At 41.2% G+C, this 72,089-nt stretch overlaps 1 protein-coding gene across 1 annotated transcript; it reads left to right on the top strand.

The window, feature by feature from the left end:
• The first annotated feature begins 29,059 nt into the window (after window positions 1-29,059).
• On the top strand, window positions 29,060-29,674 carry LOC140205507 (achaete-scute homolog 1b-like). Its single transcript, XM_072273121.1, has one exon. The coding sequence runs from the start codon at window positions 29,060-29,062 to the stop codon at window positions 29,672-29,674; it is 615 nt and encodes a 204-aa protein (XP_072129222.1).
• The last annotated feature ends 42,415 nt before the right edge of the window (window positions 29,675-72,089 follow it).

The following is a 72,089-nucleotide window of genomic DNA, read 5'->3' as shown; positions in this document are numbered from 1 at the left end:
ACATCCCAGAGTGGGCACAAGCAGCACATCGGCCTTGGGGCAGTGTCTGAGCCCAGACCCTTCTGGCAGCCTTTTGACTGCATACTGACATGAAATGCTTTTAAGTGACTGATTGTAAAAGACAGTTACAGGCATTTCAAAAGGATATTATTCTTCAGATTTTTCTTTAACTAATTTTTAAATCCATATACTTAAGTGTTAAAAATTAACAGAATCACTGCAGAAAAATATCCAGTCCACTTACGTGCTCAGATCTTCGGTACACCACCCCAGACTTAACAGGTGGTGTGCGAGGTCGCTGGTCTCTGCAATACAAAACACAGTGCAGAATTTGGCTTGTGAGTTGCTGTTTATGGCACAGCTGCTGGCAAAACATAAGCATGGTTAATGGCAAACCAAATCAGTGGATACTGAAGGCCCACAGACCACATGATTAGTGGTAGTACTAGTGAAAGGGAGATGAGACAAAGTGAAACAGCCATTGGTGTATGGCTGTGCTCTGGGTGAGGAGCCTGGTGTGCCATGGGCTTGAACACCAAGTGGAGTGTTACATACCTCAAGGAGATCTTGTGAGAATAATGTAATGGTCTTTTGGAGGTCACCTGATGTAATTTTCCCGCTGATGCGAGGTCACGTGAGGACATGTTCACCATGAGTATAAAAGGGAAGACCTCAGATGACGCAGTTAGTATTTAGTTTTTAGTTTTCCAGCTAGAACGTCAGTCTGTCTCCGTTTCTGTTGCGTATTTATTTTATGATGCAGTTGCATTTTTAAAACAGAGTGTTACGTTCTGTTGCAAAGTACAATAGTGCTGGACTGGCAAATTCTGCTGGACTTGTTGATGTACCTTTTTCCAGCAGTATTGGAGAGTGAAGACTTTATTGAAGTACAGAATATGAAGGATTAGGAGAAGTCGGGAATGTTCGGCAGTTTAATAAAGGATCGACTTTATTGAGTCTTCGTTGAAGAAGTAGCGACCTGCTTGAAGATAACGCTTGCCAAAAGAGAAAGGAAGTTCATGCAAGGTTTGCTCTCTAGAAATTAAGGTCAGTTGTTTTAAGCCGTTTATTTCCTGCATCATGAATCTTTTGGACAGAACCAGCAGGAAAGTGAGCATCTGTGAAGAAATCCTTCTCCAGAGAAGTCTCTTCCAATTGAATGTATAAATCTGTTGGACTTTCGAATTTACCATTTTAAGACCTGTATCTGACTTTACCGCTTTAAGAACTGTTTTCACATTTACCGCTTTAAGAACCATTAGTAAGTGGCGGTTTGTTGAAAGGCCGCATAGCGGTTAACTTCCGGTTAAGGTTTTCGTTTTGTTTTTTATTGTTTATCCGTGTTTAATAAATGTTTGGTTGTTTTTATATAACCTGTCTTGATTGATACTCATTGTTGCCGGTTACATAACATAATTTGTGGGGGCTCGGCCAGGAGATGTTCCGATTTTGAGTTTAAGTGCTGGTAATTGCCATTCTGATTTGGGGAAGGGAAATACCCGATTTTTTTTAGTTTGATTGGTGTGTGAGTGGTATTCGGCAGCAATGAATGTTGACGAGTTTATGGACACACTTGACCCAGTGTTTTTAGTGAATGCGAGAAAACCTGTTGTATTGGAGATTGCTAGGAAGTTGGATATTAAGGGAATTATGAAGAATACCACAAAGGCTTTAATACAAAGGAAAATCGCTGAACATTATATCAGTTTGAAAACGTTTGATGATGAGGTGTTAGATAGGTTTCCAATGAGTAATCTGGAAATGCAGTTACATCTTGAACAGTTAAAGTTTAAAGATTTAAAGCGGAAATGGCTGAAAGAGAGGCTAATTAAAAAAAAGGAATTTGAAGAAAGAGAGCAAAATAAATTAAGGGGATTTAAAGAAAGAGAAGCTGAAAACTAGGTGAAATTTGAGTTAGAGATGTAGAAATTAAGGATGGGAAATCAGTCTCCTGGTTCTAAGAAACAGTTTATTGCTAGTCTTGAGGTTATTTTGGCTCCTCCATTTAATGAAGCTACGTGGACAAATATTTCCAGCATTTTGAAACTGTGCTCTGAGTTTAGGGTGGCTGAAAGAGCAATGGCCAGTGGTGTTACAAAGTGTAATTAAAGGCAAGGCACAACAAGTTTATACAGTTTTAAATGCTGAGCAAGCACTGGATTATGATATTGTTAAACAGCATATATTAAAGGCATATGAGTTGGTTCCAGAAGCGTATAGAGAAAGATTCAGAAATTTGAAGAAATAAGTGGAAAAAACTTATGTGGAATTTGCCTATGAGAAATCTGTGTGTTTTGAGAAATGGGTTTCCTCTAAAAATGTGAATGGGGAGTATAATAAATTAAAAGAGTTGATTTTACTGAAGGAATTTTAAAGAAGCATTCCTGTTGAAATGAGAACATACTTAAATGAAAGGGACACTGCTACATTGCAGGAGACTGCTAAACTAGCTGATGAGTATGCTTTAATTCAATAAGAATAAACTTTCTCCAGGTAGAACTTTGAAAAGGAAAAATGGCACAGGGAGTCAAGGTAAACCAGAAATTAAATCTGAAGTTAGTAAGAAAAGTAAGATATGTGAAGGAAAGACATTTTGGTATTATTTGTAATTATTGTAAGAAACCTGGACATGTAGTAGCTAACTGCTTTCAATTGAAAAAGAAAGAGAAAGAAGCTGTCCCAGATGCTTGTGTGCAGCATATTGAAACACCTGTAAATTCACAGAGTTTGATAAATACTAATGAAGATATGTCAGAGTCTGACCAAGTTAAGAAGGGATATGAAACTTTTATAACAGAAAGATTTGTATCCTTGAAAGAAGGATCCAATTAAGTACCAATAAGAATACTTAGAGATACTGGAGCTTCTCAATCACTAATATTAGACAGTGTGCTAAAGTTTAGTGATGAGTCTAACATTGATGAGGTAAATTATATAAGAGGAGTTGGGAGTGCCCTTATGCCAGTACATTTACATAGAGTAAATTTAAGGTCAGGATTAGTTACAGGCGTTGTTAAAGTAGGACTACAATCCAGTTTACCTGTGAATGATGTTTCTCTTTTGTTAGGGAATGACTTAGCAGGTGGACAAGTTTTTCCTGAAGCGCATTTGACAATAAATCCAAATTCTGAGGAACCACAGAGGGATTCTAACACAGATTCTTCCTGTGTTGTCACGAGAGCTATGGCTAAAAAGACTGATGTACAGACTGAGGTTGTTACCCATGACTGTTCAATTCAAGATTCGGATTTTGAGGGTGTATCAGGAACTTTCTTACCTACATTGTTTGATCAGGATTTTGGTGGTAAATCTGACCAGGAAGATTTGTCTTTATCTTGGAAGGAGATGGTAGCAGAGCAGGATAGAGATCCTGAGATAGTTAAATTAAAAGAACAAGCTCTTCCAGATAGTGAAATTGAAAAAGTGCCGGTAGGATATTATTTTGAAAAGGGAGTATTAATGAGAAAGTGGAGATCACCTACAATTCCTGCTAGTGAGGAATGGGAAGTTAATCACCAGGTAGTAGTTCCTAAAATTTATCGAAATGAGATTTTAACTATGACTCATAGTATTCCTTTGGGTGGTCATTTAGGTGTAAAGAAAACTATGAACAAGGTTTCTAAACATTTTTATTGGCCTGGTTTAAGAAAAGATGTGGCGACATTTTGTAGAACATGTCATACGTGTCAAATCATGTTACTTCAGTGGCCCCACTGCAACCAATTCCAGTATTTGGTGAGCCGTTCTCAAAAATCATTGTAGACTGTGTAGGTCCTTTGCCAAAAACTAAAACTGGACATCAATATTTGTAAACTATTATGTGCACAGCGTCTAGGTTTCCAGAGGCAGTACCTCTTAGGAATATAACAGCCAAAACTGTGACAAAGGCTCTTATAAAATTCTTTACTTATTTTGGGTTGCCTATGGAAATACAAACGGATCTAGGTAGTGATATTAGGTCTGGATTGTTTCAGCAGATAGTTTATAAACTGGGAGCAAAACAGATTATTTCATCAGCCTATCATCCAGAATCACAAGGAACCTTGGAGAGATTTCATTCTACATTAAAAACAATGATTAGGGCATATTGTGTGGAAAATAAAAAGGAATGAGATGAAGAAATACATTTACTACTTTTTGCAGTAAGGGAGGAAGTATAGGAATCATTAGGTTTTAGTCCTTTTGAACTTGTGTTTGAGCATAGAGTTCGAGGACCTTTGGCCTTGTTGAAGGAACAGTGGATTAATAAAGAGGTACACACTAATTTGCTAGATTATGTTTTAAAATTTAAAGAAAGATTATATAAGGCCTGTAGCTTAGCAAAGAAAAATTTAAAATTAGCTCAAGAGAAGATGAAGACTTGGTATGATAAGGAAGCTAGGATGAGGTCATTTAAGCCTGGGGATAAGGTGTTGGTTCTTTTCCTGGTGCAAACAAACCCATTACAAGCTAAATTTCATGGTCCTTATGAGATTAAATCTAAGGTAAAGGATGTGGATTATGGTATAAAAACCCCAGATCGAAGAAAGACAACACAGCTGTGTCATATAAATATGATAAAACCATATTATGAGAGAGAAGCTGCTACTATGACTGTTATGATCAATAATGAGTCTGATCTTGATAAAAACTTAATGGATGATTCATCTGAAACTCATTTTAAACCCAACATTATTTCAGCCAGGTTACCAAATTCAAAAATTCTAGAAAATATTGATGAAAAATTAGCTCGTTTACAGCCAGAGCAGAAAGAGCAGATGAAACAGTTAACTTTTAAATATGGAGATTTATTTCCAGACGTCCCTAGAAGAACCACCATAGCTACACATGATGTAGATGTTGGAGATGCAAAACCCATAAAACAACATCCGTATTGAATGAACAGCAAGAACTGTGAACTTGCTGAACAAGAAATTAAGTATATTTTAGAGAATGATATTATTGGACATTCAAATTCGAATTGGAGTTCACCATGTGTTATGCTGCCTAAGTCAGACAATAGTATTAGGTTTTGTACAGATTACAGGAAGGTGAATGCTGTGACAAAGACTGATGCATATCCAACCCCTAGGGTAGATGATTGTGTGGATAAAGTTGGACAAGTCAAATTCCTTACAAAGATTGATTTGTGAAAAGGTTATTGGTGTGTTCCATTGAGAGATAGAGGTAGAGAGATTTCAGCATTTGTAACCCCATCTGGGTTATATGAATACAATGTTCTTCCATTTGGGATGAAGAATGCACCAGGTACTTTTCAGAGGATGATTAATAGTGTGATTCAGGGATTAAAAGATACAGATGCCTATATTGATGATTTAGTTACAGGGAATAATACGTGGAAAGCACATATTACTGCGGTGGAGAAACTATTTGAGAGACTTTCAAAAGCTGACTTAACTATTAACTTAGCTAAAAGTGAACTTGGCCATGCCACAGTGACTTACCTTGGTTATGTTGTGGGTCAGGGAAAATTAGCTCCTGTTCAGGCGAAAGTTCAGGCAATTTTAGAAGTACCCACTCCAACTGGTAGAAAAACTCTCAGAAGATTCTTGGGTATGGTAGGATATTACAGAAAATTTTGTAAGGATTTTGCGAACATTGCTCTTCCATTAACTAATCTCTTGAAGAAAAATGAAAAGTTTGTTTGGACAGAGTCTTGTCAGGAGGCACTTGATAAATTGAAAACTATAATATGTAGTCAACCGGTACTTAAATCTTCTGACTTTGAAAAATCATTTTCATTAGCTGTGGATGCTAGTGATGAAGCTGCAGGAGCAGTGTTACTTCAAAGAGATGATGGTGATGAAGTTGATCGTCCGGTAGCTTATTTTTCTAAGAAATTTAATGCTCATCAAAGAAATTATTCAACAATAGAAAAAGAATTATTATCTTTTGTTTTGGCTTTACAACGTATTGAAGTGTATGTTAGTACTACTCATAAATCACTCACAGTTTATACCGATCATAATCCGTTAGTGTTTTTGAGTAAGATGAAAAACAGAAATAGAAGATTATTAAATTGGAGTTCAGTGTTACAGGAGTACAATATTTTGATCACTCATATTAAGGGTAAAGATAATATGATCGCTGATTGTCTGTCTAGATGTTAAATGTACAATGAAAATATTTTAATGGAGTGGTATTTTAACATTTGTAACACTCCTACTGTATATTAGCTTGTAAAGTACTGAAAGATAAGACTGTATATACTGTGTATGTTGTAAATTTTATACCTTCGTATTTTTTTGTGTAAATTGTTAAAATTTTATTCTTTAAGAGACCAAAATTTTTGGAGGGAGGTGTTACATACCTCAAGGAGATCTTGTGAGAATGATGTAATGGTCTTTTGGAGGTCACCTGATGTAATTTTCCCGCTGATGCGAGGTCACGTGAGGACATGTTCACCATGAGTATGAAAGGGAAGACCTTAGATGACGCAGCTAGTATTTAGTTTTTAGTTTTCCAGCTAGAACGTCAGTCTCTCTCTGTTTCTGTTGCGTATTTATTTTATGACAGTTGCATTTTTAAAACGGAGTGTTACGTTCTGTTGCAAGGTACAATAGTGCTGGACTGGCAAAATCTGCTGGACTTGTTGATGTACCTTTTTCCGGCAGTATTGGAGAGTGGAGACTTTATCGAAGTACAGAATATGAAGGATAAAGAGAAGTCGGGAATGTTTGACAGTTTAATAAAGGATCAACTTTATTGAGTCTTCGTTGAAGAAGTAGCGACATGCATCAAAGATAACTCTTGCCAAAAGAGAAAGGAAGTTCATGCAAGGTTTGCTCTCTAGAAATTAAGTTCAGTGGTTTTAAGCCGTTTATTTCCTGCATCGTGAATTCTTTGGACAGAACCAGCAGGAAAGTCGCGTCTATGAAGAAATCCTTCTCCAGAGAAGTCCCTCTCAATTGAATGTATAAATCTGTTGGACTTTCGAATTTACCATTTTAAGAACTGTATCTGACTTTACCGCTTTAAGATCTGTTTTCGCATTTAACGCTTTAAGAACCAGTAGTGAGTGACGGTTTTTGAACAACCGCATAGCGGTTGACTTCCGGTTAAGGCTTTCATTTGTTTTTTATTGTTTATCCGTGTTTAATAAATGTTTGGTTGTTTTTATATAACCTGTCTCGATTGATATTCATTGTTGCTGGTTATATAACAGGAGGTGGTAGCTTTCATTGGTTCTGGGCTCACCTAGGCTTACTGACACCTTGCTGTGATGACTCTGTCAACCTTGTCCAGCTTCTCAAGGCCGATCATTCATGGACTGGCTTCTCTCTCTGGCCAGTGAAAATTCCCAATTTCTTGATGATTTAACCTTGTCGCTGTATTAGAGTTTTGGCCTTGCTCATGGTCGCTGCATTTTTTCGGTTAGCTATGTAGCATAGCTTTTAGCAAATTACCTTGACACATGGGCTCCATGTTACCAAACCAGAACAGCCTGCTTTACTAGGACAGATATTTCAAAAATCTGATAGGTCCCAATTTCAGGTGAGACCAAAGATCAGTCAGACAGTGAAAGGAGAAGTAATCAAATCTCTGCTCCTACTTGGAATACACAATCCAACTTCCAATGTACTAAGAAAAGAGGCGGGGGACACATGTCTCATAGCATAATGTTGAAGGGTCCAGACTCATGAAGCATGTTTGCCTACAATGGCAGGGTATCTATTGACTTTTGTATCAGGTTGTCTAACTGAGTTGTTAAGAGTTCAGCAGCAATAGCAAAGTTAGTCAAAACTTTGTGAGTGAGGTGGACTTTGACAGATATGTTGTCCCTTACATTTTCTTAATATCGATTGCCTTGCCAACTGGAGAATTTAACATCTGTAATTCAATACATGAGTTAGAGACAAATGAAGTGTGTGAAGAGCAGATGAAGAATGGTAGGCTGGGTGGCATGCTCCTTTGCTCCAAAATAACTTGAAGCAGAAAAAGCTGTGTCCCATCTTCAGTTCATATGCCCTCATTTCAAAACACCTGTCTGAAAAACATCCAAAGTCATTCGACACTTCGATACAAAATTCAAAAGCAAATAGTAGAAGGAGCAAGGCATTTAACAATAGAGGAATCAAATTCACCAGTAATGAAAAGTTAAAAGTAAATAATTGGAACTACGTAAAGCAGCAATTAAAAGTTATTGACTACAGAAATCAATGTCACCAACAACTGCAGAGGAATCAGAATGAGAAGACATTCTTGGCATTTACAGAAGAATCACTCCCATTAATAGGCATCAATAATAAAGTAAACAATACTAACAAAAGGGTTAAAAGAAGAAGTTATGATCAGCAAATTGAATTAACTCATCAGAAATAATAAAAAGAATGTTATTCATTGAGTCCACATTACTGAGTTCACCATTTCAGTCATATCTGATGAGTTACTATCAGCTATATTGTAATCAAGAACATCAATAATAGTTGAACAGTTGATGGAGCAGAATAAATTATCAACGTAAAGAGATAAAATGACCAATTGTACAGTAGGTGAATCAACATCAACAATAACAAAGGAATCAGCAAAAAGAACCCAACAAAAATAAACACTATCAACGACAAATTAAGATCATCAGTAGAAAAAAATAAACCTAGCAAGAAGAGGATTCAACATGGTGTCTAATGGCTTTGGCTCCTTCTTCCCAATGCTGGTTTTAACCCCACCATTAATGGTCAAATGAACATTGTCATAGCACAGGAACCAGAATCGCCAATGACAGAGGGTACAAAGTAACCAATAATGCTGATTCAAAACAATCAAATGCAAGTCATCCAAAAGGATCAATGGGGATTCACAGGTACAGAAGAAATGACATCATTGATAATCAAAACCATAAAAGAGGGGAAACTCATCTCTAGAGTAATAATGGCATTAATAAAGAAAAATCAAAAACAATAAAAATAAATCAAAAATAGAAAAAATCTGCTAGTGTTTGACAACATGAGCAATATTGATGTGAGAATTCATCAATAATAATGGAGTAAATAATAGAGAAATGTCTATGACTAACACTGGAGAAGACAACATTGCCAATAACAGGAATAGTCATCGCAAATATTAAAGTATTAACATAATCAAAAATAATGGTATCATTATTGCCACTAGTCTTGCAGGATTTAGCCTTCCTGAATATATATGTAAAGTAAACCAGAAATAATCGAGGAGTTCCACAAGAAACAACAGAAAAATAAAATCCACAAAAAATACAGCAATAAAAGCTCATATCTTTTTATTTTTGCAATGATGAGTGCAAATAATTGTGGCATACAAACAATATGCATTATCACTAATAACAGAGGATACTCATCAAAAGAATGCAGAAATCACCATGAAAATAAAGGAGAAATTAGCCCCTTTAATAATAGAGAAATCAATATCACAAGAAATAGAAGAATTAACAAAGAAACCACAATCAAAAATAACACCTCTCCAAAATTGGGGTCTAAACTATCACCAGTAGAAGGATCCATATCCACAGAAGAAATAGCACCAACATGAGAGAAGCCAGCTCATGCACTGAACATGGGGAATCAGCATTATTAGTGTGAAGAAAAAACAGCAAACAGCAGTCAACATCCTCGATAATGGTCAAAGGACGTCACTAAAAACAGATGAATAATATTATCGATAGGAGAGAAAAAAAGGAATCAAGAACAATAAGGACAATAAATGAATGAACAAAGACAACGTAGAAAACACTACATGCAGTGACAAAAATAAACAGTGTCTCTAATAATCAGAGATGATAATAAGTATCAATAGAGGAATCATTGTCACCAATCCTAAGAGTCAGAACCACAGGACATAAAAAGACACATTGGAAAATGCTTTTAAGAGATAAATCATGACCAGCAAATAACAGAGAAAAAACCTACCAATAATCATAGATGGATGAGAAATTGATACTACAATGACAGCGTGAAACACTAAATACCTATTCACCACCCATAATAATGAGTTAAAGCCACCAACGATAAAGGAATCACGACTACCAATGACAGGGAACTCAGCATTATCAAAAACAATGTAAACAACAGGAATTCTGCAGATGCTGGAAGTTCAAGCAACACACATCAAAGTTGCTGGTGAACGCAGCAGGCCAGGCAGCATCTCTAGGAAGAGGTACAGTCGACGTTTCAGGCCGAGACCCTTCGTCAGGACTAACTGAAGGAAGAGTGAGTAAGGGATTTGAAAGTTGGAGGGGGAGGGGGAAGGGGAGATCCAAAATGATAGGAGAAGACAGGAGGGGGAGGGATGGAGCCAAGAGCTGGACAGGTGATGGCAAAGGGGATATGAGAGGATCATGGGACAGGAGGTCCGGGAAGAAAGACGGGGTGGGGGGGGACCCAGAGGATGGGCAAGGGGTATAGTCAGAGGGACAGAGGGAGAAAAAGGAGAGTGAGAGAAAGAATGTGTGTATATAAAAAAAATAAATAATAGATGGGTTACTGGGGGGAGGTGGAGCATTAGCGGAAGTTAGAGAAGTCTATGTTCATGCCATCAGTTTGGAGTCTACCCAGACGGAATATAAGGTGTTGTTCCTCCAACCTGAGTGTGGCTTCATCTTTACAGTAGAGGAGGCCGTGGATAGACATGTCAGAATGGGAATGGGATGTGGAATTGAAATGTGTGGCCACTGGGAGATCCTGCTTTCTCTGGCAGACAGAGCGTAGGTGTTCAGCAAAGCGGTCTCCCAGTCTGCGTCGGGTCTCACCAATATATAGAAGGCCACATCGGGAGCACCGGACACAGTATATCACCCCAGCCGACTCACAGGTGAAGTGTCGCCTCACCTGGAAGGACTACTTCCGCCACCTCCAATGGGATCCCACCACTAAGCACATCTTTCCCTCCCCCCCCCCCCCGCTTTCCGCAGGGATCGCTCCCTACGCGACTTCCTTGTCCATTCGTCCCCCCCATCCCTCCTGGCACTTATCCTTGTAAGCGGAACAAGTGCTACACATGCCCTTACACTTCCTCCCTTATCACCATTCAGGGCCCCAGACAGTCCTTCCAGATGAGGTGACACTTCACCTGTGAGTCGGCTGGGGTGATATACTGCGTCCGGTGCTCTCGATGTGGCCTTCTATATATTGGCGAGACCCGACGCAGACTGGGATACCGCTTTGCTGAACACCTACGCTCTGTCCACCAGAGAAAGCAGGATCTCCCAGTGACCACACATTTTAATTCCACATCCCATTCCCATTCTGACATGTCTATCCACGGCCTCCTCTACTGTAAAGATGAAGCCACACTCAGGTTGGAGGAACAACACCTTATATTCCGTCTGGGTAGCCTCCAACCTGATGGCATGAATATCGACTTCTCTAACTTCCGCTAATGCCCCACCTCCCTCTCATACCCCATCCGTCTTTTTTTTATATACTCACATTCTTTCTCTCACTCTCCTTTTTCTCCCTCTGTCCCTCTGACTATACCCCTTGTTCATCCTCTGGTTCCACCTCCCCTTATCTTTCTCCCTGGACCTCCTGTCCCATGATCCTCTCATATCCCCTTTGCCAATCACCTGTCCAGCTCTTGTCTCCATCCCTCCCCCTCCTGTCTCGTCATATCATTTTGGATCTCCCCTCCCCCTCCCACTTTCAAATCTCTTACTAACTCTTCCTTCAGTTAGTCCTGACGAAGGGTCTTGGCCTGAACCGTTGACTGTACTTCTTCCTAGAGATGCTGCCTGGCCTGCTGCGTTCACCGGCAACTTTGATGTGTGTTGCTCAAAAACAATATCATCTGTCTGTGAGGAATCGATGGCAAAGAGAAGAATCCAAACTATCAGTAAAATGTGCCATCATTGAGAAAATACACATCAAGTTACCGTTAAGCTATACACACAACTAACACCATCGACTGTAGAGATACTATAAACATAAATTATAAAAATCAACTTCATTTATAGCAAAGTTATAAACATCTACAACAACAGTAGAAGCAGAAGCACCAATAATAATTCAAACAATCACTAATTTATCAATCGACGTTGCCAGTAACTAGGATCAATATCACTGCAATAGCTAAACCAGCATTATTCGTAGCAAAAGAATCAACAGTAACAGCAATAGAATGATGAAATCTAAATATAGTTGACTGATAAAAACCATTATCCAAAAGGAAATCGGCTTTATCATAATAGCAGAATTAAAAACACTTCCACCTTATATCATGATACAGGAATCATCAACAGCATAGGATGACATTGGATAAGCAAAGGATACATATCACAGAAAATGTCCATATGGTTCCTCCACTCTGTGCCAGCATCTGTGCTTCACTCAAGCATCATCACATCTTAATTCAGCTAATCTTTCTAATGCAATCCATTATTCCCTTCCCACACATCAGCATGACCACCCCCCCCCCCCCAACATCTATAATATTCAATTCTCTGTGTTAGAAGGTTCTCATTCTTACTATTCTCTGGATAAAAATGTTTCTACTGAACTCCCATCTGGATTTCTCAGTGGATACCTTGTAGTTACTTTTAGTTACCTCATGCTCACAGGTGAAAACGCTCTCTTGGTAAATTACTAAAGTCATTCATAATCATGAAGCCCCTTGAGTCCATCCTGCCATTCAAAAGGATCAAAGATGATTTTCTATTTCAACAGTATTTTACTGCCAAACCCCAGTATCTCTTTATTCCTTAAATATCCATAAACCTATAGAGCCAATCTTTGAATTAAACAATTCAGCTTCTAACTGCCTTTCAGACTATAGAATTCTATTGAATAACCAAGCACTGGGTGAAGAATGTCTCCTTATTTTAATCTAAAATGGACTATCACTAATTTTGAGTCTGTGATGCCTAGTTCTGGGCTCCTCCACCAGGGGAAATATCTGGCCCATATTGAATAAGTTGAGAATCTTGTATATTTCAATGAAGTCAGTTCTATTTTTTTGAACTCTAAAGAATGTAGACTTAGTTAACTCAAGCCCACTTTTTATGACAGAACTGCCATCTCACAAACCAGTTGGGTGGACCTACTTCCATAGGAAGCACATCCATTTTTAAGTAAGATCATCAAAGTTGTACAAAATATTCCAGGTATGGTCTTTCTAGGTCCTATATAAATACACTAACTGTACCTGTAGTAGACTTCTATAAGTCACCCTCATCTTTCTTTCCAGAGGGACACAGTCCACTTATCCTTTCTTGATAACATACCCAATGTTTCAGGTATCATACTTGTAGCCCACTAGGCTGGCCCGCACGTTCGTCTAGGGGAATCAGCTTTCGGCCCCACCAAATAGGGCATTCAAGTTTAGGTGAATGCTGTGTAATGTACCCCAGTTCAAACTCACAACGCAAATATCAGACAGTACACAATAAGCGATTAAAGGATTACACTTTATAGCTCTTACTTTGTTGTGTGGTAAGTGGAGAAACCAAATATAAAAGACAAAGGCGCCACTCTTATTAAAGTTAACAGTTCGTGCACAAAACTTGTTGGACCTCACGCCTCCGGTGTTCCTCCTTAAATGACCTCCGCCGAAACACCGCCAATCTCTGGACCCTTGAATTCCTGTCAACTCCGTCTGGTGATCACCGAGCACTCCTTGCACTCGTTCTTCCTCCTCACTCGCCTTGACCGAAAAAAACGCGAAAAACTCGGTTCCCAGACATACAAGATAGAATAACATGTCTCCCATTGGTTAGTTCCCCATTATCTGTAGATATAACCCAAACATCGCAGCTACAGAGAAACCATTACAGAGAAGTAATTTCATTAGTCTTAGCAGTTAACATTACTGAGAACCCTACATACTGTTATCCTTTGCATGCTCTTCATTACCTCCATATCCTTTATGTGAAATGGACACCTGAACTATATGCAATACTTATTTTGATCTACAAGTTTTAATATACAGTACATTCATCATATATCCTCTCCTTTCCAATTCTACCTTTCTAGAAAATCAAGCCCTAGAACTTGACTTGCTTTCTCATGTAACATGGGCTTGCTAACCTATGGCACAAACTTCAGATTACTTGTTTTCTGAACTATGTACTGTATTGCACAATCACAATTGAATTACAGCTTCCAAGTAGTAACCAAAATGAGCTAATTTAATAATTTAATAATCCATATTATACTTCACATTACTATTATCCATTCAGAAGATTTATTTACATTCTCCTCAGCACTGACTATCTTACCACCCCTAGCTGCCATTCCCAACCCTCCCCTTATCCTATTCAACATGGAACCAACTGGAAACTTGGAATATATATTGTTGGTTCCAGAATCAAAATCATTAACCAAATTCATTAATATATAATGTGAGCACTGTTGGTCCGAGTAGTAATCCCTGAGGAACATCACTTCCCATGTCCTTCCAATGTAAATAGTTACCTTTTATTCCCATTTTCTGGTTTCTGTCCTGAACACAACTAGTAATCAATTATGATACTTCCTCCCTAATTCCACATCTTCTTACATTCATTGGAGGATTCTGGGAGACTTTATTATAGCTCTTGAAAACCTAGGCATTTACTTCATGTCCACTGTTTACTCCCTTGGTGTTTCCTCAAAAATTCAGTAAGGTTGGTGAAATAATTTTTAGGAAATCATACTATCATTACTATACCTCTAGTTTCTAAATGTTCTTCCATTCAATCTTCTATTTGAAATTTCATTATTTTTCCCACCTCCAAAGTTAAGTCAATTCATCAATACTTCCCTGATATGTCTTAGTTCCCATTTTGAACATGATGTTATTCCTTTTCATGCAATGTGACACCTCGGGCCATTTCCATAGCATTTGACTGTTTTTTTTACAAGGCTGAGTTGCTGGCTCAATGCTCAACCCAGTGTGGATAGAAAACATGCAAGGAGCCGTTCAGATTCGAACTCGGGACTATTTGCCCCGAAGACCAGTGCTGATGCCATTACACCACCAGCCAGGCATCTTAAACATGGTTGATATATTTCTTCTTCATCAGTCCCCTGAGTTCTGTTTGTGAAGGAATTATTAAATATGTGTAGTAATGCTTCAACTATCTCTTTCTTAGATTATTTAGACTCTTTAGACTAAGGAGCTGGTGGTAGACCTGAAGAGAGCTAAGGTACCGGTGACCCCCGTTTCCATCCAGGGGGTCAGTGTGGACATGGCGGAGGATTACAAATACCTGGAGATATGAATTGACAATAAACTGGACTGGTCTAAGAACACTGAGGCTGTCTACAAGTAGGGTCAGAGCCGTCTCTATTTCCTGAGGAGACTGAGGTCCTTTAACATCTGCCGGACGATGCTGAGGATGTTCTACAAGTCTGTGGTGGCCAGTGCTATCATGTTTGCTGTTGTGTGCTGGGACAGCAGGCTGAAGGTAGCATACACCAACAGAATCAACAAACTCATTCGTAAGGCCAGTGATGTTGTGGGGATGGAACTGGACTCTCTGACGGTGGTGTCTGAAAAGAGGATGCTGTCTAAGTTGCATGCCATCTTGGTCAATGTCTCCCATCCACTACATAATGTACTGGGTGGGCACAGGAGTACATTCAGCCAGAGACCTATTCTTCCGAGATGCAGCACAGAGCGTCATAGGAAGTCATTCCTGCCTGTGGCCATCAAACTTTACAACTCCTCCCTTGGAGGGTCAGACACCCTGAGCCGATAGGCTGGTCCTGGATTTATTTCATAATTTACTGGCATAATTTACATATTACTATTTATTACTATTTTTCTATTACTATTCTATTACTATTTATTATTTCCATGACTATTACTATTTACTATTTACTAACAGTAGCATTACTATTACTATTTCTATTACTATTTATTATTTATGGTGCAACTGTAACGAAAACTAATTTCCCCCGGGATCAATAAAGTATGACTATGACTATGACTACATAGCACATTGAATCCACATAATAATAGTAATAATAAAATATGATCATAGTAACTGCACCATTATTTATAGTAGTTGAAGCTAACAAAAAGAGAGGCGATAATATCACCAATAACAGTGGGTATGATGTCACCAAGAGTGACATCGATTAGTGCTGGTATCTTTTTTCCCAAAAACAGAGTTCATTCATATTAAGAAAGTATATACAAATGAAGATACAGGGCAAAAAAAAACCTTTACATTAATGATTGATACATTTGGTCATGTAAACGTCAAACAAAACACCAACAAACATAGCACCTTTGCACCTCGCATGCTTTCTAAGGTGAGAACCCCTTTCATTGGTTGAAGAGCTTTCCCATCCAACTCTACTCCTCCATGTGTAATAGTGCAAGGAGCTTATACAATAATTCTTCCTCACAGAGACTTAATATTAGTTTCACCAAGCCTCAGTGCATCCCTCAGCATCCCTGCAGCCTGCACTGAGCCAGTCTGCAGCATTCCCTTAGGGGCATCTTACAGTGCTGGAAGACAAACAGTTTTGGGCAGACCAAAGGGTGTCCTTCACCAAGTTGATGATTTTCCAGCAGCATTTAATATCTAACATGATAGGTGTCCCTGAGAACAGCTTGTAAATCAGAGAATCCTCTGTTACACAGCTGCTGGGAGTGAACCAGGGCATAGACCCTTGAACCTGTTGCCACACACTCTTAGCAAATCCACATCTGTAAAGAGGTGACCGTTTCTTCCCCACCATAACCATCCTGAGGGTAATGTACATTTGTGGTGATATGTCATCTGAAGAAGAAAGCTCTGACTGACAGGGCACCTATCATCACCAGATAAGCAAGGCCTTGGTGCTTGTTGATCAGCTATGGCAATAAGGCATTGCAATAGGATTTGGACTATTTACTCGGGGAACATACACAGAGAATCTATGGTGTCTCTGTAATGCATTCCACACTGACCACTGCCTGATGGACTTGTGGTTAAAGGTGTAACTTGTAAGAACTCTTCCACATAGAACGGTAGTGCAGCAATGTCCAGCTAACTAGGGCATTGCATGGTAGAGAGGCTAGGCAATCAACATCACCTTTAACGGAGGAGTACATCAACCATCTCATATCTGTGGTAGCACAATCAGTGACCTGAGTTCAATCCGGTGTTGTGTGTGTGGAACTGCACATTATTCCTGTGACTGGGTGGGTTTCCTCTGGACATCCCCAGCTTCTTCCTGTTGTGACTGTGATCAAAATTACTGGAGAGACATAGAAGCTGGTGATATATTGGTCTTTATTCATCACAACAAGCAGGCACCATTTTGCAGACACACTTGCTTGAGGCTCATAAATCCAAAAGTACATCACGTTTTTATACCCTTAAGTTCAAAGGTAATAGCAGGTGATTCAAAACAATTTTAATAGTTACAATGACATTGTTTCCTTCAATATTTTCAGTTGACAATACCTAATTTGGATTACATATCTACAGTGAAAGACACCTCTGAATGTTCAAACACCTTTGTCATAAAGCTGGTCGGAGGCTTGGAGTTTTCGGACGGACTCGGAGTCAGACTGTGGTCGGATGCTTCCAGTATGCTGCATCAGCAAGTTGGCGGCACTGGAGGTTTACCGTTTGCATGAGATGATGGGACTTTCGAGACTTTGAGACTTTTACCGTGCCATGGTCTGTTCTTATCAAATTACGGTATTGCTTTGCACTGTTGTAACTGTATGTTATAATTATGTGGTTTTTGTTAGTTTTTAAGTCGGTTTGTCATGTGTTTCTGTGATATCATTCCGGAAAAACATTGTATCATTTCTTAATGCATGCATTACTAAATGACAATAAAAGAGGGCTGCATGTCCTCATAATCTAATCTAACCTAATAGCCTAAAAGCTTCTGAGGGCAGAAATCCCAGACAACCAAAATTAAAGTTGTCAGGGCTGTCTCTGAATATGCAAGCATCATAAGTACACAAAAACAATGTTTGTCTGTAGCTGTGACCATGATTGATATGTTAGGTGACAACATCTGTCTGGTTTGCCAACTTGAACTCAAGTCATAATGATGCAAATAATTTAGCCATGTTTGATGCAGGCCAATTAACACAACCCCATTGTCTTAATATTTGACTAATGCATATGCAAATATCTCATGACCGGAAAGTTAATTATTTCCAAATGCAGTCTAGTTAGAGGCTACCATCAGGTGCCCGTGTGCTCAGAAGACATTCCCAAAATGGCTGTGATAACCCCGCTTGGCTTCTTTGAGTTTCTGTAAATGCTGTTTGGGCTGAATAATGCAGCATAGACATTCCAATGGCTGATGGGCTCTATATTAATAGACTTAGATTTTCTTTTTGTTTACATGCTATGACACACTTGTCACCGGTGCGTCCAAATCCAAACACGTATCTCATCTCCACACACTTTTCAAGTGTTTAAGCCAACATGGGTTTATTATTACTCCTGTTAAATGCCAGTCTGAGTTGTCAACCATTGACTTTCTCGGCCATTGCACCTCTGTCAAAGGTGAGAAACCTCTCCCAACAAAAGTAGCCTCTATTATGAATGTCCCATCATCCTGAATTACTGAACAACTACAGTTTTTAGGTATAGTGAATTTCTATCAATGCTTCATTCTGAGAGCTGCTGGATTTATGCTTCCCCAGTATAGTGCGTTTAAAGGCAATACCCAAATCAAGTGCTTGACTGGTCAGCAGACATGACCAGGGCATTCAATGATACCAAATGAGCTCTTCCTAATGTGACCCTACTGGCACACCGACTCACCAACGTACCTATAGCCATTAGTACTAATGCCTCAGACTACGCTGTGGGTGCTGTGTATGAACAGTTGGTCAGAACATGTGTCACTATTCCCAATACCCCACAGTTTCATGCACCCCTTACCATGGTGGACTGTACAACCGGGTGGCCAGAGATCATCCCTCTAGCATTGACGATGACAGATATACTCAGGAATAACTTTTCACCCAAATATCTCCAAACTAATTCCTATATTAGGCAAAATATAAGGGATAGATAAAAATTAAAAAGCTCATACGTAAAATCCCAGAGTATGTACTCAGTAATCTTCCATTTCTGTGCCACTGAACTCATGATGCCTTTTGTATCCCCTTTCATATAGAAGTCTGTTGCCACAAAGTTTCAAACTTACTCCTAAAGTCACAAGCTCACTCACAAACAAGTATACAGTCTCCCAGATGAGTATACATTCACCCCTCTGGAGTCCTGAACCATCAGTAACCATGTTTGTTAACCGGTGACCCTGTCTCAACCAACTACCCAAAGCTGTCTGATCGCTGTTCCCTTACACAAACACACATGCACACACAGCACATAATTTTATATCTGCCAGTTCAGCTCGCTACCATGTTCTTTCATACTTGATGATCCTGTGGCCTTTGACAAGAATAGATCTAAGCATGGGTGCTACTCTTAAAAAATATTCACCCCCTTGTACTGCTTAAGTCACTCGCCACACACTGGGTAGCGAAGGAGCCCTCAAATGTTGTGACTGTCATTGAAGTCACCAGAGAGACACTGAAACTGATGATATAGGAGTCATTATTTATCACAACAAGCAGGTATCATTCTGGAGACACACTAAGTAGAGGCTCACAAACCCAAAGATACATCGCATTTATATACCTGTAAGATCAAAGGTAATAGCAGGTGATTCAATACAATTTCAGTAGTTACAATGACATTGTTCCCTTCAATTATTTTGGGTTGACAATGCTTCATTTGAGTTACATTGTAGGTTTTCACATATAAAAACAACAGAGGAGTTTTATGTTTAATAAAAACTGTAACAACTCATTTATTGTACTCCAAACACTAAACACAAAGTGCAGTACAAGTACTTTATGTAATTGCAACATCACATCAGACCAGCCTCTTAAAGTGAACCACAACTCAATATTGGTGGCTGAGAATTCTGCACATTTCAACCAATTACTTTACCCTACACAGAATTCACCAAAACTGGTATTGTGAGCTTGGATGAGCTGCCTGGCTTGGGTCCTGTGTTCCACATGTTGTACCTGCATGCCCACTTTCAATGACTGGTGGATAATGACACCCAGGTCTTATTGCACCTCCCTCTTTCTTAATCGGCCACCATTCAGATAATAATCTGTTTTCCTGTTTTTGCCACCAAAGTGGATAACCTCACATTTATCCACATTAAATTGCATCTGCCATGAATTTTCCCACTCAGCTAACCTATCCAAGTTACCCTGCATTCTCTTAGCATCCTCCTCACAGCTAACACTGCCGCCCAGCTTCATGTCATCCACAAATTTGGAGATGCTGCATTTAATTCCCTCATCTAAGTCATTAATATATATTGTAAACAACTGGGGTCCCAGCACTGAGCCTTGCGGTACCCCACTAGTCACTGCCCACCATTCCGCTATGTTTGTTGGTGTTTTGTTTGACGTTTACATGACCAAACGTATCCATCATTAATGTAAAGTTTTTTTTGTACACTAATCTCCTGTGTGGGACCTTGTCAAAAGCCTTTTGAAAATCCAAATACACCACATCCACTAGTTCTCCCTTATCCACTCTATTAGTTACATCCTCAAAAAATTCTATAAGATTCATCAGACATGATTTTCTTTTCACAAATCCATGCTGACTTTGTCCGATGATTTCACCGCTCCAAATGCGCTGTTATCACATCTTTGATAACCGACTCTAGCATTTTCCCCACCACTGATGTTAGGCTAACCGGTCTATAATTCCCCAGTTTCTCGCTCCCTCCTTTTTTAAAAAGCAGGGTTACATTAGCCACCCTCCAATCCTCAGGAACTAGTCCAGAATCTAAACAGTTTTGAAAAATTATCACTAATGCATCCACTATTTCTTGGGCTACTTCCTTAAGCACTCTGGGATGCAGACCATCTGGCCCTAGGGATTTATCTGCCTTTAATCCCTTCAATTTACCTAACACCACTTCCCTACTAACATGTATTTCCCTCAGTTCCTCCATCTCACTAGATCCTCGGTCCCCTACTATTTCTGGAAGATTATTTATGTCCTCCTTAGTGAAGACAGAACCAAAGTAGTTATTCAATTGGTCTGCCATGTCCTTGTATAGACCATTGGACTGTGGGTGATACACCGTGGTGTGATGTAGCCTAACACCAAGGTTCTGGGTCATCACAGCCTAGAAGTCTGATATGAATTGGGGACTGTAGTCAGAAATAATATCAGATGGGGTGTTAAACCGAGCAACCCAAGTGCTGATGAATGCCTGAGCCGGTCTGCAGCCACTGTTGATGCTAGAGGGATGACCTCTGCCCACCTGGTGGTATGATCCACAATGAAAAGGTGGTGCATGAAACTGCGGGAGGGGAGAAAGAGGACCAACAAGGTCCACATTAACATAGTCAAACCGTCACTCAGGGACCTCAAAAGTTGCCATTAGTGTCTGAACATGATGGTTAATTTCTGCCTGCTGGCACCCCACACGGACTGCACTCCAACCACACATGTCCTTTCCAGGGTCGTGTCACACAAACAGTAGTGCAACCAGAGTCTGTGAGACCTTCCAGCCCAGATGCAACAGGCCGTGTATGGAGTCAAAAGTAGTCCAACTCCAGTTTGCAAGCACCATGAGGCGAGGACCACCAGTTGAGACATCGCACAGGAGAGAAACCCCAGCTTTCCCAAACTTAATCTCAGGTAACCAGAGGCCTGTGATGCTGTTTGGTAAGCCTGGACCTCCGGGACAGTAGCTTGGTTGGCTGCATGCCAGCAAAATAAACCCTATGTGCATGGCGTCAGTGGTTGGCTGTGAGAGGCAATCAGCCACTGCATTATTTTTTCCCTTGATAGGTTATATATCAGTTGACTTAAGTGCTTGAAAAATGTGCAGAGATGAGATACATGTTAGGATTTGATTGATTTAGCAACAAGTATGTCATCCATGTAAACAAAAAGAAAATCTGTCTTTTAATACAATGTCTATAAGCCATTGGAAAGTCTGTGTCGTTGATGATATCCAGCGAGGTTTTGTCACTCTTTGCCTTCTCATCAGTAGGTAATGCTGGCAGCACACTCACTTGAGCACCCATGTCACACAGGAAGCATCACCCTGAAAGGGTGTCCATAATGAACAGTAGATAACCCTAGCAGCCTGAACCCACAGTGTTCATAAACCTCTGATGTCACTGCACTAGCATTGTCAAAGCTGCGAGGCAGTCGACACTTCATAGCGTTCATACCAAAGCAAGCATGGTTAAAAACGCAGGCCCAGCATCGTCAGGCATCCTTATGTTGGGACCCTTGCTGACCGGACTTATTGAGGCACGGAAAGGAGGAGGCATTATGCACCGCTGCCTGCCTGAGAGCAGGCTATCAGCCATTTTAGGAAGCTCCCTATATCCTTCACAAGGGCATTAGTGAGGGCTATGTGAACTTGATCAGACATTGGGGGGATGTATAGTTCTGTAAAAATAAAACAAGGATGGTGCTCTCCCAAGACAGACAGCATGAAGTCCATTAGTTCTGGTGGCTTAGCATCACCGAGGCCGGGCATGGAGAGCAACTGTATGGTGCGCTCAGACTCCGATAGTCGAAAAGTCTGTAAAAGGTGAGTTTTCAGTGATCGGTATTTATCATGGTCAGGTGGGTGTTCTAGTAGACTCACCATTCTTGCAGCTGTGGAGTTGCTGAGTGACAATACCACATAGAAATACTTGGTGTTGTTGGCAGTGATTTCTCGCAGCGCCAATTGGTCCTTGGCTTATACAAACCAAGCAAAGGCATTTTGTTCCCAAAACCCCAGCAGTTTCAAAGCGACTGCTTTGGCTGACATGTCCAATAACTCTGGAATCATCCTAGAGCATTGGGATCACCAGTGTATGTTTTTGCAAATAAAAATGGTGGAGGCATTTTATATTTAAGAACACCATAACAAGTCATTCATTGGGCTCCCGAAGACTGAGCATAAAGCAGGGTAAAAGTACTTTATGTAATTACATAATCATGTCAGACCAGCCTTTTAAAGTGAACTCCAAATCAATGTTGGTGGCTTTGAATTATGTATGTTTCCACCAATTACATTACCTTACATTTTTCTGCAGGGAGAGATGCTTCAGAATGTTCAAACACCTTTGTTACAAAGTAATTTATACAAATAGAGTAAAAGTTTCTGAAAAGAGAAAGCCAAACACCCAAAGTTAATGTTGTCAGGGCTGTCTCTGAGTACGCAGGCATCATAAGTACACAAAAAACTATTGATTGCCTATACCTGTGACCATGCTTGATATGCTTAGTGACAACATCTATCTGGTCTGCTTGCTTGAACTGAAGTCAAAATGGTGCAAATCACTTAGCCCACTTTGCTTGGTTTAATGCAGGCCAATTAACACAACCCCATTGTCTTAGCATTTGACTCATGCATATACAAACATCTCATTGTCACCATTTTACAAACCTTATCTTAGTCTGTGTGCTTTTAACTTCAGTTTACTGCTTGCAATTTGCAATACAAATTGAAGAATAATTGCAACTTATTTACATTTATTGTGCCATAAGGATTGAAGACTGGTTCTAGTTTGAATTAGATCTGCTATATACACATAACTGTATATATACATATAGGCTGTGTACTCAGCCCCCTGCTGTACTCACTGTACACCCATGATTGTGTAGCCAAGTTTCCATCAAACTCAATATATAAGTTTGCTGATGACACAACAATTGTGGGCCGTATCTCGAGTAATGATGAGTTTGAGTACAGAGAGGAAATTAAGAACCTGGTGGCATGGTGCAAAGACAATAACCTATCCCTCAACGTCAGCAAGACGAAGGAATTGGTTGTTGACTTCAGAAGGAGTAGCGGACCACACGACCCAATTTACATCAATGGTGCGCAAGTGGAACAGGTCAAAAGCTTTAAGTTCCTCGGGGTCAATATCACAAATGACCTGACTTGGTCCAACCGAGCAGAGTCCACTGCCAAGAAGGCCCACCAGCGCCTTTACTTCCTGAGAAAACTAAAGAAATTTGGCCTGTCCCCTAAAACTCTCACTAATTTTTATAGATGCACTGAAGAGAGCATTCTTCTAGGGTGCATCACAACCTGGTATGGAAGTTGTCCTGTCCAATACAGAAAGAAGCTGCAGAAGATGGTGAACACGGTGCGGCACATCACACAAACCAATCTTCCGTCCTTGGACTCATTTTACACCGCACGCTGTCGGCACAGTGCTGCCAGGATAATCAAGGACATGACTCACCCAGCGAACAGACTTTTTGTCCACCTTCCCTCCGGGAGAAGGCTCAGGAGCTTGAAGACTCGTATGGCCGGATTTGGGAACAGCTTCTTTCCAACTGTGATAAGACTGCTGAACGGATCCTAATCCAGATCTGGGCCATACCCTCCAAATATCCGGACCTGCCTCTCAGTTTTTTTGCACTACCTTACTTTCCATTTTTCTATTTTCTATTTATGATTTATAATCAAAATTTTTAATATTTACTAATTGTTACTATTTTTAATACTTAATATTTGTAATCCAGGGAGCGGGAAGTGCAGAATCAAGTATTGCTGTGATGATTGTATGTTCTGGTATCAATTGTTTGGCGACAATAAAGTATAAAGTAAAGTAAAGTAAAGTAAAGTAACTCCAGAATACTCCCAAACACAGCCCAGATCCAAAAGACATATAGGTTGGTGGACGAATTGCCACTGCGGGTTGCTCCAAAAATGTATATGGATGGCACAATATGGGCCTGTGTGGGGGCTTGATGGGGATGTGAGAATAGGTTACATGGAAAATCAGTGAGGGAATAGATTGCTCTGTGAGCCCGATTCAAAGAGTTGAGTATTCCCCTTCCATGCTCTAAAAAAAAGGGGAATCATCATAAATGACAGAAGATTCAACACAAATACTTGTATCATTGATAGTTGAACTCATCGATAATTAGAATGGCATCACTAAAAGAGATGAGTTATTGTAAAATTAATAGAGAAGCCAATAGGGGATTTGGAAACAGCCATGATAGAGGAACCACCAGTAATATAGAAAGCAACATCACCCCAATAGTAACCTGAACGTTCCATTAGCAGTCGCAGAATATCATCAACAGAATTGATAAATAGGAGTCACTTTCCAAAGTGTCAGACTTTCAATTATACAATGTATTCATATTGTACAATTCTGCATGGAGGTCGGTCACCAGTGGGGTGCATCAGGGATCTGTTCTAGGACCCTTACTCTTCGTGATTTTTATAAATGACCTGGATGAAGAAATGAAGGGATGGGTTAGTAAGTTTGCTGATGACACAAAGGTTGGAGGTGTTGTGGACAGTGTGGTGGGCTGTCAGAGGTTACAGTGGGACATTGATAGGATGCAAGACTGGGCTGAGAAGTGGCAGATGGGGTTCAACCCAGATAAGTGTGAGGTGGTTCATTTTGGTAGGTCAAGTATGATGGCAGAATATAGTATTCATGTTAAGACTCTTGTCAGTGTGGAGGATCAGAGGGATCTTGGGGTCCGGGTCCATAGGACACTCAAAGCAGCTGCGCAGGTTGACTCTGTGGTTAAGGCGATGTACGGTGTATTGGCCTTCATCAATCGTGGGATTGAACGTAGGAGTCGAGAGGTAATGTTGCAGCTATATAGGACCCTGGTCAGACCCCACTTGGAGTGCTGTACTGGGCTCAGTTCTGGTCTCCTCACTACAGGAAGGATGTGGAAGACATAGTAAGGGTGCAGAAGAGATTTACAAGGATGTTGCCTGGATTGGGGAGCATGCCTTATGAGAATAGGTTGAGTGAACTGGGCTTTTTCTCCTTGGAGCGATGGAGGATGAGAGGTGACCTGATAGAGGTATATAAGATGATGAGAGGCATTAATCATGTGGATAGTCAGAGGCTTTTTCCTAGGGCTGAAGTTTTTTATTCAGAGAGTGGTGAGTACGTGGAATGGGCCGCCGGCAACGCTGGTGGAGGCGGATACGATAGAGTCTTTTAAGAGACTTTTGGATAGGTACATGGAGCTTAGAAAAATAGAGAGCTATAGGTAAACCTAGTAATTTCTAAGGTAGGGACATGTTCGGCACAACCTTGTGGGCCGAAGGGCCTGTATTGTTTTCTATATTTCTATGTTTAATGTATATCATGGATGCCAGAGGTATAAGATTCAGCAGTAACAGAGGAATCAGATTTTCTTAAAAAACAGCAACTCACGTCAGTAACAGAGAAAAAAAACGTGCCGCTACTAATAGAGGAAAAATATAGGAGGCGTCATAATGAATACAGGAAAATACATGGCCGAAGGGAAGCAATTGCAATCAACAAAAAAGCAAAGAATATATTTGCCAATAGAGAATGTACATGATTGATAATGGAGGAATCCAGTGTATGCTGAACGGAACACGCTCAATAAACATGTGTTTCACCTTAGCTTCACTAGGTGTCATTGTCTGCATCTGTGATAGGGATGCTTCTTCAGAGCGACTGTTTTATATTATTTTATAACTGGCATGGGCCGTGGTATTGAAAGTTATTTTATGGCAAGTTTTGTGCAACACACTGCTTGAGACACCTCGCGAGTGTTATTTTATATGTACTCTTTTTGTTTTAAATATCGTTCCTTAAAATGATTGTTGGGAAAGATTTTTTTTTGCAGTTTACGAATTATAATCAATGTACTTTGTCTTGTACCTGAGAAGCGTTTGGGACGGCTTAAGTTAAAACTGGTCTCCAATGAGAATATCTTAAATCTTTTGATCTTCTTCCTGGACTTTGTTACAACTTACTCATTTTTCTTCCAAACCTCGCCATGCAAATAGTGACAGCAAGGCTATAAATTTGTCACTTGTTGCTTTAGGCACATCACCAGCATAAAACAATAAACAAGCCATAACATTTCCCACTTCAGGTCAGAGAGAACCACCCCTGAGCAATAAAATGAATCCAACCGAAACTCCAACAGTCAACAAATCATGTTCCCGTGTAAATGTGTATGGAATTTACAATTTTATACATTTGCCACGCGTTTTCAAATGTAATGGGTGGCTTGGGAAAATATTGTTTGAATATCAATGAAAAATGTGGTTATCACTTGTAGTGTAAGGGAGAGAAAAGACCAAAGCGAAAAATCTCTTTTATTTAATGGGTGTCACTTGGTTCCGCCGGATCGGTCCGTAGAGCATTCTGTTTAGGCTGACTCGCTGTCTATCACATGAATAGCGTTGGCTGCCTATTCTTCCCTGCTGCCACTTATAGACACCGCACGACAAGTGTAAGTGTCTGGGTCCCCGGCGCCTGACTCGAAATGATATTTTCGGCTGTGGGGCAATTTGTATAGCCTTAAAGGCTTTTTGTACTGCAATTGAAGCAACAAACTCGGAACAAAATAATGTTATTTTATACGGTCTGAGGCATGTATCGCAGACACGAGGGTGTATAACTGAAGAAATAGTTAAGCTTCAGAAATTAGGGTAGCATTGAATGTTATTTTGCGTCAGAAAATGATCGATCGCCTCGCATGCTGCTGTCTTCGCAACCATTTCACTTAATGGATACTCAGCACGCATCCATATCGATTTCCCCTTCACTTTTGCACGCAGTCAGTATCGCTTTTTGTGCGAATGGCTGTCTCGAGCACGCTCCAAAACTATCTCGTAATATTTATTGACTTTAACAATGTTATGTTTGTCATAATGGGGGAAATATGTTAGAAGTTTTAGACCCTGCTAACTTTGAAACAAACTTGCAGTTTTTAGATCAATTTCATGGCAACCAGGTTTTAAAGTTCTTCGCGCCATTCTTTGTTGCACAATGCACTGTCCCAGTAAACAATCGGAAGAGTTAACATAGGTTGTTCTCTTTCGCATGGGTTAGTCTGCACTCGCAGGGGTTGCTATTTGTGTCGGTCAATGAAAGCAACACAAGGGGCGTTCCTACTTGAATTCGAGAACACGGACACATACAAATAGGACCAGAATCAGTGTGCTTACACAAATGGATTTTTCACAACAAACTGGTAACTTTATTGAACATTTTATTCTGCGCTATTTCAGAAAGCGGCAAAGTGTAAAACTATTTGCCATTACGATCGTTTCTTTCTCTGCAGTTCTTCGCGGGATCTACATTTTCATCGCACTGTTAATATGTTCCGGAATCGACTGCCCCTCCCCGCCAGCGATAACCACTCCCCCGCCACTCCACAAGCACACATGCCTCAGTTTCCTTTTTTGAAGTACAGACTTTGATTAGGCATATGATTGTTATTGGTACTTTCAAAAAATACGAGGGGGGCATATATGCAATAAATTATAAACAAGATCCAAAGAGTGGTGAGATTCCTCGAGTATCCCTTTAACAGGTGGTTATTGTTAAAAGTGCTTTAAAGTGCGACTTTTCAAATAACTATCACTCTAGTAAATAGCATTAGACTAACAATGAAACTGTTTTAAGTATTGTGGAGTTATTTCAGGGACTGAAGGAGGCTTAGTTGAAAAAGGCGACGAGTTTCTGTACTTTGCACAATCGTTTAATGGCATCTTGCTGAAGTTCGACTATATGCAAGATTCCTCTTTAAAAAAGGCTAACTTTAAAGAAAAGCGGCGCTGTGTCAATATAGCCGCGGCTCAAAGCGACAAGGGATTGCATTTTGAGCAAGAGAAAGCCGACCAATGGGGTGCAGGCGGAGGTTCCATTGGCATGCAAATGAGGACAGCGCGTGCTCCGGGGACGGCCGGCCGCAGCTGAAAAGCTCCATTTGTTTATTTAGAGGCGAGTGGCACGCGCCGGGCGCACGAATGAAGGGGGGCGACGCGCGTGGAATGTCAATAGGAGCGAGACAGAATGGGCAGGGGAGGGGGTGGGGAGGGAGGGAAAGTGGGCCGGACCTTATCTGGAGCGTGCATCTGGAGAGGGAGGGGGCTGGGGAGAGGCGCGTGTTGAAAAAGGCGAGTGCCTCCAAAGTTTGCAGCAGATCGTCTCCCGGAGAGGTGCGGGTCAGGACCTGCTTCTTGCGGTAAAGCGCGCGCCCCACGCGAACGCCACGAGCGCCGCACACTGCCAACTTTTTGCTTCCCTCACCAACCCCCCTCTCTCTCACACGCACACACACTCTCTTTCTCTCTCTCTCGCTGAGTTCCCTTTACCTCGCCGTGCAAAAGAGATGGAGCGGGCAGCGGCCGCGCAACTGATGCAGACCTCCTGTCAGTTTCTGTTGGAGAACCGGCCGGCGCCGTACAGTGACGGCTCGCCTGCGTCGTCGCCCGAGAGCAGCAGCAGCGGCGGCGGCGGTGGCGGCAAGGGCTGCAAGACGCTGAAGCGGCCGAGATCGAGCTCGCCCGAGCTGCTGCGCTGCAAAAGGCGCCTGAGCTTCACGGGTCTGGGCTACTCGCTGCCTCAGCAGCAGCCGGCGGCCGTTGCCAGGCGCAACGAGCGCGAGAGGAACCGCGTGAAGCTGGTGAACGCGGGCTTCCAGACCCTGCGCCAGCACGTGCCCAATGGCGCGTCCAACAAGAAGATGAGCAAAGTGGAGACGCTGCGTTCCGCCGTCGAATACATCCGCGCTCTACAGCAGCTGCTCGACGAGCACGACGCCGTGTCGGCCGCTTTCCAGTGCGGGCTGCCGTCGCCCACGCTGTCACCTGCCTACTCCGCCGACCTCAACTCGATTCCGCCGTCGCCGCTCTCCACCTACTCCTCGGACGAAGGCAGCTATGAGGCCCTGAGCCCGGAAGAGCAGGAACTTCTCGATTTCACCAGCTGGTTTGACAGATACTGAACAGCGAACAGCTAGCAGGTAAGCGCCGCTCAGCAAATTGCATTTCTTTAACTAGAAAGGTACGGTGTGCAGTTTCAGTATTGCACGTGCAGGGTGGGAAGGGGGGAGAATAATTTTTTTTTGGTTACAGAATGTTGCTTTTTGCGCGATTTATGAACTATTTGGGTGCTGGTGCTCTCGGTCGCGGTGCATTCTCTGTTGTAGCGCGCTGATAAGTGCTCTTGTATTGCAGATGTTGAATGGGAGCAGAGCCAGAGCCAGTGCCGGGGCTACCCAGGGGAGGCACGCAGCAGGACAGCGCGTCTCTCCGTTCACCGCCGCTTCGTTTCTCTGCCAGCCCTCCCATCCTGAGCGCTGGGACACCGGGGACCACACGACTACTCAGGAACACACTTGAAAAAATGCTTCCAAGAGAAAGCCCTCGAACAATTCTAACTGAAGTGCAATTATGATAGTGACTCCTCGCAATCTCCCCGCCACTGGAGGGGGCGATGGAGAGAGAGACTACTGATAGGGCTCAGTCCCTATGATGCTTGTCTGAAAAGAGTATCCAACCTTTCTGTGTAGCTAATATAGCTGTTAAAGGGTGCGGTGTTAAAGGGAATCTCTCTGTGGCTTCCGTCTGTCACATACTTGTATACTGTGTCGCCTTTTGGGGTCAATTAATAGAAAACTAACTTTATACTGGGTCTTAGAGTGGAGAATGAAACTTGATGCTTCGCTACTTTGAAAGGAATTTTGTATTGAATTGATGTAAGCATTTCTATTTTGTATCTATTCTTACTATAAGGATTATATGAAGACTTATTTTTGTATATACGTGAAAGCAGAATTAAAAAATGACTTATAAAACAGACAGACCTTAACATGACTTACTGTACCACTGCCACTAGCACAGTGTCAAAGATGCAAGAATGAAACAATGTTTTACTCCTTTAAAAAGAATAGTTTCATATTGTTGATTACGCTTACTTATAGTGTGCCTTGAATTTCCTTTGTAATCTAGTTCTGCAGAATTATTCCTCAACTTTCCGGTCTGATTGAAGGTTGTTTTGATGCATGGGGGATACCATGTATGTGCACTTGCTGTGGTTACTATTTTTTACTAAACTTGTACATAAACAATTTTTTAAAAAGTATATTTTATGTGAAATAGTCTATAATAAAGATTTTCTATTTATACATTATTTGATGCATTTCTTTTGATACACTCAGTGTTTCTTCGGAAAGATACAGTTGACATTCTGTTTCATGGTTCACTCGTAAGATAGGTGGGAGTAGTGTCAATCAACGTGTATTAGTCCTGAAAACAAATTCACGGGATGCTAACGTGGGTCTAAATTCGGACATCGGCCTGATTCCTATGGTGGCTGAAGTCTGAGATAAGAGCAAAATGTCCGATCCATAAAGGGTAATGTGAAAGTATACGCAAATATCCTTCAAAAATTACACACGACCTTGGTGGTCAGTTTTCTTGAGTGTGGTGCATGCAATGTGCATTTTTTTGCAACCCCGAGGTAAGCAGATCGCTGGAAATAGCCTTGACAATACAAATAGTGACACATTCGAAATTTGCCTCTCAGCTATTCATTCGGGGCAAAATCGAACCTGTTCTATGCAGATTGAGTTATATGAATAAACTCATTCTATTGACAGAAAATTTGCTTTTGGAATAGGTCATATTGGTGAAATGGATACCTGACACGCTTGACAGGTTTCATTATCTATAGCGTTTCCACATTACTTTCCATTGTATTTTGATTCGTATGTAAATAGAGTATTGTAGTGAAGGCGGTGACAAATTAAAGCGTTCAAATGGACTGCTTAAGCTTTGCTTGTTTGATTTGGTGTTAGCTTAACTGCATTGTTCCCTGCAATACAAAACTGGCATCTTTTATCTTAGCCCATATATGTATCGGGTGGTCATTCCTTGCCGTCGATGGCATACTGTGAGATAGACTGTATAGGCAATTGTTAATTTGCACACATTTGCACATTGTGTTCTGAATGCCCAATTAACACTGCGCGTTCAGATAAACGATGATGTTGAAAGCTCTGGTAAGATTATATATGTTACACCGGGGTTTGTAAAAATGTAATACAATACTTCTCTGTCCACTGCAAGACATATAGACTATCCTCAGAGTTAATCATAGTTTTGGTCTCTCATATTTTGTAGAATCATTTTCAGGTGTTAATCAACTTCGTCAATGACAATAGTTGTGGGGAAATAGTGACTTATAAGCCCATATGTCTGGATGGTGAGAGGGAATGTGCATTGCAGGTTTGCACGATCGAAACCCCGTCATGTATCTCACCATCAATTTGTTCTTTTATAGTAAATGAAAATTCTGGATCGAATACGATAGTTCGCAGAAGACTTAAGATACTTTGTTCGCAAACTACACTATTGCCGACAGGAAAGTAGTTAGCATATAGATAGCACTAGAAAATTCTCAGAACACTTCACGAGAAAGTACCGGAACAAAACAAAGTAACGAACATATTGAGAAACTCTTGTACAGATAGCCCAGTGAAGTTTACACTAGTTTGCTTGGAAATCGTTGTCCGTGTAGGAATGTGAAAAGTATCCGGTAATATCCCAAGTAAAGCTCCTATCGATAGACAATTTACCCACAGGTCCGTTTGAGTGCTTACACAAATGAAACACAATTGCCACTCTTTTAATTCACTCACCAAGTTGTCCAAAACTTTTCTGATTTCACCAGTAACTGCCACTAATACATGTTACTATTTCGATTAATAACAGTCCTAGGATAGAAGCTGGTGACTTTGCTATCTTCGGAATCAATATGCTTGTATGTGTTACTCAATAAGGCTTAGATGAGCGGCAAACGTACGCGAAAAATGGCTCTTTAGGATCGAAGTAAGATCACAATGCAAGCTTCTGGTTTCTAGAATTTAAGCACTGTTTCTCTTCCCTTTCAGAGGTTCAACAAGTTATACATCCTGCATTTATTTCTGAACAAGACTTGATCTGAAAGCTCCATCCGATATCGAGGAAGGTTTGAGGGCCAGGTCTTGTCCGGGACTGTGGCAAGAATTTAAACGTCTTTAAAACATTTTGTGTTGCATCGTCATTATTACTATTGTAAATAAACATTAGGGCTAGGGCAGGAACACACACGCAAAGTTGTGATTTCAATATCACCTGTCGATGTGAGCAGAATGAGCCGCTGTAGAAAGGCTGGCTCCCTGGGAGCTCCGGCTGGAGTCAATAGGGCAGCTGGAGGGCGGCCACGCGTTCGCTGTCAATCACCGGCATTCCCGAGAACCGATTCGCCAGCGGCTTGCGTCCCCAACATCATCCCTCACCCCCACCCTCCCCCTTCCCCGGAAGAATGAGTTTAAAACGGTGATTAATGAGGGCAATTACTCATCGGGCCGGCCGAGGACAAACGGGCCTGTGATTTCGCCCCATTGGCGTCCCACGGCGCGCTGCAAAGAATAGAACTCGTTGGCTATTTTGCTACGATGCACACACAATAATATTCGCGCATTGTAAGCCGGCGGTCTTGCTGGGAAGTGGAAGCGTTTCTTAGGTTTGATGTTTACACGGTATAATTTCCTGGGGTCAAATGCTATGATCTTTCCTATCTCCTCGGGCCGATCCCCGGCCTTAATCTCAGATGGGCTCCTCGCGTGTCCCGTTGAAAAGACCCAATGTATTCCAGCCATTCTGTAATAGATACACATACATACACTCCGAGTGTCGATCAATCATTACCAAACAATAAAGCCTAACAAACTCATTGTGCAAACACTGATTACAGCATTTCCAATTTCTTACAATTGTTCACAAAAGACGTTTTTTTTTGTAAGGGGGAGCCATGTGGAGGGGAAGCGAGAATAAAAATGGATTTACAGCGTTCCCAAACAGGCTATTAGAAAGAGAGAATAAAAAGAAAGAGAACAGGTCGAGCAACCAACACCACCCTGAGCAACACTGACCCCAGGGAGCGTAAATTCTTAAAGGTGCCAGTTTAACGCAGCTGTGGGTCATCTTCTCAGGTCCAATGAGATTATAGCTTCCATGCACCTGCACCCAAAGCAGTTCTAAATGGAATTCTGACTCAATACGACTTAAAGCAACATTTCACTCGTCCTCGGACAGTCTTTCAACAGTAGCCTTGATGTAGCCAATGGGTAAAGGGCCCTTCCCAATACGTTAGTTGGCATATTTTAAACAATCGTGTCGCCTTGAGCCGTCAACTCTAATCCGCTGATTGATGCATTCGCTAAGAATACCAGATAACTATTGTGAAATGTATATATAAAACCCCGAAGATACAATTAGCAGAGTGATGCTAATATGAATGCGCAAAGTCCAGACAACGTTAACAGGATTCGAGGCATTCCTGCGTGTTCTGCTCTGCGTATCTCAAAGTGCAGGTTCAACTAGCTTTGTGTGATTGCCAAAGAGTTTGTCATTGGACCCAGCAGTGCGTTTTCTTGGTTTTATTTTCAAAAGGGGGGGGGGGGAGGGATACAGCAGGGATTTGGAACCAGGTGCAAACTCTCTCATTTGTTCACTCGTGTTAGCATCGAGTATTCATGGGACAAGAGGTGGCGGAACACTTCAGATTACATATTGTGACCAAAGATCACCATCAGCAGGGAATCCGTAATGCAGCGGAGTGACTATTTAGAACACAATCGCCTGACTAAATTGCTTTCAGTAAAGCTAAGGCGTCGAAAAGTAAGATCAATATATTTCATCAGCATGCTACCTAAAGTGTGAATTTTATACAGACAGGCAAAGTGAAGTCAAATTCACAATCTCGCTGCCGAGAACAATATTCTAAAAGTTACACTCTTCCACAGTCATCGATCTAAAATGCAGACGACTTTCTCAGATTTAATACACCGCAATAGTCTTAACCATGATCAATGGTCAAAATGATTTTAAAATAATCAAAAATCATTCTTATGCATATTGCCATTGAACGTTGCTGTTTGGAAAATTAATCCAACAACAAAAAAGGCTGTGGAGCTTATTTCTGCCTCTCGAGTATTAGGCATGAACACAATATTGCTTTGTGAGGAGACTTATTATTGATGAGAACCGTGAGCATCTTATGTTGGTGAAAATCAATTTCTCTATGAATCTCATATAAATTAGATGCGATGGATAGATTCTGCTCCAGTAAAAGTAGTACGATTCTAAGCATGGAGTATTTTATGAGGGCGAAGAATATGACCCTTCTCTCGTCTACCTTCCACGTTTAATTACTTTTGTAATCGAGAAATGCTGGAAAAGGCGAGGCGGCGATTAATCCATGATGGAAAATCGCACTTCAATCTGATGTGCGCACTAAATTTAACATATTCACTGAACTGTAGTTTTCAGCTAGTAAACTTTATCCGAACATCAGTCTGCATTCACCCGTTTTAAGTATAGTTTTAACTTAAGAATTTTGAAGAAAGTTGACATCTTCGTTTGTTCTTTCAGCTGAATTGGCTGTTCGGCTCAGCAGAATGAGAATCTCCAATGAGCCCTTTTTTTGCTGGATCTCATGCTCAATCATTCGGAAGAAAGTAGCTCACCTATATTCATGAAAGGCAAAATATGAAAAAAATAGTGGTTTTCGCAAGTAAATGGCAGGAGGGTGACTGAAAATCTGGCTAAATTGTGCCATGACAACATGTCAGGAAAACCAAAGACCATTGACTCCAACTGGAGGAAATCGGAAGTCCATGAGTTAGTCCACCTGGGGGAATCAGACATGGCGGGGGGGGGGGGTCAGCAAATTTAAGTTTTTCTGTGTTATCATTTCAGAAAGTCTACCCTGGGTGCAGTATTTTAGTGCCTTGACAAAGAAAGCTCCTCTGCGTTCTAAGAAGTTTGCGCAGGTTCGGCACGTCCTCTAAAACGTTGACAAACTTCTACATCGCGGCCTGGTATGGGAACACCAATACCGCAGAACGGAAACGCCCACAGAAGTAGTGGATACAACCCAGTCCATCACCCTCCCGACCTCTGAACAAATCTACACGGTGCATGGTTGCAGGAAAGCAGCATCCCTCAACAGGGCCCTCCATCACCCAGCCCATGCTCTCTTCTCGCTGCTGCCATCAGGAAGAAGGTACAGGAACCTCAAGTCCCACACCACCAAGTTCAAGAACAGTTATTACCTCTCAGCTACTGGCTCTTGAACCAGAGGTGATAACTCACCACCACATTGAACCTATTCCACAACCTACTGACTCACTTTTAAAGATTCTGCAACTCATTTTCTCGATATTTGTTGCATATTTTTTGTATTTGTATGATTGTTGTCTATTGTACATTGGTTGCTTGCCTGTCTTTGTTGTAGCGGGCTTTCATCGCTTCTATTGTTTTTCTTTGTATTTACAGTGAAGCCCGCAAGAAAACGAATCTCAGAGTAGTACGTACTTCGATAATAATTTTACTTTGAACTTTGACTGGGAATACTTTTCGAGAAGCGAAAGCAAAATGCTGCAAATTTCACTTTTTAATCACTCAGCGCTCCCGGCATCCAACTACAGACCAGAATAAACCGCGCCTTTTCCGAGAACGATAGACTGAGCAGTCTATCGAAAACTGCTTCTTGCAACACCTTGTGTCGGTATCTTTTAAGCATAATTCTCGTCTTATTTATTGGGCGTTTGTTTTTAAAAGTTACTTGTGCAAAAATAAATAACTTGCTAATTAACCCACTGAGCCCGAAATTAACAGCTATTGTTCATGTTAGACAATGCCCCCGGTGGAAGAGGATTTATATCCACGGAAACTCTGTGGGTTCTTAGGAGGCTGTTGAGGGTACTGAAAGAGCCACTGACCAAGCTAGGAGGTACCCAAAGAGGGGTGTGGTGTGTGTTGTTGGAGGCAGCTTTATTTGTTTTGCTGCTTGGCTGGACTTTCACATGAATCTCCGAATTTCTTCCTCCATTTTTTGAGTACTCTTGGGCTGGTAATCCCCTCAAGTCACAGTACTGCGAGCAGAGTGCTGTTCTGGGAGTCTGGAGTAGCACGTCCGAATGATGTTCCCTGTCCGTTGGAGAAATCTGAGAGTAATTAGAGCATTCATACTGGGGATGCTAACCGGAGAGACAGCTCTGACAGTGATTGCCTTTCCTGTCATTTGATTGGGATGATTTTTGAGAAGACAAGCATTGAGGTGACAGTCCACGTCTTGGAAGCACACAGAAGGGTGGAGACCCCTGCTATCCTGTAACTCGTGAGCATTATGTCTTGTTTGTCCTCTGATCTTTGACTATTCTTTTCCTCAGACACCCAAAGACTATGTTAATGCACTGGTAAAATTCTTCATTGACATCTGCTTTCACAGAGACGTGGTTCCTGAGAACAGCAACACAGCACATGTTTTCCAGGGTCTGTTGTTGAGAGGGTGGGCTTGTCTAACAGTGGAACAAGCTATTAATAATGAATGAAATAATTAATGAAGTCATTTCTTGACTTCAGCTTTCCAGCACAATTGAAGAAATGTATGCATGATGCTTATCATTGATTAAAACATGATTGAATTTTTTCTTTGCCTACTTAGTAATCTCTTCCAGTGACAGAGCTATACATAGTATAGGATGAAACTAATGAAGTTTACTTGTAAAATGTTCTGCTCAACTAGCACTGGGTACTAGTTCAATAACCTGGCAATTTGGTGACAATAAAATTAGAGGTGCTAGTAATATAAAACTGGATGTCAACAGTTTGCATCTTCAATTTAATCACTAGTGAGCAACTTATTCAAGCCCATTTTGAGGGACAATATAAACCTTCATTTAGAAAGGCACAGATTGATCAGTAATATAGTAGTCAGCATAGCTTTGCTATGAGACGGGTTGTGTCTGACTGAACTAACTACTTTTTCAAAGTAAGAAGGAGGGTTGATACAGGATTTGATTTTAACAGTGACTGAACATTACTCTCTTAATGACTGTGGTATAATTGAGTTTAATGCAATGTTTGAAAGCAAGAAGCATGAAACAACTAAAATTTCTGATTTGGGTAACACTGACTTCATTGTGTTTGCCCATTGGATAATGATGAAAAATTAATTGGAAGTGGCCAAAAATAATTTAAGGATTGTTGATGCATACGAGGGCAAGAAATTTGTTTACGTAATATAGTTTTACCAAATAATCTTCCAGTAAATACAGAAGACTATATCTGTAATGAACAACGTAAAGCTAAAATAATGCACAAGGGGAACTATTAAGAACATCAAAAGATGACAAGTCTGGAAACGTCTCGGCCTGAAACGTCGACTGTACCTCTTCCTAGAGATGCTGCCTGGCCTGCTGCGTTCACCAGCAACTTTGATGTGTGTTGCTTGAATTTCCAGCATCTGCAGAATTCCTGTTGCTAGCCCCACAACCTCACTTTTGTTCAAACTAAGTATATATTGGTGACCTAATATACAAAATGCTCTCACTGTTAATTGTACATGAAAGAATAAAGAACCAATTGTATGTATTTAACTTAAAAGCAATAGGTATTATTTAAATTAGGAAACTGAATTGATTAACTTCATAATAGGTTACTTATATAGCAGGTGGTTATTATAATCTATATGGTTTGTGTACTTGAAATCAAAACAAGATTTTACTTATCATTACTTTTACAGACACTGACCTTGTCTCTTTGCAACTACTACTTAACAGGAGCCTTTGATGTTTATTTTCATCTTCTTCCAGAGTGATTTAGATCATTAGCAACAAATGTAATTAGATTACAATAAAACTGTTTCTACAGGTCAAAGGTCATGAAGCAAATTGAAGCTTTTCTTTTACCAAAGAGGAAAGCTGAAGTTAAATGTTTGCGTATTCATACATTTTAGATGTGCCCAAGTCTTGAAAAATATTGGAAGAAAGTATTCCAAACTTTTTCTGTACTCATTAAAGTAAATTTTAAGCCTAATCCTTTGACTGCCCTATTTGGTATTGTTGGAAGGAAAGATATCATTTTGAAGACATCTGATCTGCCCATTCTGGCTTTTATCTCTCTTATGGCGAGGAGGGTGCTTTTGTTTAAATGGAAGGATGCTGTTCCGCCTAATCATGTTCAGTGGTTATGGCATGCCTAAATTTAGAAAAGATTGGTTGTTCAATTTCTGAATCTAACCAAGATTTTCAAAATTTGTGGGGGCTGTTTTTAAATTATTTTCATAATCTTTGACTTTTTGTTAAAGTACAGAAGTTGGTTAATAGTATATTATATTATCTGATAAGTTTTTTTTCTTTTTTTCCCAAACAGCTTTGACTTTGGTAATGGATGTAGATTCTTTTTTAATAAAGTTGTTTATATCCTAATATACGAATTAATCTAATCCATATGAATATAGAGTAAGGAGTTTGTTAATGTGATTCAGTATACTGTATCTGGTATTATTTTTTTCTTTTTTATAATATGTATTCTCTTGAACTCTGTATTCTTCTATATAGAAATCAATAAAAAAAATTGAAAAAGAAATGGTTGCTAATTATAAGATTGAATTTTGGCAAGTGTGCTTTTCTGTAAATTGAAGGGAGATTATCGACACCTATCTCATGGAATGTCATAAATCGCAATTCCAAGCAAGTTCACCAATGTACTAAAGGGTAGTTAGAACTAACAATAATATATGTTACCCATTTCTTTACCATAAAAATAACTTCTTAATGTACTGTCTTTTTTAATCAATTGAAATAAAATGTCAAACTTTCCCCTAACTTAAGAAAGAATAATTCTCAATAAACCTTGTGTAAGTCTGAAAGTCTAGATCCAGCACAAGGCTATTATTAGTGTGGAACTATGGGGCATCTGCCCTTCATGGCAGTGCATCTTGGTCCTTCATGTTGATTAGTTTGACGTTCACTTTAATGATTAGATTAACTATTTTGTCCATGACAATTAGTGAGGTATCACCTTCTGACATGTTTGATCATGTGTGTATCATCATGAACATAGAGACATTCTGAGAAGAACCTTAAATAAACCAGATGTATGCTCCAGAGCTCTCCATGTTTTGTGCATGTTATTTTACACAGACCAATGTCACCTCACTAGTGACTGGAAGTGCAATGGTTTACATACATCCATTCATCATAAAAATGTTCTGAAAAGAATCAAAGTTAACAAAAACTTCCAACCTTTCAGTCACTGTACAAACATGGTGGTAGATGAATTTGAAAGCTCGCAATTAATCATGGTAACTTCAATGTGCAGGTCTGAAATAATGGGCCTTGATTTCAGGATAAAACTCCAAGTTGATTATTGACTTGTCATAAGACCTTAAGACATAGGAGCAGAAGTAGGCCATTTGTTCTTGGCTGATTTATTATCGCTCTCAGCCCCATTCTTCTGACTTCTCTCCATAATCTTGATGCTCTTAATAATTAAGAACCTACCCACCCCTGCTTTAAATATAGCCAGTTACTTGGCTTCTACAGTCATCTGTGGCAATGAATTCCACAGATTCACTACCATGTGGCTGAAGAAATTCCTCATCATCTCTATATCAAAGGGGCATCCTTGTATTCTAAGGCTTTATCCTCTGGTCCTGGACTCCCCCACTATAGTAAACATCCTTTCAAAATCCACTCTTTCTAGACTTTTCAATATTTTATAGGTTTCAGTGAGCTCACCCCTCATTCTTGTAAGCTCCAGCAAGTATGGCCACAGAGCCATCAAATGCTCCTCAGATGTTAACCTTTTCGTTCCCTGGATCATTCCTGTGAACCTCCTCCAGATCCTCTCCAATGCACCATATCCTATCTTAGAAAAGGGGCCCAAACCTGCTCATAATACTTCAAGTGTAGTCTGATTTAAGTCTTTTAAAGCCTGTTTTCCAGCAACCACTTCTTTCATTCTGTTAATCTGTCTGTCCTTCTGCAGACTCCTTACTTCCTCAACAATATCTGCTCCTCCACCTATCTTTGAATTGTTTGCAAATTTGGCCACAGAACTATCAATTTCATCATCCAAATTACTGACATAAAAACTCAGTGGCTACTTTACTTCATAAATAAAAATGTATAATCAACCAATCAGGGGCAGCAACTCCATGCATAAAAGTGTGCAGACATGGTCAAGAGGTTCAATTTTTGTTCAGACCAGAATAGAGAAGAAATGTAATCGAAGTGACTGACCGTGAAATGATTATTGGTGCCAGATGGGGTGTTTTGAATATTTCAAAAACTGCTGATCTCTTGAGAACTTCATGCATAACAGTCTGTAGAGTTTACAGAGAATGTTGCAAAAAACAAAAAAAAATTCCGGTGAGCGGCAAGTCCATGGGTGAAAATCCCTTGTTAATGAGAGAGATCAGAAGACAATGGTTCAAGCCCACAGGAAGGTTATAGTAACTCAAATATACATATGTTACAATAGTGGTGTGCAGAAGAACATCTCTGAATGCGCAACATATCGAACCTTGAAGGGGAAGAGCTACAGCAGCAGAAAACCAGAAACATATATAAACGTCGACTGTACCTCTTCCTAGAGATGCTGCCTGGCCTGCTGCGTTCACCAGCAACTCTGATGTGTGTTGCTTGAATTTCCAGCATCTGCAGAATTCCTCGTGTTAACATATGCTCAATGGCCATCTTATTAGGTAATACGTAGTGGCCATTGAGTACAACGTGAAAAGAAATGGTCCCAATTTCATTCCCTGCAGAACATAACTAGTCACCAACAACCAATCATAAATGACCCCCCTTTATTCCCACTGTTTACCTTCTGCTGGTTAGCCAATCTTATATCCATGCTTATATCTTTCCTGTTACACCATGGGCTCTTACCTTCTTTAGTAGCCTTATTTGCACTATCTTGTGAAAGGCCTTCTGAAAATCCAAGTAAACAAAATCCACTGACTCTCCACAGTCTGTATTGTCTGTTATTTTCTCAGTTTGTCCTGCCTGACAAATTTCAGATTTGTCATACAAAATGTCACCTTAAGGAAACCAAGTTGATGTCGGCTTATTTTATCATGTACCTCCAAATACCCCAAAACCTTAGCTTAATAATAAAGGACTCCAACATCTTACCAACTACTGCAGTCAGGCTAATTTCCTGTTTTTTGCTTCCCTTCCTTCTTAAGGAAAGGAGCGACATTTGCAATTTTTCTGTCCTCCAGAACCATTTCAGAATCTAGTGATTCTTGAAAGATTATTACTAATGCCTCTGCAATCTCTCCAGCTACCTCTTTCAGAAATCTAGGGTGTAGTTGATCTGGTCCAGGTGACATATGCAGCTTCTGAACTTTCAGTTTCCCAAGCACCTCCTCCTTAGTTATAGTGAATACACTTACCTCTGCCACTGGCACTCTCAAATATCTATATATTGCTGGTGAAGACTATTGCAAAATACTGACTGAGTTCATTCACCATTACTTGTGTGCCCCATTGCTACCTCTCCAGTGTCATTTTCCAGCAGTCTGATATCCACCCTCACCTCTTTTTTACTCTTTATATACCTAAAGAAAACTTATATCCTCTTTTATATATTGGCTAGCTTACCTTCGTATTTTATCTTTCCTCTCCTTTTTAGATTTTAAATGCCTTCTGTTGGTTTTTAAAGTCTTCTAAATCCTCTAGCTTCCCATTGATTTTTTGATACATTGTACCCAAACAGGCCTTGGTGCGAAACGAAGCTGAGCAAATTCCGCATGTAAACTGGCCAATAGCCTCTCCAGTGGCCATGTGGGTACGCCTATGGTTGGTTATCCCAAAACGCGACCTGAAGCCGCGACCAAGTCGGGACACACGTAACTTGTATTGCTGTCGGGTCTTGGGTCAAGCCCCGGGGCGGAGGCCCCAGGGACAATTTCATATTTACGAGACAGAGCCTGAGAAATGCTCTGATGAGGGTGGTCGGCCTGCATCGGAGGTGGCCTGAGGCTTAGCTCCAGGGGCAAAAGCAAAAGCTACAGCCCCCTTCTCCAGTACTTTTATGCTATTTCAGTAGTACTTTTATGCTACTTTTGATTTTCCTTGTAAGTCACAGTTGCCTCAGAATACCTTGAGAATCCTTCTTCTACTTTGGGATGTATCTATCTTGTACCTTATGAATTGCTCCCAGAAACTCCAGCCATTGTTGTTTTGCCATCATCCCTGCTAGTGGCCCTTTCTAATCAACTTCAGCCAGTTTCTCTCTCATGCCTCTGCAGTTCGCTTTACTCCACTGTTATACTGATATATCTGATTTTAGCTTCTCCCTCTCAAACTGTAGGGTGAATTCTATCATATTATGACCACTGCCTCCGAAGAGTCCCTTTGCCCTAGTTAGTTACACCGATCACCCCTGCTGGGTCATAGACCTCCAACAGCAGCTTGCCAGAGTCCTCTGTCCTGAGCCAATCTTTCACGTTGTCCCCAGGTGTAGCCCACCTTCTTGTGATCAGCTTCAAGTTCGCGTTGCAAGGTGTTCTTCGACTGGCCTCTCTTCTGCTTTCATCTGGGATTCCACGTTAGTGCTTGCCTGGTGATTTTGGTACTTGGCTTACGCAGCATATATCCTATACATCCCCACTTTTTTTTCCCTAATTCTTTCTCTGCTGAAAGGTGTTCTGTTCTCTACCATAGATTGATGCTGCTGAGGACCGATGGCCAGCAGATCCGGAGGATTTTTTCCCAGACAGTTATTAATAAAGGTCTGCACTTTCCTAATTATAGCCTTTGTTGTCCTCCAAGCCCCTGCCTCATACCGAAGAACTGACTCCACGTTAGAGTTGAATAGGCTGATCTTTGCATGACTGCTCTTTGGAGCACCAGATGTTCCTGAGCTGGATGAAGGCTGCCCTAGCTATGTCTTGACATCTGCATCAGTATTGCCCTGTCTGTCAATGACATTACCCATGTAGGTGAAGGCTTCTGCATCCTCAAGTGGGCTTCTCTCGATAATGATTGAGTCAACACAGGTTGAGTTAATTGTGAGGACTTACGTTTTCCCTTTGCAGATCACTTACAGTGATGTAGTTGTCGGGTCTGTTGTTTTTTCCTGCATATGCTTTGGGTATGGGACAAGAGAGCTATATCATCATTGAAGTCCATTTCATCCAATTGATTCCATAGCGTCTACTGGAATCCTGTTCCTTTTCTGTGCTGTGGATGTCTTCAACATCCAGTTGATGATCATGTAACAGGAAAGGGACATTAGGATGTTCGTGTCTGACTCTTGTCTTCACCTGAAAGCTACTGGTGAGCTGTCCACTCTGTAGGACATTCCCTCGTATGAATTCTTGATCAGTCTGACCATCTTGCCTGGTACTCTGTAGTGCAGCAGGGCCTCCCTGTCTGTACTGTGGAATGCTTTTTCATAATCAACGAAGGTGACGTACAGACATAAATTCCACTCAAGTGACTGCTCGACTATGTTGTGTACTGTGGCTCTTTGGTCAGTTCACATTCTGTTCTTGTGGAAGGGTGCTTGTTCATCTACAGCATTCTTCATCCTCTCTAGTATTGTAGAAGACATTTTCTGGGACTGACAAGAGTGTGATGCCTCTGCAGTTGTAGCAGTTGCTAAAATCACCCTTCTTTAGATTCTTGCCAAGGTGGCCCTCTTTCCAATGTGTTGGTACTTGCTCTTTTTCTTCCCAGATCTTCTGAAAGACTGGGTATGGTATCTCTACTGTTGTGTCCAAGTTTTCCTTGAGGCTTTCAAAGAATATCATCTAGACCAGCTGTTTTACCATTCTTTAGCAGTTTTATTGCTTTCCTGACCTCCTCTCTGGTAGGGTTGTCACATTTTATAAGCAAGTCAGTATTGACTGGAGGGATGTCAAGTTGATTTATAGGAGCAGGTCTGTTCAGCAGTTCTTCAAAGTTTTCAGCCACTTGTTCAGCCGCTGCTCTGTTCTCACTATGGCCTTTCCATCCTGTCATTGACTGGCCTCTCAAGCTTATTGTACTTGTCGGACAGTTTCTTGGTAGTGTTGTATGGCTTCCTCATCTTGGCACACCCCCCTGCTGCTTGTTGTGCTTTTTCTGCCAGGTCGTCTATATTACTGCACTTGTCTGCTTTAACTCTCTTCGTCACTGCCCTGTGAGCCTCTATGTGCTCTTTCTGTGCTCTTACCTTTCCTGCTCTAGTCTTGCTGTTATTCATGACTGCTTTCCTCTGCCTCCTCACCCCGATCTTGCGTAGTGTTTCAGTTGAGATCTGTTCCTTCTGCTGGTTCTTTGAGGCACCTAGTACCTCTGGTCATGTCAAGACCAGCATCTCCTTAACTTTCTGGCATTTGTTGTATAGATCCTCTTCCTCATGCAGATAGAACTCGTTGCTGATGACCAATGGGAACGTTTTTGGGTCTGCATGTCTCTCAAAAAGTTGACGTTGAACCTCTGCCCCGTTGATGCTGATTCCACCCAATTCTTCTTCAGTCTTAGTTTCAGCTTTGCAACCAAGAGGTGATGGTCAGATGTGACATCATCTCCTCTTCTTATTCTGAAATCTTGAAGCGATCTTCTGAACTTCTGGGATAAACAGATGTGGTCTATTTGGTTCTCTGTTGTGTGGTCAGCTGACACTCAGGTGTTCTTGTGACCTGGGTGGGGGAAGGAGCTGCCTCCCATTCAATGCACAGCTGTCAGAAAAGTGCTCTCCATTCTTGCTCATCATACACAGTTCATGTGCTCCATCACGTTTTCATAGCCAGTGTTATCGGATCCTATTTTTGCATTAGTCTTCCGTGAGAATATTAATATCTCTCTCAGGATACATTTCTAGGATGTTCTGGAGTCAGTTGTAGAAAGCATCCTTGATTCCTTGGTTGCACGTAACACTGTATGCCATTCATTTTGATCTTTTTCTTCTTTGTTCTAAAGGGTGCCACGGTGATGCAAGGATCATGGGCTTTCCATCCTACCAATTCCTTCTGTGCTGTGATTGATAGCATGAATGCCACTCCTCATGTGTGCAGAGCATAATCTTCCTCATGCCCTTAATAAAGAAGCCATCAGCCGCCTCTGTGCCTCACTAATGCTGAGCAGACTCAGAATGATGTTCTTCATTTCGGCCGTCTTTCCACTTTCATACATGGTCTTTACGTTCCATGTTCCAATGTGATGGTCCTGGATGACAAAGGGATGATTGGCCCTGTGGCTTTCACAGACAAGTGGCCTTCATCACAAAATTTCAAACGTCTCCTAGGTGAAAATCCTCCCTCTCCCAGTGATGAGGTCTTTCGTCCTTCTGTTGACATTTCTGTAGCTCTAGGATTTTATGAAAGGGGTTGCTTGGACCATGCCCAACTCTCCTCCTTTCATAGCCAGGCTTGGGACTGTCCATGGCAGAGTTTCCTTTATGTTAATCTCTCCATATAGAGAATGGTGCAGGATGACAACTCTGGCAAAATCTGGCTACATTGGGAATCTTAGTGCTAAAAGTGTAGTCCTTAATAGAATAGACAGAGATGGTGGTGATGGAGCAGTCCAGGTAAATAACTGCACTTTATTTTACAGACGGCATACATTGTAGCCACTGGGCGCCACAGGGGGAGATGATAAATGTTTAGGTGGGGGATGGGGCACAAATTAGACACACTTTTTTCTGCTGGATTTTGTTGACTTTCTGGAGTGTTGTTGAAGCTGCACTCGCCCAAGTAACTGAAGACCATGCCATCATTCTCCTGAATTTTGCTTTCTAGAAGGCATTTTAGGTGTCAGAATGTGCTTCTGAATACCCAAACTCTGACCCACACTTGCAGCTGCCGTATTCATGGAGCAGGTCCAGATATGTTTCTGGTCAATGGTGACATGCTGGATCTGATACAGGGGAACATTGAGTTATCCAATAGAATGTTAGGAGAAGGTGATTAGACACCATGCAATAAACAATTATATAATTAAATACTATGGAGAATAGAGTGTTTTTTTTGGATCTGAGGATGGATAAAAATAGTCTATACATAGTCGAGGAAAGGTTTGTGGCTGTGATCAAAAGAAGCTGAGAATGACATTAGGCATGGCCTAACATATGCCAGTTTTCTGTCCATCCAATGAAAGAGGCCATGAAAAAGAATGTCACACGTTGAAGTTTAGTTCTTATTATGAAGCATCTTCATAGAGACGTCTGTGCTTCAGGTCAATGCACAGACCTTGACGCATGATAAGCTACATGTGCTGACACAGCAGACAGATCAAAGACTAGGAAAGGAGATATCAGAGAGATTGTGGAGATTTGAAGAATTATCTTGTAGGGGAAGCTGACAGACTCAGGAAGACCCATGTAAACATCTTGCTGTCAGCAAAATGTACCCAAGAATACAGTGGAAAAATTTGTGTGTTTGAATATACACCTGAAGTGAGGGCTGAGTTACTGACAGTGACTGAAGATGATCAAAAAATTACAGTATATGTTTATTTTGTCTGAAACCAGCTGTCTGTTTGGAAATAAAATTTTCTGAGTAAGTTGAAGTTTGGTTTCAGTAGACCTTCAGAATTTCTTAAGAGATAGAGAGAAGCAGCTTGGAGTGTTGATAGCCCATCAAAAAGCATGAATCTAGGCCTATGTGGTGATTTCCAATTGTCTACAGTTAGAATTTAATTATTTATTTCTATTAGTTGAATAAATTGCTTCTTTATTATTTTCTGCAGAGAATATAACATCAATGTTAGGCCCTTCAAAAAACACTGCACTATGCCTTTATTGCTGAAGTGAATTAAGGGGTATTTTTCAGTTTTAATTTCTGAAAACAAATGGAGTTTAATACTATCATGTTAACTGAATGAAGGCATTTTGCAGATAGCTTTATTGATAATTGAATGGACAGCATGTTAATTAACAACCTCTGTAAGCATTGCTGAATATTTGGGGGAGTACTAATGTCATAGGTAGATAGAGCGATGAGTGATGCAAAGTAATTTAGGGAGCCAGGTAGGTTTAAAGTATAGGACTAATTAGGTTGAAATCTCAGGATTATTCCTTGTGTGATCTGCTAGCGAGGATAGAATTAGGAGGATACCTCAGAAAACACGTGACTAATGAACTGGTGTGGAGGGGAGGGTTTTCGATATTTGAATCACTAGGATTGCTTCTAGGGCAGGAAGGACCTGTGGAACAAGGCTGACTGCACCTAAACTGGCAGAAACAATATCCTTGCATGAGCTTTATTTTGGAAGGTTTAGAATTAGAATTTTGTTTCTTACATCCATCTCACAATGTAAGGGAGTAAAAATCTTTTTCTTGCATCTCCATCGCTATGAACAAGCAATAAGGAAGGGAAATGTAGGAGGATATTACCTAGACACTAGGAATGTATACTTAATTGTTTTGTATACATGTATGTACAGTCAGATATGTAATCAGAACAACGTGTATTAATAAATCTGATGGTCTGGTGAAAGAAGCTGCCCTGTAGCCTGTTGGTTCTGGCCTTAACGCTGCGATACCGTTTGCCAGATGGAAGCAGCTGAAGCAGTTTGTGGTTGGGATGGCTGGAGTCCTTGATGATCCTCCAGGCCCTTTTTGCGCAACTGTTGCTGTAAATGTCCTGAATAGAGGAAAATTCGCATTCACAGATGTGCTGGGCTGTCTGCATCACTCTCTGCAATAACCTGCAAATAAAGGTAGTACAGCTCCCATACCAGGTGGTGCCACAGCCAGTCACGATGGGCTTGATGGTGCCCTTGTAGAAGGTCCTGAGGACTTAGGTACTCATGCCAAACTTCTTCAGCCGTCTGAGGTGAAAGAGATGCTGTTGTGCTTTGTTCACCACACAGCCAGTATGTACAGTCCAGGTGAGATCCTCAGTGATGTGTAGACCAAGGAACTTGAAGCCACTCACGCTTTCAACTTCAGTCCCATTGATGTCAATAGGGGCACTAACCTGGGGTTGTGTGGGGGCACTTTAAAATGGCAGCAGCTGGGTAGACTGATTCAATCTAGGGAATCAAGAAGGTTAATTGAGTAGAGAGAGGCAGATTTGGGACCATAGGAGGGCTGGCAGGCTCATCTGCCTTCACATTAATGCAAGGAGTATCAGAGATAGATGAGATGAGGGATGGCTCTGTTGGTAGAAAATGAAATCAAATCCTTAGAATGAGGTGACAGGATCAGAAGATGTATAATCCTTGTTGTTGTTGTTCACTTGCTAAGTTGAGTCCAACTCTTCGTGAAATCATGGACCATAGGGCCCAAGAAAATTGCAAATGTCACTCCAACTCCACTCTTTAAGAAGAGAGGGAGGCAAAAGATAGGAGATGATAGTCTGACTTCAGTGGTTGGGAAAATTTTGGAATCCATTATTAAGGATGAGGTTTTCAGGGTACTTAGAGGAACATGATAAAGTAGGCCAGAGTCTGCATGGTTTACTTAAGGAATCTTGTCTGACAAATCTGTTGCAATTCTTTGAGGAATTAACAGGCAGGATAGACAAACGAAAGTCAGTGGATGTTGTTTACTTAGATATTCAGAAGGCCTTTGACAAGGTGCCACACACGAGACTGCTAAGCAAGATAGGATTACAGGAAGGACACTAGTATGTATAGAAGATTGACTGATTGGCAGTAAGGAAAGAGTGAGAATAAAGGGGGCCTTTTCAGGTTGGCTGCTGGTGACTAGTGATGTTCTGCAGGGGTTTATGTTGGAACTGCTTCTTTTCACATTATATGTCAAAGATTTAGATGACCAAGTTTGAGGATGATATAAAAATAGATCGAGGTGCAGGTAGTGTTGAGGAAGCAGGGAGTTTGCAGATGGACTTAGACAGAATAGGAAAATCGGCAATGAAGTGGGAGATCGAATGGAGTGTAGGGAAGTGTATGGTCACACACTTGGTGGAAGGAAAAAAAAGGTGCAGAGTTTTTCTAAATGAAGAGTAATTCAGAAGTCAGAGATGCAAGGAGACATGGGAGTCCTCATGAAGGATTCACTAAAGGTTAACTTGGAGGTTGAGTCAGTAGCAAGGAAGGCAAATACAATGTTAGCATTCATTTTGTGAGGACTAGAATATAAAAGCAAGGGTGTAATGCTGAGGCTTTATAAAGCATTGATCAGACCACACTTGAAGAATTATGAGCAGTTTTGGGTCCCTTATCTAAGAAAAGATGTGCTGGCATTGCAGAGGGTTCAGAGGAGGTGTGTGAGAATGATTTTGCAAATGAAAGGGATAATGTATGAGAAATATTTGATGGCTTTGTTCCTATACACACTGAAATTAGATTATGAGGACACTCAGTCCTTGTTTATTGTCATATAGAAATGCATGCATGCATTAAGAAATCATACAATGTTCCTCCAGAGTGATATCACAAAAAAAACAAGACAAACAAAAGACTAACACTGATAAGACCACATAATTATAACATATAGTTACAGCAGTGCAAAGCAATACCATAATTTGATAAGGAGCAGACCATGGGAACAGTAAAAAAAGTCTCAAAGTTCCGATCCACTCCCGATAGTCCCTGATAGCAGGCGGCAGAAGGGAGAAACTCCCTCTGCCATAGACCACCAGGCACCGACAACTGTCGATGCATTAGAAGCACCCGATCACAGCCGACTCTGAGTCCGTCCGACAACTTCGAGCCTCTGATCAGCCCTTCGACACTGAGCACTGAACACCATCTCTGCCGAGCGCTTCGACCCCATCCCAGCTGCTGAGCAACAAGCAAAGCTGAGGATTTGGGGCCTTCCCCTCTGGAGATTCTGGATCACACAGTAACAGCGGCAGCGAAAAAGGCATTTCAGAAGTTTCTCCGGATGTTACTCCATTCTCTACGTCTGTCTCCATCGAATCAGGATTGTGCATGGCACCCTACTTGACAGATTACAGATATCATTCACTGGAGTGGCTGCATCACACCACCATCTTCTCCTCCTCCTTCATTTAGAAGAATGAGGGGGAATCTCATTGAAACCTATTGAGTACTGAAAGGCCTAGATAGAGTGGACATGGAGAGGATGTTTCTTACAGTGGGGAAGTCTAGGACTAGAGGGCACAGTTTCAGAATAGAGAGATGACCATTTAGAACAGAGATGAGGAGAATTTATTTAGCCAGAGGGTGATGAATCGGTGCAACTCATTGCCACAGACAGTTCTGGAGGCCTAGTCATTGAGGATATACACAGCAGAGATTGATAGGTTCTTGATTAATCAGGGTGTTGAAGGTTAGAGGGAGAAGACAGGACAGGGGTATGAGAGGGATGATAATCCAGCCATGATAGGATGGCAGAGAAGATTTGATCAACTGAATGGTTAATTCTCCTCCTGTGATTTATGGTCTTATGATCTTATGTGCTTAAAGCATGAAAACACCTCTTGGATTATGGTATTGCATTTACAGAAACATGGCTGAGGGAAGGGCAAGAGTGGTTGCATAAAGCTCTAGCCTATAGTACTCTCACAGATGACATAGGCAGTGCACAGGAGGGAAGTAGTGGTCGTGCTACTGATTGTGGGGAATATCATATAGATTCTAAATTCGAGAAAGGCCAAATATGATGGTATCAGAAAAGAATTGGCAAGTGTGGATTGGGGCAAGCTGCTTTCTGGCAAAGGTGTACTTTGAAAGTGAAAGGCCTTCAAAAATGAAATGTTGAGAGTACAGGGAACCTTGGTTTTCAAGAGATATTGAGGCCCTGGCTAAGAGAAAAAAGAAGGTGCATAGCTGGTATAGGCAAGTTGGTACAAATGAGGTGCTTGTGGAGTACAAGAAATGCAAGAGAACACTTAAAGAAAGAAATCAGGAAGGCTAAAAGAAGGAAAGAAGTTGCTGTAGCAGACAAGGTGAAGGAGGAGCTTAGGGGAGTCTACAGGTGTGTTAAGAGCAAAAGGATTGCAACGGTCAAAATCGGTCCTCTGGAAGACCAGAGTGGTAATCCATGTGTGGAGCCAAAACAGATGGAAGAGATTTTAAATGCATTTGTTGCATCTGTATTTACTTAAGAGACAGCTATGGAGTCTATAGAAGTGAGGCAAAGAGATGTGAACTTCATGCACCCTGTACAGATTACAGAGGAGGAGGCGTTTGCTATCCTGAGGCAAATCAGGGTAGATAAATCCACATGGCCTGACAATGTGCTCCCTCAGACCCTACAGGAGGCAATTGCAGAAACTGTTAGGGCCCTAGCAGAGATACTTAAAGCATTCTTAATGACAGAAGGGATACCAGAGGATTGGAGGATAGCCAATATTTTTCCACTGTTTAAAAAAGAGGCTGTAAACACAAATCAGGAAATTACAGGCTGGATTGTCTGACATCACTTGTGGAAAATTATTGGAAGGTATTCTGAGGGACCAAATATATAAATATTTGGATAGACATGGACTGATTAAGAATAGTCAACAATGGCTTCATGCGTGGTAAGTCATGTCTAACCAAACATATAGATTTCCTTGAGGAAGTTGGATGAAAGCAAGGCAGGTTGATGGGGAGTAGGTAACTTCAGTTGTTTCGGCATGGACTAGATGGGCTGAAGGCCCTGTTTTTGTGCTGTACTTCTCTATGACTCAATGACATAGAAGTCTATGGACTAATTGCTGCATGATGAAATTAGGACAACTGGGTACTCTCAATCAATGAAGACATGGTGGGCTAGATGACCTGCTTCCATTCTCTGTAAGTCTATGACAGAATACTTTGGAAAGATATCCTGGAAGGCTCGTACAAAGAGGCAATGTGATATATCTCAGGAATAAGAGAAGAACAATCAATTTTCTGGGATTGTACTATATTCCTTCTGCAGCCAACCGGAATTAGAGAATTTGAGATGCAAGCAGGTTTCAGAAAGATATAAAAACAATTGGATTATATGTAATATTGTGGGATTTTAACAATCTCTATACTGGGATTGCTTTACAGCAAAAGCCTAAGATTGGGCAGAATTCATTGTACATCCAAGAGAACTTTTTGAGATGACATGTATATAATTCTGTTAGAGACAGGGCCTCTTCTTTCATTGATCTTATGAAATAAAGCTGGGCAGGTGATGGAGGAACACTATAGGAACAGTGACTATAATTTCAAGGCAGTTATAGAAAGGGCTAAGCTTGGTCCTATTGGGGAAGGCTGATTTCAGTGGCATAGGAGGACCTAATGAAAATAATTGGAAGCAGATACTTGTGGAAAAATAGTATCAGAAATGTGGGAATCTTTTAAAAGAGTTTGTGAGAGCTCAGGGCCAGCATGTTCAAGTAAGGATGAAAGATAAAGATGGTGACATTAGGAAATCTTACAAAATAAAAGATATTGAAGATCTGACCAGGGCAGAGAAGGAAGGTACAAAACAACTAGAATCAAATGAATCCCTTTAGGAATCTAGAGGATGTAGGAAAGAACTTAAAATTAAATTAGGTGAACCAAAAGGGGCAAGTAAGAGTAAGCAGAATCCGAAGATATTCTGTAAGTATGTCCAGAACAAGCTGTGGCTGGGGAAAGAGCAGCCAAAGGATAATACATATCTGGAGCCAAATGCTGTGGGCACAGTCCTAAATGAATACTTCAGCTATATTCACCAAAGAGAAGGACTTGGAATGTACTAAGTTCAGGAAATGTCACTTTGATAGTCTGAAGCACATCAGTATTAAGAAATTGAGGTTTCAGATTTCATGGAATGAATAAGATTGATAAATCCTCAGGGCCAAATGAGGTTTATTCCAAGATATATTGAGAAGGAAGGGAGGAATAATTGGAGGCCTGAGGAATAGTTGTGTCTTTGTCAGCCATGGCAAGCTGCCAACTGATTGTTTCTTCATTTAGGAAGGGCAGTGGGTGCTACAGGTTGCTGAGCCTTATGTCAATGGTGGGGGTTACATATTTCAGATTCAGATTTATTTATCAGAAGTACATCAAAGCATACAGCAAAATGCGTTGTTTGTGTTTATGTCCGACACCTAGGGATCTGCTGGGGGAAGCCTGCAATGTCATCACACATTCTGGCACCAACATAGCATGTCCACAATGCTCAAAAGACCAACACAGGACACAGCAAAATAAAACACAACAGGCAACAAAACAGCAACAGGAAAACAAGCCCCTTTTCCCATGTTGGATTAGATCAGATTAGATTAGATTGTGAGGACACGCAGTCCTCTTTTATTGTCATTTAGTAATGCATGCATTAAAAAATGATACAATGTTCCTCCAGAATGATATCACAGAAACAAGACAAACCAAGACTGAAAAACTGACAAAAACCACATAATTATAACATATAGTTACAACAGTGCAAAGCAATACAGTAATTTGATAAAGAACAGACCATGGGCACGGTAAAAAAAGAGTCTCAAAGTCTCTCAAAATTCCCATCATCTCACGCAGACGGTAGAAGGAAGAAAAACTCTCCCTGCCATGAGCTTCTAGCACCGCAAACTTGCTGATGCAGCACCCTGGAAGCACCCGACCACAGCCGACTCTTGAGTCCGTCCGAAAACTTCGAGCCTCCGACCAGCCCTCCGACACCAAGCACCGAGCACCATCAGGGAGAAAACCCTGAAGGGAATCTGATCACTGCACTTTAGGAAGGATGTAATGCAGTGGAGAGAGTGAAGAGGAAGTTCATCAGGGTATTGCTTGGATTGGACACCTTTAGTTATGGAAAGAGATTTGATAGGCTGGGCTTGTTTTCCCTGTAGTGAAAGGATAACCTGACAGATGTAGACAAAATTATGAGGAATGGATAAAATAGATGGCCAGAATCCTTTTCTTATATTAGATAAAAAAAAAGTTTTAGGTAAGAGGAAAGAGTTTCAAAATCGATTTATGGAGAAAGGTTTTAAACAGAGAACGCTTGATATCTGGAGCTTGCTACCAGAAGAGGTGGTGGAATCAGAAACAATCATTACATATATGTAAGTGACATTTAGAAGGTCCTTGAATAGGCAAGGAATAGAAAGATCTGGACCTTATGCTAGGAAGCAGGATCAGTGTAGATGGACAACAAGGTTGGCATTGAAGTTTGTGCAGGAGAGTCTGCTTCTGAGCTGTACCGCAATGACTCTAGTTCAAAGTATAACTGTAATATATGAATTTATTGGCTGTAACTATGTATTTTTGAGCTATCTATCAAACGAAACACCTTTTTTAAATGGTAGAAAGTAAGGTTCAGTTTTGGGGATATTCAATGAAGATGAATCTGCGCATAATTTATAACAATATAAGTAGTCAATTAGATTAATAATATCCAAGATATATAGGTGCATTATAATTAAAGTAAACTGGAAAACACATAAACAATTGAAATGTGAAATGATAATAAACATTCAATAAGCATACAGGCTTGGAAAAAATAAATGACATTCATATATCATACTAATGAGACTTCTGCATTAAGATCTGCACTTCTGTTTGATGCACACTTCTTTGCAAGGAGACAGCACACTGTTAAGGGCAAGTTCCTTAATAGTGTTGCTGAGCAGAGAGACCTTGGGATCCAAGTTCATAGCTCCTTGAAAGTGGTTGCACAGGTTAATAAGGTGATTAAGAAGGCTTATGGAATGCTTGCCTTTATTAGTCGAGGCACTGAGTTCAAAAGTCAAGAGGTTATGTTGCAACTTTATAAAACTCTGGATTGTTGCATACATTCGTGGTCACCCCACTATAGGAAGGATGTTGAGGCTTTGCAGAGGGTGCAGAGGAGGTTAACCAGGATACTACCTGGTTTACAGGGCATGTGCTACCATCAGAGCTGGATAAACTTGGGTTGTTTTCTCTGGAGTGGCGGAAGCTGATGGGAGATTTGATAGAAGTTTATAAGGTTATGAGAAGCTTAGACAGAGTAGACAGGGATGATCTGTTTCCCACGGTTGAAATGTCTAATACCAGAGGGCGTGCCTTGAAGTTGAGAGGGAGTAGGTTCAAGGGGGATGTGAGGTGTAAGTTTTTACTCAGAGAGTGGTGGATGCCTGGAATGTGCTACCTGGTATGGTGGAAGAGGAAAATACATTGAGGCTTTTAAGAGATGTTTGGATAGGCACATGGATGTAAGGAAGATGAAGGGATGAGGATATTGTGTAGGTAGCAGGAATTAATTGGTGTTTGGGTGTTTTTTGATTTGTGTTTTAGTTGTTTAGGCTCAACATTGTGGCCAAATGTCTTGTTCCTGTGCTGTACTATCCTATGTTCTATGTTCAATCATGGTGTTCATTTACGTTGGGGAAAAGGTTTTCAGCATCACTGCTCAATAAGACAAATTCTAAATTTTTCAATTCTAAATTAGAGAAAGGTCAATTTTGATTGTATCAGAAATGATCTGGCAAGTGTGGATTGGGACAGCCTGTTTTCTGGCAAAAGTGTCGTTCAAAAGTGAGAGGACTTCAATAAGAAATTTTGAGAGTACAGGAAACCTTGTTTTTCAAGAAATATTGAGGCCCCGGTTAAGAGAAAAAAGGTGTGTGGCAGATATAGGCAAGTAGGAATAAATCAGGTGCTTATGGAGTATAAGAAATGCAAGGGAACACTTAAGAAAGAAACAGAAGAAGGTATGAATTTGCTCTAGCAGACAAGGTGAAGGAGAATCTTAAAGGATTCTACAGGTACGTTAAGAGCAAAAAGATTGCAAGGGACAAAATTGCAGGTTCCTGGGTGTCAAGATCTCCAAGCATCTAACCTGGTCCCAACATATCGATGCAGTTATAAAGAAGGCAAGACAGTGGCTATACTTCATTAGGAGTTTGAAGAAATTTGGTATGTCAACAAATAGTCAAAAACTTCTATAGATATACAGTGGAAAGCACTTTGATGGGCTGCATCACGGTCTGGTATGGGGCGGGGGGGGGGCTACTGCACAAGACCAAAAGAAACTGCAGAGGGTTGTGAATTTAGTCGGCTCCATCTTGGGTACGAGCCCACACTGGACATCTTCAAGGAGTGGTGTCTCTGAAAGGCAGTGTCCATTATTAAGGACCTCCAGCACCCAGGGCATGCCCTTTTCTCACTGTTACCATCAGGTAGGAGGTACAGAGGCCTGAAGGCACACACTCAGCGATTCAGGAACAGCTTTTTCCCCTTGGCCATCTGTTTCCTAAATGGACATTGAACCTGTAAATGCTACCTCACGTTTTTAATACAGTATACATTATTTCTGTTTTTGCACGATTTTAATCTAATCAATATATGTAATACTGTAAATTGTTTTATGTATGTATGTATTTATTTATTTATTTTCTTCTTCTTCTTCTTCTTCTTCTTCTATATTATGTATTGCATTGAACTGCTGCTGTTAAGTTAACAAATTTCACGTCACATGCCAATGATAATAAACTTGATTCAGATTCTGATTCTGATTCTGAAAATTGGTCCTCTGAAAGACCAGAATGATAATCCATTTGTGAGGCCAAAACAGATGGAGGAGGTCTTAAATGCATTCTTTGAATCTGAATTTACTCAGGAGACAGATATGGAGTCTATAGAAGTGAGGCAAAGTGGCATCAACTTCATGGCCCCTGTACTGATCACAGTGGAGAAGGTGTTTGCTACCCAGAGGCAAAACAGGATGGATAAGTACCTAGGGCCTGACAACTATACTATCCTCACCAGTTCCTCACCACCACTACCCTCCTCCAGTTGACGGAACTGGTTCTCACCCTTAATAACTTCTCTTTTGGCTCTTCCCGCTTTCTTCAGATTAAGGGTGTAGCTATGGGAACTCGCATGGGACCCAGCTACGCCTGCCTGTTCGTTGGTTATGTGGAACAGTCTGTGCTCCAAACCTATTCTGGTACTGCTCCCCAACTTTTCCTTCGGTACATTGACGACTACATTGGTGCTGCTTCCTGCACCCATGCTGAGCTCGTCAATTTCATCGACTTTACTTCAAACTTCCACCCAGCCCTCAAATTCACTTGGTCCATCTTGGACACTTCTCTCCCCTTTCTCAATCTCTCGGTCTCCATCTCTGGAGACAGACTGTCCACTGACATCTTCTACAAGCCCACTGACTCTCATAACTACCTCGACTATACCTCTTCCCACCCCAACACATGCAAAAATGCTGTTCCCTATTCCCAGTTCCTCCGTCTTCGCCGCATCTGCTCCCAGGATGAGGCTTTCCGTTCTGGGACACCTCAAAGGTCCTCTTTCTTTAAGGATCATGGTTTCCCTTCTAGCGTTATCAATGATGCCCTCACCCGCATCTCCTCCATTTCCTGCACTTCGGCCCTCACCCCATCCTCCCACAACCACAAAAGGGACAGAGTTCCCCTTGTTCTTACCTACCACCCCACCAGCCTCCGGATCCAGCACATTATCCTCCGCAGCTTCCGCTGCCTTCAACAGGACCCCACCACTAAGCACATCTTTCCCTCTCCACCCCTCTCCGCTTTCCGCAGGGATTGGTCCCTCCACGACTCCCTTATCCGCAAGTCCATCCCCACTGATCTCTCACATGGCACTTATCCCTGTAAGCATAAGTGCTACACCTGTCCCGACACCTCATCTCTTGCAACCATTCAGGGCCCCAAACAGTCATTCCAGGTGAGACAACACTTCACTTGTGAGTCTGTTGGGGTCATCTATTGCATCCGGTGCTCCCAGTGCGGCCTCCTCTACATCGGTGAAACCCGACGCAGATTGGGGGACTGCTTCGTCGAGCACCTCCACTCAGTCCGCCACAACAGACAGGATCTCCTAGTAGCCACCCACTTCAAGTCTGCCTCCCATTCCCATTCAGATATGTCCATACATCACCTCCTCTACTGCTATGATGAGGCTAAACTCAGGTTGGAGGAGCAACAGGTAGTCTCCAGCCCCTTGGTATGAACATAGAATTCTCCAACTTCCAGTAGTTCCTTCCCCCTCCCTTCCTCTATCCCTATTTCACTCTACCCCTCCCCCAGCTCCCTCATGGTTCCGCCTCCTTCTTCTACTACCCATTGTTTTCAGGGCTATGACGTCAATGCTTCCTCTCCCCCGCCCCTTTGTCTTTCAAAATACTGGTCTCTCAACTGAAGTTACAAGCATTCTTCAAATCCTTCCCTATCTTTCATTCTTCAATCCTGACGAAGGGTTCCGGACCAAAACGTCGACTCATCAATTCTAACTGATGCTGCCAGACCTGCTGAGTTCATCCAGCGCACTGAAAGTGTTGCTTTGATCACAGCATCTGCAGATTATTTTGTGTTAACTATACTATCCTTTTTACCAGGCAAGAAATGGAAATTGCCTACAGAGATTCCCATCACAGCATTCATATGAGGGTAAGGAAATGAAAGGGACCTGCAAGAAGATCAGCTGGTATTTCATCCACTGTTACACAGGGAGAGCCATCTATCATAAACAGACCTGATTTTGAAAAGTAAGATGTTCCTTTATTGTCCGTCAACTGAATCCTAGAACCCCTATAAAATGCATGGTGTTGGCCCTTTCATCACAAGGCTAGCTACCGTTCAGGATGGCAGGGTACCACCATATTTCAAAGCTTGGTTTGGTTGTATTGGATTGAATTGACTTTATTACTTACATCCTTCATATACATGAGGAGTAAAAATCTTTACGTTACATCTCCGTTCAAATGTGCAATGTGCAATTATAGTCATTTATAATAAATATTATGTACAGTGGATGGTTTTAACTATGTCTGCCTCTTGTTTCAGCTTCTGCCTGTACTTTGGCACCAATAAATGGAGGAGTGATCTGGTTTTCCAAACGGAGGGCGGGGGAGCGCTTTGGAAGGGAGAATAGCAGTGGTTGAGTATGCTATCCCTCCGTGTGCTCACCTGGGTGTGTTGGCAAAACTTTGGAGAGACCTTAGTCAGCAACACTGTATTAAAGTCTCCGGCAACGATGAAGGCAGCCTCTGGGTGTGGAGTCTCCAGAGTGCTGGTGGTCTCATACAGTTCCTTGAGAGCCTGGTCAGTATCAGCCTGCAGTGGAATATACACAGCTGAGATAATAACAGCCGTGAACTCCCTAGGTGTCCAATAAGGTCTACACAGCAGCAGCCTGCACTCAAGCTCTGGGGAACAAAGGGATTGAGGGCATGCATGTTCTGGGGGTTGTACCAGGCATTATTGACTTTGAAGCATACCCCACCTACCTTACTCTTCCCAGAGAAGATTTTTCACCTGTCCACCTGGAACAGGGAGAATCCAGAGGGCTCGATGGCATGATCTGGTATGTCCTCCATCAGCCAGGTCTCCACAAAGCACAAAACGTTGCATTGTTTTTTTTTCCCGCTGGTAGGAGGTTCTGCCAAGGGTGGCTGCTTCCTGAAAAGTTAACTAGTAGTAATGATAAATTCTTTGCCAAGCCTAGTAGATTTATCCCTTTTCTCAATAATTAGTTGTTTCTAAATTGTTACTCCTATCCACAGTGAATGTGCAAAATTGATCCTCCGCGAATATTGAGAAGGCTGAAGTCATTATCGGTGGTTACGTCACCTAATTCTATCCCACATTTTGACAACAAACTCAAACTGAAGCAGTCTGTTAGTAAAGTTGCTGTTTCATTTTCCTCCTGGAATTAGCGATCCTAAGGCTAGCTATTTCCTCCTCTGTAACATCATACGACTTCATCCCTGTCTCGGCTCCAATATCACTGAAATCCTCATCCATGCTTTCTAACTGTAGAAATGACTATTCCGTTACCTTGATTTTAAAATACAATTAGAAATGAAATACAACAAGGCCTTTTCCGGTACCACAATCACTCTAAGGTACATAATTGCATCTTAACCGTTTAATAATGTTAACCTGTCATGCATGTTGCAACTGCCACATCATTTTATTACTTTTGAAGAGGAAGCTACTTTTGATTAAGGATATAACAGGACATAGCTGCTGATCACAAAGATGTTGGAAGAAGTCCAAAGTTCAAAGAAAATTAATTAACAAAGTACATATGTGTCACCATATACAACCCTGAGATTTATTTTCTTGTGGATATTCTCAGTAAATATGAGAATCACAATAGGATCAATAAAAGACCGCCCTAATAGGACAGACAACAGTCAACAGCCAACATCCAAAAGACAACAAACTGTGAAAATTCAAAACTACAAAAAAAAGCAATAAATATAGAGAAAATGAATAGTAGAGTCCTTGAAATTGAGTCCATAGGTTGTGAGAACAGTTCAGTGATGGGGTGAGTGAAGTTACCATCACTGGTTCAAGATCCTGATGGTTGTGGAGTAATAACTCTTCCTGAACCTGGTGGTGCGGGTCCTGAGGCTCTCGTGCCTTCTTCCTGCTGGCAGCAGCAAGAAGAGAGCATGACCTGGATGGTGGGTATCCTTAATGGTAGATGCTGGTTTCCTGCGACAGCAAACTGTGTAGATGTGCTCAACGGTGACAAGGGATTGGGTTGTATGCACTATTTGTTGTAGGCTGCTCTGTTCAAGGATATTGGTGTTTTCAATTTGGCCATAATGTAACCAGTCAATATATTCTCCACTTCACATCCTTAGAACTTTGTCAAAGTTTTAGAATTCACGCCAAATCTTTGTAAACTTCCAAAGAAATAGAGGTTCTGCTCTGCTTTCTTCTTAATGGCACTCATGAACTGGACCCAGGAAGATCCTCTGAAATGATAACGCTGAGGAATAAAGTTACTGACCCTTTCCATTTCTGATCCCCTGATGAAGACTGGCTCATGGACCTCTGCTTTCCTCCATGTGAAGTCAATAATCAACTCCTAGGTCTTGCTGACATTGAGTAAGAAATTGCTGTTGTGGCAATCTCCCTCCTGTATACCGATTCATCACCACTTTTGATTCAGCCAGTGACAGTGGTGTCATCTGCAAACTTAAATATGGCATCAGAGCTGTGCTTGTCTCACGGTCAAAATTATAGAGTGAGTAGAACAGGGGGCTCAGCACACAGCTTTGTGCTACACCTGTGCTGATAGTGATTGTGGAGGAGATAGTGATGCCAATCTGACCTGACTGGGGTCTGCAAGTGAGGAGATTCGGGATCCAATTGCACGGGTAGGTATTGAGGCCAAGGTCTTGAAGCTGATTGATTAGTTTTGAGGGAATGTCAAACTGTAGTCAATGAAGAGCATTCTAATATATGCATTTTCACTGTCCAGGTGTCCCAGGGTTGAGTGAAGAGCCAATGAAATGGCATCTGCTGTTGACCTCTTGTGACGGTAGGCAAATTGGAGCACATCCAAGTCATCTCTCAGGCTGGAGTTGATATTTTTCACCCCCAGCCTCTCAAAGCACTTTGTCACAGTGGAGGTAAGAGCTGCTGGATGATAGTCATCGAGGCGGGCACCCACGTTCTCCTTAGACAACGGTATAATTGAAACCTGCTTGAGGGTACCTCAAACTGCCGAGAGAGAGGTTAAAGATATCGGTGAACACTCCAGCCAGCTGATCAGCACAGGTCTGCAGTACTTGGCCATGTACTGGGCTGGATATTTTTGTACGTTCATCCTCCTGAAGGATACGCTCACATTGGCCTCACAGACTGATATTACAGGGTCACTGGGGGCTGTGGGAGTTCATGAAGATGCCTTCTTGGTTTGATGGTCCAAGTGAGCATAGAAGGCATTGAGCTCATCTGGGAGCAAAACCTTGTTATCACCTATGTAACTTGAAACATTAATATCATTGGAAAGATTATTTTCAAAAAGTAACCATCCTGTTGATATTTGGACCTTGAGTAGAAGCAGGATCACTAAAATTTTCATATTCCTCTTTGCTAACTCTTCGTCACTGTAATTTTTTCCATCTCCACATGTCAATGCTCCACAAATTCTAACATATTTAATTGCTCCACCATTGGCAGATCTGCTTTTAGCTACCTAGACCATGAGTTTTGGAAATCCACCCCTAACTTTCCTGCATCTCTTCTCCTTTAACAGATCTTTACAACCTACCTCTTTGATCAAGATTTTGGTTGCCTGCTTTGATATATCCTTAGATGGCTCAGTCCCAATTTTCATTTGATGAAGCTCCTGTGAAGGATCTTTGAACGGTTTTGCTGCATTGAGAGCACCTTAGGAATAGAATTTGTTGCTTTGTAGCTTTTCATATTGAAAACAATTTTTGCATCTGAATGTTCCCAAATTCTATTGCTTTGAATGATTTGTTGAAGTGTGCGATGTCACCATTGGCAATATCAGTAGGGAGCCAATTTTCTGAGATCAATTCAATTGTCTAAATTAAGAGAGGAATATCATTTCGCATTAATGCAATTGGAAATATTGAATGAGACATGCAAGCAATGGTTCAGAAAATAGTTTGCTCACAGCTACTCTTACAAGAAAAAATGGTTCATAATAAACAGTTATTTTGCTAATAGTGGGTAAAAATGAAATATAACAAGGCCTATTCCAGTACTTGCAATCATTCTAGGATACCTCATTGCATCCTAAAGCTGTCTCAAGATTTGCTGTTAAATAACACTGACTTGTCATGTTACAGTTGCCACATGATAAACATCATTCTGTTGCCATTGAAGATGGTATCTTCATCTTTTGACCATCAAGGGCAGAACTGGACGTAGCTACTGATTACAAAGATGTTGTTAGAAGATACATTAATATTATAACAGAGACTATTTGCAAAAGAGGAATCAACCTTCAACATTTCCAGCTTCAATCAGAGCAGGATCAATGAAATTATTCTCCCTGAACCCTTATTATCACAGATGTTCATTCTTTAACATAATATTATCTTATCACCCAAAGGAGTAAAACTCTCTCGTCAATGATAAGAATTATTTTCTCAACTTTGAATTTGCTGTTTTTCTTTAATAATTCTATATTACATGAGCCTATTAAGTACAATTTTACTCGTATTTAATTCCTTTATGGAAAGAGTGTGTTGGCTGGCAACTGGACTGCATACTTAAACTAAGATGTAAAGTTGTCCAGTCCTTGGCCTCAGTATACTTTTGACTGATTGAAAGGGGAAAATAACTTCTGTCTCGCTTTCCTGGGTTATATATTTTGCGCAGGAGCATTTATACAGGTTTAACCTGGTCAGTTTCAAGTCTGACACCTCCTTGCAAACTTGTTTTGGAGTTCTTGGAGATCTGATTGCTCTCCTGTAGACTCCCAAGCCAGGGTAACAAAAATAGTAAGCACTTCTTGCATTCACTTCCCATTGTAGCAATTCCAGCACTACTGCCCGTAAATAGTAAATGGTTTTCGTTGAGGCATTACAAAATTAGTAAAATATGTTTGCCACAGAAAGATTTAGAGTCTCAGATACTCTTTCCTGTAAATGACTGCTGCCAGCCTGTAAACTCTTTCCTATGCAGGTCACTGTCTCCAGGAATATTTGGAAAACAAAATGTGAAAATTGATTCACCGAAAAACCAAGGGATTTACTTGCTGGACATAATTTATATCATTAAGAAGGAAGAGTCGGATTTATTTTGTGGCATCCAGAACCTCATGGTGTATTGAAGGGCTTTCTAATCCGTGGAGTTACTTTTGAGGTCTAATTATCATTGTAATGAAGGAAACCCTAAGTGCAATATTTACAATTTTCTTTCACTCCTTCATTCTTCCAATTTCTCATCTATCTCTCCCCTAAGTATCTATCAAATATACAAAATGCATGTGCTCTGTCTGCAGCCTAGAGTTATCAGTCAAGCAATCAAAAAACTTACATCTCTTTCAATCTGTGATGTATGATTATTATTCTAGATAGCGAAATGTAATATTTTGCCTTTGGGAAAAGCAATTTGCATACGTCACAATTTGATGCTGAATGAAATAGAAAAATGAAGAAGATGAATTCATACAACAGCTTAAATTATTAAAGGCACTAGTCAAATTAAAGAGGTCATTATGCATTAAGGCAGAACTCATTATTGTCATTTATCATTATTACAGTGTTATCCACTAGCAAGGTTGGTGCTTAGCAATCTTCAGACAGTGTTACTGTACAATAAAGCAGTTTATCTTTATTGCCCAAAGAAAGTTGCTGATATTTATCCATATCAATGAGTAAGTAAAAATCTGGGATTATTTTTAATATCATACCTTGTAAGGCTGCCAAGCTGAAGAAAATTGATCCAAAGTAATATGATGCCTTGCAATAGCTATTTTACAACTTTAGTTTGCTTTTGTCTGAACTGTTTATGGGCAGTGATTTCATTTCTCACTCTTCCCCATTCCCGAAGGCATTGAATCCTATTGCAGTGTCTATATGTGCCTCTCCAGGTGATTGGTATGGTACTCATTCTCAGGCTTGGCTGTGAGTTCAACAACCTACAGAATGTGTTTGACCAGGACGTCCTCATCCGAGAGCATCCAGAAACGTCTCCTGTGCACATCTGGCAGAGGTACCAGACAGTGATCTGACAGACAGCAGGAGGTCTCAACTAATTCGAGGTAGCTATCACCAGTTACTGTTCCTACTTACTGATTTGGGTAAGGACTAGTTTGATATATAAACTCAACTTGTTGCCACCTTATATAGTTCCACAACTCATTAAACAAGCTCACTGAGCTGCTGGAGAAATATGTGCAAGTCAATATTAAAACACAGGTGTAAACTGAAGATTGCCCTCTGAGTCCTGTGTAGTAAGAGCTCACATTTTGCTCTCTGGCTCGATCATCTTATCATTTAAAACTGAGATCCATAGATTCAAGCCCCTTTTGAACATGAGGTATTGATTCATCATGCAATATTGAGGATCTGTGATGAAATGAGAGATACTGAAGTATGTTAAAATGTAACCATTTGGAGAAACAAAATTAAACTACCAGTATCTGAAATGGATGCACAAATTCAGGTTGATGATGTATCAGAAAAATCTTGAGTATTCATAGAGGAATAGGGGAAGAAGTCTATGTGGCTTTGCTAACTAATTTTTGCTGACAAATGTTAAGGAATTTATATTAAAAAGCAGCAACACCTCTCCATTCATTCAAGTCTGTGGTGATGTCTAACTTAGAGACTTTCTCATACAGACAAGAGTACGGATTTATTTAACTTGACTGGAAAGTCATCAATGTGTTTAATTGCTTTCAATCAGTGCTGATGTAATTTTTATTATTTTGTTTGCACAATATTACAGGTCCACAATCCCTTGGGGCCAGTTGCATTTCGGAATTCAGGATTTTTCAGATTTCAGCCCCCCCGCCCCGATACCAAAAAACATGTATGCTGAAGTCCCTTATTACGTATGCTCAAGTCTCTTATTTAACTTGGTTCAGTGCGGTGGACTTTAGGACCCGGCGGTGCACCAAACCCACGCATATCCTCCCGTATACTTTAAATCATCTCTAGATTACTTATAGTACCTAATGCAATGTAAATGCTATGTAAATAGTTGTTATACTGTATTGTTTAGGGAATAATGACAAGAAAATTTTATTTCCAATAAAAACATACAATAAAACATAAAAATATACAGCTTCAAATGAAGTGAATCAAACACATGGTAAATGACTTATTGGAATAAATGTAGAACGTTGCTGTCACTATAAAACTTCAGTAATTTGCCTTTCTGTTTATTTAAATCATATACAGTGATAGTTTCGAGACTACTTTCTTCAGTAAGATGCCGCACAGACACACCACGATCAAACTTCTGCAATAACTCCACTTTCTGCGTTATTGATAATGATAGATGCTTCCTTCTCTTTTTCTCATTGTTACCCATAGGGGTATCTGCAGCACTTTTTGACATTTTCACAGTGAAATTAAACACAAAGTCAACAGTGAACGCAAAATATCAGCGAACAGCAAATGCACGTGTAACCAGTACAAGCACTGAGCCACAGCTGACGTCTGGCGGCCTCTGCCAGTGCTGCCACGTCACACCCGAGTGATGTCAGCTGTCGGTGAAAAAACTTCGGTTTTCGGAGCTTTCTGGATTTCAGAATTTCGGATAAAGGAATGTGTACCTGTACCTCTATTAATCTCAGTTCACGCATTGATTTTTGTTATGTTTGTGGTACTGGGAAGCCAGGTGGCTGTGAATAACACACATGATAGATCGAGAGGTGAGGAACAAGCATGCAGCTGCTTATTCGTCTTGTAAGTCCAGTCTAAGATGGTGCTGGTGGAACACAGCGACGACTTACTGGCAGCAAACACAACTACTGACTACTTTATTAATCATACTTTTTGTGGAAAATGGTCAGTGCAATCAATAGCCTATATCATCCATTTTGGAGCTGAACATTTGAGCCGACTGTATGAACTGACATTTTTGTGGTGAGAACTGAAGTCTTGAAAGTGTAGGATGGTGGAACCTGGTTCTGAGAACAAGGAATGAGTCAATGTATGGTCATTGCTAGTTTGGGCTTGGAGTTGATTCCAAGCAACGGATCCGAGGCAAGGCAAGCTGAGGCGAGGCGGAGTTGAGGCAGGAAGACCCATGCCCAAGAGCGAGGAGCGAGCTAATGTTTTGTTGATTTAAGCACAAGACTGGATTGGAAGGGCCGGGTACGAGCCAAATTGAGGCAGAGAGGCCCAGGCCTGAGAGTGTATCTAGGAGTCAGAGCCTGGATCTGATTGTGAGGAACAAGCCAAGGTTTGGCTGATTTAAGCAGTGGGCAGATTGAAAAGGTCAAAGTGACAGGGATGGGCCAGTGTTCAGCTTGCTGCTTAGTCATCTAGGTTTAGTCATCTCTGCACTGAACTGAGGGTGTGGCCTGCAACCAAAGGGCTCCTGGATTGGCTGTGACTGTCTTCATGGCTGTGATCTCACTTTTGTTAAATTTAGCTCTGAATATCATTTGCTTACTTTTTATTGTTTGCAATATTTGTTATTTTTTTATACACGTTGGGTGTTTAACAGTCTTCTTTTTTAGTGGTTTCTATTGAGTTTGTTTGTTTTGTGGCTGCCTGTAAAGAGACATCATAGTCGTTTTACCTCTTGGTGGTGAATGTATAAATCATGACCTGGGTACTGTATTTTCAATAGGGGGCACCTCAGAAACCACAGGTAATGAGGGGGAGCACTGGCTGTGTCATTTGATCTTAATGGAGGTTCTATAGTCATTGTCTCAGAATCTTGTCCCATTTCTACAACTGGATTTGGATTGGTCAGTTTGCGTTGGTTTTCAGTAGCCTCAGAAGTGGACAGCAGCTGATCACCATGCGTTCTCCAGGTATGTGATTACTAGCTTCCACTGTATGTGACACTGGACCAGTTTGTGCCACCATCATTACAGGTACCCACTTGATTCCAGAGATGTAGTTCCAGGCAAATTCTCTCTCTCTCATGCCGTGAAGCTTCGGTACTCTGCTTTAGCACGTCTCTCTGCTTGGGTTTTCTGTTCATTTAGTACAATCTGTTTTGTGTTTGGGGATCTAAGCAGGTCAAGCCGAGTGTGAAGCTGCCTTTTCATCAGTTCAGTGGCTGGAGCCATTGTAGTGGTGGTGTGTGGTGTGCTGTGGTGTTTCAGTGAGATAGCGCTAAGATGCTGGTTGAGGAATTGACTTCCCACTGAAGTCTTGAGGGCTTGTTTCATTGTTTTGTACAAGTTGTTCAGCAGGGCCATTAATGGTTGGATGATGTGGTGCTGACTTGATGTGTAGAATACCCTTTTGCTTCCATAAGTGCCCCGAACTCTTTAGATAGCAGTTAGACCATAAGGCCACAAGACCTAAGAGCAGAATTGGGCCATTTGGCCCATCGCATCTCCTCTGCCATTCTATCATTGCTGATCTATTATCCCTCTCAGCACCATTCTCCTGCCTTTGTCCTGTAACCTTTGACACCCTAATTAATCAAGAACCTATCAAACTCCACCTTAAATATACTGAATGATTAGGTCTGCACAGCTGTCTATGGCAAACAATTCCACAGATTCACCATCCTCTGACTAAAGGAATTTTTCCTCATCTGTATTCTAAATGAATGTCCCTCAATTCTGAGGCAGTGCCCTCTGATCCTAAACTCCCCCACTATAGGTAAAATCCACTCCACATCTGCTCTATCCAGACCATTCAATATTCGATAGGTTTTAATGAGGTCACCCCTCATTCTTCTAAACTACAGTGAGTACAGACCCAGAACCATCCAACTCTTCTCATGTATTAACCCTTTCATTTCTGGGATCATTCTTATGAACCTCTTCCGGACTCTCTCCAGTGCCAGCACATCCTTTCTTATGTAAGGGGCCCAAAACTGCTCACAGTACTCCAAGTGCAGTCTGACCATCCTTGCTTTTGTATTCTAGTCCTGTCACAATTAATGCTAACATTACATTTGCCTTCCAAACCACCAACCAAACCTGCAAGTTAACTTTGAGGGAATCTGCATGAGGACTCTCAAGTCCCTCTGCTCCTCTGGTCTTTGAATTATCTCCTCATTTACAAAATATTCCACTCCTTTGTTGCTTCTGCTGAAGTGCATGACCATGAGCTTCCCTACATTATATTCCATCTGCCACTTCATTGCCCTTTCCCCCCAATCTAAGTCCTTCTGCACTCACCCTGCTTCCTCAACACCACCTGCCCTTCGTATTGCGCACAAACGTGGCCACAAAGCCATTAATTCCTTCATCCAAATCATTTACATACGATGTGAAAAGAAGTGGTCCTAGCATAAACCCTTGCAGCACACCACTAGTCAGTGGTATCTGACCAGAAATGGTCCCCTTTATTCACACTCTTTGCCTCTTGAATTGTGGACCATTGTCTGTTGTGGAAGCCCAAAATGGCGAAAGGTGAAACACAACTTCTCAGTATATTTGTCAGATGTCGTGCCCTTCATGATGGCAACCTTGGACTGTTTGCTGTGTGCATCCAGTACAAACAAGACCACGTGGTCCTCTGCAAGCCTTGCAAAATCAATCAGAATCCTCTGCCACGGTTCTACAGGCCACTTCCAAGGAACATTTCTGATTTGCTGAAAACGTGGGCACGCTTTGGTCTTCTCTTCATTGGTTACATCCACTCCTGGCCACCAGAAGAAGCTATGTGCGATTCCTCTCATGTGCTCTATGCCACAGTGTCCTGCATGTAGCTCGTCGAGCATTTGCTTTCTTAATGGTGGAGGAATGGTAAAACAGCAGCCCCAGACTAAACATTCTTCTTTGATGGTAAGCTCCTTCCATCAAGCCTGGTAAGGTTTTGATTCTATGGTTGGCTCTCCTTTCCATTCATGAGTTACCATGTCCAACATTTTCGATAGAACAAGATCAGTACGCATGTGCTTCTGGACTTGCGCCACAGGTATCGGAGCTGTAGGTACTTCCTTGAAGTAAAAGATCTCTTTCTGGAGCTGTAACAACTAAGGGAAGTTTGGATAGTCCATCAGCATTCAAATGGTACTGGGACCTCCTGGACTCTATATTGTACTGATGTGCAGATAGTTACAGAGCCCAATTTTGCATTTGTCTAGCAGCCAGGGAAGGAATGACTGCATGTGGAGCAAAAATTGATATCAGGTGGTGATGATTTGTCAGTAGTATAAATCGTCGACCAAAGAGGAATTGAGGGAATTTCTTATCTACAAAGACAATTGTGAATGCTTCCTGCTTGGTCTGCACATAGTGGCTTTCTGCCTTGCTTAATGTCCCTGATGCTCTTCACCTGATGGCATGATGTGTGAGATAGCTGTCCCTACACCATAGGGTAATGTGTCGCAGGTCAACTGTATGGGCCATGACGGGTTGAAGTGTGTGAGTGCTTCATTCAGATTGTGACAAAGCTCTTTTTCCCTTCTTAAAAGCCTTTTCACAGCGATCTCTCCACTGCCAGTGTGTTGATATATTTAAAAACTCATGAACTGGCTTCAGCAAGCTAGCTGGGTGAGGAACAAACATTGCGTAGTATATTATTAGCCCTAAGATAGATCTTAACTGATTCACAGTGCATCCTGTGTTGTTGGAATCTTCACGATTGCCTTCACCTTTAATGCTGCATTGTGAAGCAGATCTCAAGGCCCAAACCTTCAATCGAAGATCGAAAGTCTTTCCTTCTGGAGCCTTAACCCATATTCTTTGAGTCTTTGTCATGTAGCATCCATGTTTTGTAGGTGCTCACACTCATTTTTCCCAGTAATGAGTAAGTCATCCAAATAGTATCACACTCCTGTCATCCTGCTCAGGATCTGGTCCATTGCTCACTGAAAAAATACGGGAGTCGAGGTGATGCCAAACAGTGGCCCTCGGTACCTGAACATCCCTTTGTGAGTCACTATGGTCACTATGTTCCTGTGACTCTGGCTCCACATGTATCTGCAAGTACACTTGACACAGGTCTATCTTGCTAACCGTCTGTCCTCTGGCCAATCCTGAAAAAGGTCATCAATGAGTGGAGGAGGGTGTTGTGACTGGGAACGAAGTCACCGGAGAGATACCGGACAGACAAGACTTTGTTCAGCAAAGCAGGCAGCTATCATACCTGCGACCATCTTGGGAGAAGAAGCCCACCTGACCAAATATTACATAAAAAATGACTTTTTAAAAAGCTATAGAGAAGGCAAGATGGTGGCTATACTTCATTAGGTGTTTGAGGAGATTTGGTTTGTCACCCAAAACACTCGAAAACTTATAAAGATGTACCATAGAGCGCATCACTGTCTGGTATGGCGTGGGGGTGGGGGGAGCTGCTGCACAGAATATTCACTTTTAAAAATTATTTCTGCTTTTGCACTACTATTTTAAAATTTAGCTATTTAATCTACATAGAAATACTTAAAGTAATTTATTTTTTTACTCTCTCTATTTATCATGCATTGCATTGTTCTGCTGCTGCAAAGTTAACAAATTTCATGACATATGCTGGTGATATTAAACCTGATTCTAATTCTGATTCTGATTTTAGATGCTAAAGCTCAAAGGTAACAGCAGGACAACCCTATAGTTACAATGTATCCATAAGGCTTTGAATTACATATAATTTTCAAACACCTCCAATACTTCAAACAGCCAAAATGAATGTTAATCCCCATCGTCTCTCTAGGTGTATTCATGCATATGCAGATATCTCAGGTGTAGCTCCAGGAAGATCATTGTTCAGAGCTGCATTTTAAATTCAATCAGCAATCCACATTCAAATCTGGAGACTGGTTGCTGTTGAAATTAATATTTGCTATATACCCTAACTCTAGAATATGGCACAACAGAGGGCATTTATTGTTCAGCCATAAGAACCGGATTAATGATTACCTTAAACTCTTCATAAAGTTTTAAAGACCCATCCCTTTATCGGATGAGAACCACTGGGGTTGCCCATTTACTTTCACACACTTGTTCCAATACACTAGTCTTTGTAATCTGGCCACTATCTTTGGTTTGAGGCACTTCTTTTTTTGTGGGCAGAGTTAAAGATGGCACAGGAGGGTGACTTCTCCCAGCTCATCAGCGAAACAGTTAGATTTTAATGTCTCTATGTTCCTTTTCAGGGTGGCTGGGGTACTGATAGGATCTTTGATCTACAGCGGCACTTAAAAACTGCGGTTTTGCATGATGGAGTGTTCCTGTTCTTGGAACTTGCTGATTGGCTGCGTTTCAGTATGTCCAGGTTTGGCCTGAAGCTGGCTGACATGAATTCTTGCCGGTGTCACATACTGAGGCGTAGCAGGAGCTGGAACATCGAAGATATTGAGACAGGCTGTCAGAGGAC

The sequence above is a fragment of the Mobula birostris genome, chromosome 11 (genome assembly GCF_030028105.1).
Source record: "Mobula birostris isolate sMobBir1 chromosome 11, sMobBir1.hap1, whole genome shotgun sequence".
Lineage (NCBI taxonomy): Eukaryota > Metazoa > Chordata > Chondrichthyes > Myliobatiformes > Myliobatidae > Mobula > Mobula birostris.
Note: the sequence above shows the minus strand (reverse complement) of the source record. Positions and strands in the feature narration are given on the sequence as shown.

What these genes read in the sequence shown, in the direction of transcription:
- LOC140205507 (XM_072273121.1), top strand. Translation starts at nt 29,060, where the DNA reads ATGGAGCGGGCAGCGGCCGCGCAACTGATGCAGACCTCCTGTCAGTTT.